This window comes from Rutidosis leptorrhynchoides, chromosome 1, assembly GCF_046630445.1.
Source record: "Rutidosis leptorrhynchoides isolate AG116_Rl617_1_P2 chromosome 1, CSIRO_AGI_Rlap_v1, whole genome shotgun sequence".
Classification (NCBI taxonomy): Eukaryota; Viridiplantae; Streptophyta; class Magnoliopsida; order Asterales; family Asteraceae; genus Rutidosis; species Rutidosis leptorrhynchoides.
In genome coordinates this window covers 484,833,366-484,905,454 of record NC_092333.1, presented here as the reverse complement: position 1 = coordinate 484,905,454, position 72,089 = coordinate 484,833,366, and the positions used below count along the sequence as shown (strand labels likewise).

Sequence of the window (72,089 nt, the reverse complement as noted above, 5' to 3'; positions counted from 1 at the left end):
ATGAAGTGTAACTTCATACATTTTGTAAGTATAACTTCTGCTGTGTAAATTAAAAAAAAAAGAAGAAGAAAAAAAGTACGGTGTTACACCACTCCATCAAGCAACTACCACAACAACACCTTCATCAAAAAGCCTTTCACCTCCGATAATAAGAAAAGTTATGTCGGGAATAAACCATTTTGCAACAAGTGCCACAAACATCATTTTGGTGAATGTGGCAAGCCATTTTGCAACAAATGTCAAAGGAGTGGCCATGTGGCCAACGATTGTAGAAACGCCGCTCTCGTTGCTCAAAAGGGGCCCAATGCACCAAGACCGGGTGTTTGTTTTGAATGTGGCCAACCGGGTCATTATAGGAATGCGTGCCCAAAGAAGAAAGCTAACCCCAATACACGCGACCGAGCTTTCAACATCAACACCGAGGAAGCCCGGGATGACAATGAACTAGTCACGGGTACGTTTCTTCTCAACGATTCTTATGTCTCTAGTTTATTCGATTCTGGTGCTGATAAGAGTTTTGTAACCAAGACTTTGACTCGTTCTTTTAGCACTCCACCACTCCCACTAGATACTACTTATACCATTGAAGTGGCCAACGGGAAACTATTAAGTGCCGACAATTTTTATCGGGGGTGTACGTTAAACTTAATGGGTAAAGAGTTTGAAATTGACTTGATACCTATAGAACTAGGGAGCTTTGATGTAATCATTGGTATGGATTGGCTAGCCAAAATGAAATCTCACATTCTTTGCGATCTTAAAGCGATTCAAATTCTTATCGAGAATGGTGAACCCTTGATTGTCTATGGCGATAAGAGTTGCACCGGACTCAACCTCGTCTCGTGCCTTAAAGTTGAAAAGTACCTTCGTAAAGGTTGTTTCGTGATTCTAGCCCACGTTAAGAAAGTTGAAACCGACGAGAAGCATATCGATGATGTGCCAATTGTTAGTGACTTTTCCGATGTATTTCCCTACGAATTGCCGGGACTTCCACCTCATCGACCGGTTGAATTCCAAATCGATGTTATTCCGGGAGCCGCACCCGTAGCACGTGCACCGTATATACTTTCTCCATCCAAAATGCAAGAATTACAAAGTCAAATCCAAGAACTACTTGACTGTAGTTTTATCCAACCTAGCCATTCACCATGGGGCGCTCCGATTTTATTCGTTAAGAAGAAAGATGGATCCCTACGAATGTGTATTGACTATCGTGAACTAAACAAATTAATGGTTAAGAACTGATATCCTCTTCCACGCATCGATGACCTCTTTAATCAATTACAAGGATCTCGTGTATATTCGAAAATTGATCTCTGCTCGGGTTATCATCAATTAAGGGTTAAGGGGGAAGATGTCTCCAAAACCGCTTTCCGGACTCGTTATGGTAGTTATAATTTCTTGTAATGCCATTTGGTCTCACTAACGCACTGGCAGTGTTCATGGACCTTATGAACCGCGTGTGCAAACCGTATCTCGATAAATTCGTTATTGTGTTCATCGATAACATCTTCATTTATTCTAAAAGCGAAGAAGAACACGAACAACACCTTCGACTCGTGCTCGAACTCCTGAGACAAGAACGACTCTATGCCAAATTCTCCAAGTGTGAATTTTGGTTGAAAGAAGTTCAATTTCTTGGTCATGTTGTAAGTGATCAAGGTATTAAGGTCGATCCATCGAAAATCGAAGCCATAAGCAAATGGGAAACTCCTACTACTCCTACTCACATTCGTAAATTCTTGGGTCTCGCCGGGTACTATCGTAGATTCATCGAAAATTTCTCTTTGGTTGCATGTCCTCTAACCGCGTTAACTCACAAGGGAAAGAAATTCATTTGGGCAACCGAACAAGAATCCGTGTTTCAAATCTTGAAGACAAAGCTAACCACCGCTCCTATCTTGTCACTTCCCGAAGGCAATGATGATTTTGTTATATATTGCGATGCCTCGAAACATGGTTTCAGGTGTGTATTGATGCAACAAAAAAAAGTCATTGTTTATGCCTCTCGATAATTAAAAATTCATGAACGGAACTACACGACACATGATATCGAACTCGGAGCCGTTGTCTTTGCACTTAAAATGTGGAGACACTATCTTTATGGAACCAAGAGTACTATCTTCACCGATCACAAAAGCCTCCAACACATCTTCGACCAAAAGCAACTAAACATGAGACAACGACGGTGGATTGAAACTTTGAACGATTACGATTGTGAGCTTCGTTACCATCCTGGAAAGGCAAATGTAGTAGCTGATGCCTTAAGTCGAAAAGAATGAGCGGTGCCTCTTAGTGTCCGAGCTTTAAACATCACCATCCACACCAATCTTAATAGTCAAATTCGTGTAGCCCAAGACGAGGCTCTCAAGGATGAAAACATCTCTCTCGAACACTTGAACGTCCTCACCTCTCGATTCAAAGTTAAAGAAACCGGACTCTGATATTTCACTGGAAGAATTTGGGTACCTAGTTATGGGGACCTACGAAGCCTTATTTTAGACGAAGCCCATAATTCAAGATATTCGATTCACCTCAGTGCCAATAAGATGTACCACGACCTCAAGGAACAATATTGGTGGCCGAACATTAAAAGGGACGTCGCTACTTATGTTGGAAAATGCCTAACTTGCTCCAAAGTCAAAGCCAAACATCAAAGACCATCCGGACTACTTCAACAACCCGAAATCCCGCAATGGAAGTGGGAAAGGATAACGATGGATTTTATCACCAAACTACCAAAGACGGTGGGCGGTATGATACTATTTGGGTTATTGTTGACCGTCTCACCAAATCCGCGCACTTCTTAGCCATGAAGGAAACCGACAACGTGGAAAGACTTGCACAACTTTACATTAAAGAGATCGTAGCCCGTCACGGTGTGCCTTTATCTATTATTTCCGACCGAGATGGCTATTTTGTTTCTAGATTTTGGCGTACTTTACAAGAAGCGTTGGGAACGCGTTTATACATGAGCACCGCATATCATCCACAAATCGACGGACAAAGCGAACGAACAATTCAAACCTTGGAAGACATGCTACGAGCTTTCGTTATCAATTTCGAAAAAGCTTGGGACAAGCACTTGCCTCTCGCTGAATTCTCCTACAATAATAGTTATCACACGAGTATTAACGCCGCACCATTTGAAGCATTATATGGCCGAAAATGTCGTTCACCTCTTTGTTGGGCCAAAGTAGGCGACACACAAATCACCGGACCTGAACTCATTCATGAAACAACCGAGAAGATCGTTCAAATCCGAGATAGGCTTAGGACAGCCCGAAGTCGTCAAAAGAGCTATACCGACAAAAGACGCAACGACATTGAATTCCAAGTCGGAGATTGCGTGATGTTAAAAGTCGCACCTTGGAAAGGTGTAATCCGTTTCGAGAAACGCGGGAAGCTAAATCCATGGTATATTGGTCCTTTCAAAATCTTGGAGTGTGTTGGAACCGTTGCTTATCGTTTAGATCTTCCGCCTCAACTGAGCTCCATTCATCCTACTTTCCATGTATCGGACTTGAAGAAGTGTTTTACCGAACCCGAACTCGTCATCCCTCTCGAGGAACTTACTATTGATGACAAACTTCATTTTGTGGACGAACTGGTTGAAATTGTGGATACCTCCGTCAAGATGCTAAAACAAAGCCGAATCCCAATTGTCAAGGTCCGTTGGAACGCTAAAAGGGGACCCGAGTTTACTTGGGAAAGGCAAGATCAAATGCAAAAGAAATACCCTCATTTATTCGTAGATTCGGAAACGCAAGATCTCGAGGAAGAAACAACGACTACTACTCCTACTTAAATTTCAGGGCGAAATTTCTTTTAAGGAGTAGGTAATGTAACATCCCGCCTTTTTCCGTTTACCTTCCGTTATGTTATTTTAAAGTCCGTTATATAATTATAACATCTTCCGTTAATACGCGTTTTAAAATAATTCGTTTAGGTAATTCACGTAACCGTTTCCTAAGTCGAGGAACTAATGTTGTCATTTGAGCAAAGATTTGACTAGGTCAAGAGTCAAACCCTTCCTCCTCCATTCATTCATCCTCCTCTTTCTCTAATACTTCCACATTTTCTCTCAACACACTCAATCAAAGAATCATCATCTATTTCAAATCGAGCAAGCATCAACTCAAACAAATTACATATTCAGAATCCTTGCATCTTCCTCTTCAAATCCATACCAAACTCATTGCATTTGGGTAACTTTCTAAAAACACTAGATTTTGTGTTCTTGATATTTTTAACTTATAAAAGTGTTAATTAGTGTCTATGGCACAAGTCTAACATGAATGTATGATTTGTATGCTCGATCTTGTTATTTTAAGTAACTAGCATAAACTTGAATTTTGGTGTGTTTGATCTTGTGTTTTGGTTGCTTAAATGTTGTTAGATGTTAAAAGTGCATGTATTAAATGTGTTACTAGCATTACTAGCTTCATTTTGATGTGTAGGTTGATCAAGAAAGCTTCATTAACATGATTATTGATTTTGTGATTTTGGTTAGGGTTTGATAGACTTAATTATGAACTTTTGATGCATTAAATGCTTGACAATGTTGTTGATAAGTGTTTAGTTGCAATGTGTGTTTAATTACCTTCGAAACGGAATATCATATATGTAAATTGGATCACCGAATCAAGAAATGCATTTAATCAACTTGAATGTATTAAATGGTGAGCATTTAATGCGGTTTTGGTTGTTGAAAATGTGAATTGATTGATGAAATGTGTTTAGTTGTTTTCCTCGTCAAAATACCTTTCCAACGGTATAAGATACATGTTTTGATTGGTTGCAGATCATAAATTGTGATAGTTTGAAGTTTGGTTCGTGCACTTTTGTAATTTCAGCATCAGGACCTGGGCACTAATCTGGACGCCGTCCAGGCCTTCACATCTGGACGCCGTCCAGCCAATCTGGACGCCGTCCAGATGAACTGTCAGGTTCTGATTTCGTTGGTCGTTTACCGTTAAATTCTAACTATGCTACGCACCTCCAGTTAACATGTAACTTGTTCTAACATACTCATATATGATTAAAAACCTCAGAAAAATAGTTCGGGACCTGACCCGAACATGTTGACTTTTTCGTTGACTTTGACTTGACCAAAGTTGACTTTCGTTTAAAATTAACCAAATACTTATGCAATCATCCTAACATGCTTTTATATTGGAATCGTGCATGAAACTTGGCAACATGATCCGCATGCTATACGTAATCGAGTCGTAACGAGCCATAGGACTAATTGAACAACTTTGACCAATCGTGTTTACCGTTATTGATACGACCTACTTGTTTAGGTCAAGACTAGCATTCGTTCTTGCACACGTTTACTTGTGAAGTATTTTTATACACTTGCACTCAAGGTGAGATCATAGTTCCATCTTTCAACAACTTTTATGCTTTTAAATCATGGGATGAGAAACATATACGTATCATACTTTTATGCTTTGAACACAAGTACGAAAATAAACATTCCACAGCGAGTTTGAACAAAAAGTCTCAATTCAATTATCATTAGTTACAATTGCAGGGTGTAAACGTGAATTTATGTTATGTGATCACATTGGGCTTGACGAGCCCTCATTCGGACGGTTCGCTACCGTTAGCAGATGAAATATATTTTCGAGTATAGTGTATGTTCTAACACTACGTAACAGGGTACAAAACAGTTAAGTCTTGATAATTGGGTGCTCGCGAACATACTTTTGGAATACAAACAATTTGGATAATCAACTATATTAAATCTTGTGGTTCAAAACAACGTTACTATTACACCTATGATTTCACCAACGTTTTTCGTTGACAGTTTTCTATATGTTTTCTCAGGTCCTTGAACGCTAGGTGATACATGCTTCCGCATATTATTTTTGATACTTTCTTGGATGTCGAGTATACATGCATACGTAGAGCGTCTTTTGACTTAACTTAATTTGTGTCGCATGGGTTTCAATTGTACTTAAAACGTTGTAACATGTTTAGACGTTGAACTACTTTGTAAACTTTGAAACATCTTTATAATTGAAATGAATGCGACATATTTTGGTCAAACGTTGTTTTAAAGACTTATGACCACGTAACGGGACCTAAGTAGATGGCACCGTCAATGATGATTTTTTCGGGTCGCTACAGCATCCGTGCGGTTGCAGGCTGTCAGCAATCGTTGCAAAACTTGTTTTGACCGTAACTTTCAAACTGTAACTCCGTTTTTGATGAATAAACTACTGTTGGAAATTTAATATGATCTAATTTCCAACGGTAAGGTGTTAAAAAAAACTAAATCAAACTTTAATTTGGATCAAAATGATATGATAACATGTATGCCTCGTTTTACACGCGTGTGATAGTTGCAACTGAATGGGGAACCATGTAAACTTGTCATATATGGATATATTAGGCTATATGATGTTGTTTAGAGTATGAATTGATGATATTATTGATTGATATGTGATAACTTGAGATATGATATTCTCGGATAATAAAGGAACGAAGAAGACTCGGTAATATAAGACTTCCGAGTTCTTGTTGTTTATCAGGTGAGTGGGACTATCTTAACTGATATATGTATGTAGTAGCGGGTTATGCTACTGTTGTCCTGCCATGTTATACCTGACTAGTTAGCATATGATGTTTATGCTTCTGTAATGATTATGTGCACTTGGGTATTATCGGCTATGATGTTTAGTCAGTAATCAGCTTTGGGTATAAAGTTAAGCATAAGGTCAACTTTGCTGTCAGGTAGGGTTCAAGAGTTACTATTCGTGTAGTATAGTTTGAATGACGCATCCCCTGCGTCCGGATTACTATGCGAGGGAGACAATAACATGAACTTTCGGTAAACTCTATCCCGATTAGCTAGTAGTTACCCGTATAAGCCGCCGAGCATAGTGTTACCATTTTGGTTTATCTTGTTGCTGTTATGCATTTGTACTTAGCTTGATGCTAGATGCCTATGACTGTTAGGATATTTCCATTCATTTAGCTTTATGCTAATCCCCCAAAGTTCCTCCCTTGCAGGTTAGACTTTACATGCTAGAGCTTTGGGAGAAGTTGGTTGTTGGATATGTTTGTGTGACAACCCGGAAATTTTTGACCAAATTTAAACTTTATCTTTAAATTATTTAATGTTTTCCACACGATAAGCAAAGTCTGTAATGTTGGTCACGAAAGTTTTGGAACTATATTCATGTAATCAATTATTCTTTGACTGTTCTCGAAGATTCACGAACAATATATATATATATATATATATATATATATATATATATATATATATATATATATATATATATATATATATATATATATATATATATATATATATATAACTTAATGTGCATATATATATATATATATATATATATATATATATATATATATATATATATATATATATGATTTCAAGTTATTTAGTAAACGATAGTAACATTCGATTATTGATTCGATTGGTATTTAGATAAGTTAACTAAAACGTTTAAGATGAACCAGTAAAACACTAATTTGCTACAGTATTTTTCAATTGCTACAGTACCCGAAAAGCTACAGTGTTTTCGAAAATCACTATTTACTACAGTAAAAAAAACTTTTCTACAGTCACTTTGCTACAGTAAAATACTATTTTAAAATGAAAATGTATATACTACGAGACGATGATTTATAGAAGCAAATAACCAAAACACTTAATTGATTAAAGCTACACTTCGAGTGACATAGTTTATCAATGATTAAGTTTAATTTTTGATAAAGGTACACGTCGCGTAACGAAAAGTACTAGTTTTCTAAGCGTACGAAAATTCATTCGAGAAATCGGAACTGAGACATAAGTCGAGTAACAACGTACGAGTCAACGGACCAAAAATTACAAGTCAACTATGCACGTGAATTTAATATAATATATAATTAATTATATAAATTAAATATATTATATATAATTAAATAATATGTCGACAAACTAGCAAACAAACAATTGTGAGCTGGATCTTCAGGCCATGCGATCGCATGGCCATTGTTCCTCAGACCCATGCGATCGCATGGGAGTGCTGGACAGGCAAGGTGCTATAAATTCGAACGAATTCAGTTTTTCATTCACACAATTCTTCCACCCTATCTATATTACTCCGTATTATATTTTATATTTATTATTTATATTATTATTATTATTAAGATTAATATTATTATTAATCTTATAGTTAGGAGTATTATTATTAGTATTATTATACATAAAATACTACGACGAGGTCATGAGCAATTTATTTTCAAACGAGTTTTCCAACGGGTTTAAGCTAAGGAAACTATGGGTTATAGCTATGGAGATTATGGGTAATGTTCATGGGTATTATTCGCAAGTCTAACCTAGTGTTTATCATTTTCGTTGCGTCTACGTACTTTCCTGCAATATTGAATCACAATATTGATACGTGAGCATTCATATCTTATCTTTAATATATTAATAGTGTATACATGTCTAGTGCTCGAGTATATATGTTTATGCATGCTAGTATGCTAAATTTCGTCGTTAAACAGTTTATGATGAATCACGAATTAAATACATATATTACTAATAAAAGGTATATGATATGCATGTTTTTGGAAAGCTGGCGAAAAATCAATAACTTTTCATTTAGATATCGTATGATTTCGATGAACGAATTAAAAGACATGATCAACTGAATTATGATTTACGTTAATTGAAATTGCTTTTGAATCTGCAATTAATATTTAAACAACTTGTTTATAAGATTGATAAATTGAATTTTTAAATTTTACCAGCGGAGTAAATGAATTCTTATATAAGGCACGTCTCGTTTTGTTGAACAATTGTCAAAATTGATTGTTTTATCATATTTTAAAGCCTTATAAAAACTATAGTTTAATTTTACAAAAATTAGGAAACTATGTGAAATGTTAAAATGTTTCGATTGCCATGATCATTCAACTATTGTATTGAGTCAGATTGACTTTTTGAAATGACTTTTGATAACTTTTGTATGTCGATCTCGAGCAATAGGATTGTGATACACTATGACCATACCTAGCTTGATAGACAATTATTGACCAACATATGTTATCTAGGTTGAGATCTACAGTTATTTGGTATTCCAAGTTTCGGTCACATTTCGGTGAACGACTTTATGTGCTGCTAAGGTGAGTTTCATTTTCTCCCTTTTTAATTGCTTTTGCAATCTATATTTTGTGCTGAGAATACATGCACTTTATTTTAAACGTAATGGATACAAGTACATACTAAATTCTACACCGAGTTTGAACCAAAAATCTCTTAGCTTTGGTAACTAGTAACTGCCGGTTATAAGAACTGGTGGGCGCGAGTAGTTATATATGGATCCATAGGGCTTGATATCCCCGTCCGAGCTAGAGCACTAGCCTTTTAACGGATGTATGCTATTTGAGAAGTGTACACGTTGGTTTGCGTGTATTATTAAGATGATTATACAAAGGGTATAAATTATATATACGTTAAGTTTAGTTACCAGGGTGCTCAATTTCGTAGAATATTTTGATAAACGTTTCTGGATGAAACAACTGAAATCTTGTGATCCACCTTTATGTACAGATTATGTAAAACATTAAAACTATGAACTCACCAACCTTTTTGTTGACACTTGTTAGCATGTTTATTCTCAGGTTCCCTAGAAGTCTTCCGCTGTTTGCTTATATGTTAGACAAGCTATGTGCATGGAGTCTTACATGGCATATTTTTTGTAACATCCCGTTTTTCCCGTACGTGTCTTAAGGTACTTATTTTATTGATTTAGAACATTATATATTGCTCGTATATGTGTTTAAACGCTTCAAAGTGTTAATTGTTATATTACGCATGAGAATGTATAGGTGTACGAGTATACACATGGTTTAGGTGAGGTATTAAGTCTTGTGGGGCTTAAAGTTGGAGTTTAGTGTATAAGAGAAACGTGAACGAAGCTTAAAAGTCGTATAAATTGATATTTGGTTTTTCATAGTCGAAGCGGTCAGGTGACGGCTAATGCCGCGCCGCGGAGGCCTTTGTCGCGCCGCGACAAACAACGCTAACCAATTTCAGAAAAAGTATTAAGACAGCTCGAAAACTTAGTTAAATGCCGCGCCGCGGCATAGAAGGCCGCGCCGCGACACATAAAGCAAATCAAGATCAGAAGTTGGGTTAAGAAGGGTTCATTTTCCTTCGATATGTCGCGCCGCGACATTTGGGGCCGCGCCGCGGCAATTCTGCTGGACAGATTCGGATTTTAGCTCAATTTAAGGGATTTTAAGGGGTAAAATGGTAAATTCATATGTGGATATGATGGGAGATTTAACTCTCAACCACATACTCATTTATTTCATTTTCTTTTCTATTTTCTTTCCTATTTCTCTCCCAAAACACAAAACCCACCTAGCTTGATCTTGAGATTTGAAGTTGGAGATTTGTGAATCGAACCTAGGAGCGAGATTTAAAGTTGTTCTCCTTGTTACTAGCTACAAGAAGATAGTCTTGGTAAGTTCTAACTCTAAGTTTTGAGTTTTAATTGGTTAATGACTAGGGTTTGGGTACTAGAGATTTGTAAGACCCATTTAGTGGTAAAATGGGCGAGTTTGGGTTATGTTGTTGCAATAAAACCCTAATAGCCATAATCTAGGGTTTTGGCCTTGTGATTTGAGGTTGTAAGTGCCAATTGGTGTGTTAGTCACTAATGCACTTTAAGATTTATGAAAGAAGTGTAAATGGGTAAGTTTGACTTGATTATGAGTCTAAGTAATGTAAAATGGGTCAAAATGTACTAGTTGACCTAATTAGATAAAATGGGTATGGATTACCCTAAGTTTTGTGTTAATTGAAGTTAATAGACCTTGATTCACTAGTCTTAGTGATTTAAGTCGAGACTTGGCCATTTATGGGCGGTTGTGAGTAGTTGAGCCATTTAATGCAATTTGGGTCATTAAATGCTCAAGTGGGAGTATTGTGGTTAATCCCACTAGTTGTGAAATTGAATGTGCACTTAATGATTTAGGTACATTGCGTTGAAGCTCGGAAGTACTAGATCATCATCCTTGTGACAAGGTGAGTGGAATAATTATATATGTATATATATGATTTATTTATTTGTGGGGTAAGGGTTTAAAGTTCGTTGTTGACGATACCGTACCCTAGAGTATATATGTGGGTTTAAAGTTCGTTGTTGACGATACCACATTAATATAAACGTATGGAATTTAAGTTCGATGTTGACGATGCCATACGACTATAGTAGTGACGTTGGATGAGGGTTTAAAGTTCGATGTTGACGATATCTCATATGTGGGTTTAAAGTTCGGTGTTGACGATACCACATTATTATAGGCGAATGGGTTTTAAGTTCGATGTTGACGATACCATTCGTTAGGCTAGCCTTGAGATTTTGAGTACTATAGATGTTGTGAACATCATCGTTATACTTGTATTATAGCATATTGTATTGTTGTGTTATATGCTATTGTTATACTAGCCTTGTTGTCGTGGTACTTAGCGTTATACATGTGAAAGGTATGCTAATTATGTAACTAGTACGTATGCGGATTTGGTAAGTGTTTGCAAGTAAGTAGGTTATATATATGTAGGTATAATTGTTGCACTCACTAAGCCTTGCTTACCCTCTCGTTGTTTACCATTTTTTTTAGGTTCCGGCTTGGACAAGGGTAAGGGCATACGTTTGGACTAGTGGTCTCCCACTTATGTTGTCGGGGAGTGCTTGTGGTGCTGGCTTTTTGATGTTGGCCTAACGTTTTGGGTAGTTTAGTCCCAAACCATGCTCATGTGTCGTTTGGATTATAAACTATCATTTGTAGTAGGTCAAACTTGTATCACATTTATTAATGGCCTTCGTGCCTTTTGTAAACACTAAACTTGATGTATGTTTTAGCAAAACGTGTGAAATGGTTTACACATTTAATTGGCGCGTAAATGTGTATTATTATCGTAAAAAAAAAAAATTAAAATTATCTTATGGAATACGGGTTGGGTTGTTTCAAGTGGTATCAGAGCATGGTCTAAGGGATTTAGGCGACTTGAGATAGGTGCCTAGACTTAGACTTTATTGTGTATGCGCTTTATGCGGGACTTGTAGGAGGCGGGTCGGACCGGGGATCGGTTAGTGCTTAGGTTTATGTGAACTAACCTTGCACTAATTGTTTTGTGTTGTGTTTAGCAAATCATCAAGCGAGATAGACGTTGTACTAGCAAGTTAATGCGACGTGCTCGCGTAACAATGATTAGCTACCATTGTTACGGGTTCAAATCGTGTCGAACAAGCGATGTACGACGATTGTTGAGCAAGATGGGGTAGTGTGGTGTATATGTATATACTTATGTGTTAAGTCCTATCGATTCGTTGTTTAATCTTTTCCATCTTATAGAATGAAGATGAGAAACGGACATGATATTAACGGCGGAGGTACTAGTGAAGACGTCGGGTTCACGGCCAAGGTTGAGGCCATTATTAAAAGGCAAAGAGCGGAATTCCTTGAGAATGTCCGAAAGGTTTTTCAAGAATCGGTTGATGGGCAAGTAATCGAAATGATAAATGAGCGAATGAATGCCGCAATCGAGGAGGCATTAGAAGCTAGAAACATTCATCCTCGTGGTGAAGGGGGTGATGGTAATGGTGGTCATGGAAGGCGAGATTTCCACTACAAAAACTTCAAGGATGCTCAACCTCCGATGTTTAATGGAGTACGAGATCCGTTGAAAAGCACATGTTGGATTTCCGATATCGAGGGAGCTTTCCGTACCGCGGAATGTCCTCCCGAGAAGAAGGCAAGGTATGGTTCTAGCATGTTACGAGAAGAGGCGAAGTTGTGGTGGGATGATAAAATCCAATTATATGGTGAGGAACAATGCATGAGCTTGACGTGGGAGGAGTTTAAGAAGGAATTCTTCAAAGAATACCGAACTTCTTCCGACCTCGATAGAATCCGGGACGAGTTGCACAATTTGCAACAAGGTTCAATGGACTTGGTTACTCTAAAGTCTACCTTCTTGGCAAAGACTCGTTCTTGCCCGGAATATGTTGGTGATGATCACAAGCTAATGAAGGATTTTTATCGTACTTTGAATGACGAGTTCAAGGGTAAGATTAGTCGGGGGATGGCTAAGACTTTTGAAGAGCTATACGAGTTGGCTCGGGGTTTTGAGCCGGAGGTTCCAAGAAAAAGCGATTTCACTTTTTCAAAAAGAAAGTTTGAAGGTTCGAGTCATTCGAATTTTTCAAATAAGAAGAACAAGAACAAAAAGGGTTCCGAAAGTGTCAATAGTGTGAAGAAGGGCGCTACCGGTGGTTTTGGGAACTTTGTCCCTACTTGCTACAATTGTGGGGTACGTGGACATATGGCTCGAGATTGTCCGAAGCCAAATTCAACAAACAAGCTCACTTGTTTTAATTGCAACAAAGAAGAACACCGAAAGTCAGAGTGTCCCAATTTGAACAACGATAATGTTAAAAGGCTAGAGAAGTCGGCGGGTACGGCTCGAGGGCGAAACTATTTGATGACGAATGACGAAGCCAAGCAATCCCACGATGTTGTCTCAGGTACTTTTATGGTTAACTATAATCCAGCAAGGATTTTATTTGATAGCGGTGCAAATTTGTCGTTTGTATCTCCAAAATTTGTGCCTAAACTTGATAGACCGTTAGCTAAGTTAAGTCGTCCGGTAGAAGTCGAAATAGCGGACGGCAAGACGGTGCTAGTGGTTGATGTGTGCAAGAACTGTGACGTTGTTTTTGGTGCCGAAAACTTTAAAATTGATCTTATCCCTATGACGTTGGGCGATTTTGATATCGTTGTTGGCATGGATTGGCTCGATCGAAATAGAGCCGATATTGCATGCCATGATAAATTTATCCGCGTGAAGACCCCAAGTGGGGGAGAGTTAGTTATTCACGGCGATAAACGAAGAAGACTTGTGCTGATATGTTCTTTTGCACGGGCACGTCGTTTTCTTGTTAGTGGTGGCATGGCTTTTCTTGTCCATGTGGTTGATACTCGTGATGAGCCACCACCTATTCGTGAAATTCCGGTTGTTAGTGAATTCGAAGACGTTTTTCCGGACGAATTACCGGGTGTTCCGGCGGAAAGACAGGTTGAGTTTCTTATTGAGTTGGTTCCGGGAGCTACTCCCATTGCTAAAACTCCTTATCGTTTAGCACCAACGGAAATGCAAGAGTTGTTAAATCAAACCCAAGAGTTGCTCGAGAAGGGTTTTATTCGACCGAGTGCTTCGCCATGGGGCGCTCCGGTGTTATTTGTGAAGAAGAAAGATGGTAGTATGCGTATGTGCATTGATTACCGTGAGTTGAATAAATTGACGATCAAGAATCGTTATCCATTACCTAGGATTGACGATTTATTTGATCAACTTCAAGGTGCAACGTATTTCTCTAAGATCGACCTACGGTCCGGCTATCACCAAATGCGGGTCCGTGAGGAAGACGTAGAGAAGACGGCTTTTCGAACGCGTTACGGGCATTACGAGTTTGTAGTTATGCCCTTTGGTCTTACGAATGCACCGGTGGCATTCATGGATCTTATGAACCGAGTGTGCCAACCTATGTTGGACAAGTCGGTAATAGTGTTCATTGACGACATACTAGTCTACTCGAAAAGTATGAACGAACATGAACATCATTTGCGTGATGTATTGAAGACGCTACGAAAGGAGAAGTTGTATGCAAAGTTCTCCAAATGTGAATTTTGGCTAAGGGAAGTTCAATTCCTTGGTCATATTGTGAATGAGAATGGTATTCAAGTAGATCCGGGGAAGATCGAGACGGTGAAGAGTTGGGGACGACCGACTACGCCTACGGAAATCCGAAGTTTTCTCGGATTGGCCGGTTATTATCGTCGGTTTATCCAAGACTTTTCTAAGATTGCTTCTCCATTGACGAAGTTGACGAGAAAGAACACGAGATTTAATTGGGAGAACGAGCAAGAAATTGCTTTTCAATTGTTAAAAGAGAAGTTGTGTCAAGCTCCGGTGTTAGTGTTGCCGGAAGGTGTAGAAGACATGACGGTCTATTGTGATGTGTCTTTAAATGGACTCGGGTGTGTTCTAATGCAAAGAGGTAAAGTCATCGCTTATGCCTCTCGACAATTAAAAGAACACGAAATGAGATATCCGACTCATGATCTTGAGTTGGCGGCGGTAGTGCATGCGTTGAAAATTTGGCGCCATTACTTGTATGGTGTCAAGTGTGCGATTTATTCGGATCATAAGAGTTTGAAACATCTCTTTAATCAACGAGATTTGAATTATCGCCAACGTAGGTGGATGGATGTGGTGAAAGACTACGATTGTGAGATACTTTATCACCCGGGTAAGGCGAATGTGGTCGCGGATGCGTTGAGTCGAAAGAGTCAACATCCGGCGATAAAAGTGGGGTCGTTACGTTTGATTATTACCAACGATTTTCTTGAAAAGCTTGGTGAGATTCAAATAGAGGCTTATGTTCACAACAAGCATACGGAGCGAATCGTGGGCCAAACGGAGTTTATTACTATGGGTCCGCGTGGTTTGTTGTCCTTCCAAGGAAGGGTGTGGGTGCCTAAGATGGGTGATTACCGACGAGTGCTACTTGATGAAGCACATAAGTCAAAATACTCCATTCATCCGGGCGCGACGAAAATGTATCTTGACTTGAAGAAAGATTATTGGTGGCCGGGCATGAAGCGTGATGTTGTGAAGTATGTTGAGCAATGCGTCACGTGTTTGCAAGTAAAAGCCGAACACCAAAAGCCGTATGGTAAATTACAACCGTTAGAAATCCCGAAATGGAAATGGGAGCACATTACCATGGATTTCATTACAAAGTTACCTAAAATGGCGAGAACCCAATTCGATTCGATTTGGGTTATAGTTGACTGATTGACAAAAAGCGCTTTGTTTCTTCCCATTAAAGAAGCGATATCGTCGGAGACCTTGGCTAAGTTGTTTATCAAGGAAGTGGTCTCTCGACATGGGGTTCCTATATCTATTATTTCGGATCGAGATACCCGTTTTACATCTCGGTTTTGGGAAAAGTTTCATGAAGATATGGGTACGCAATTGAAGTTGAGCACGGCATATCATCCTCAAACGGACGGTCAAACCGAACGTACAAATCAAACATTGGAAGATATGTTACGGGCGTGTATTATTGATTTCGGTGGTAGTTGGGACGAGCATTTACCTTTGGTGGAATTCTCGTACAATAATAGTTATCATACTAGTATCGGGATGCCACCGTATGAGATGCTTTATGGGCGAAGGTGTCGAACTCCGATTTGTTGGGGTGAAGTGGGACAAAAGGAAATCGGGAGTACCGATTTGGTCTTAGAGACGAATAGTAAGATTGCCGTGATTCGAGAGCATTTGAAAAAGGCTCAAGATAGGCAAAAGTCGTATGCCGACAAACGTAGACGAACGATCGAATTTTAAGAAGGTGACATGGTGATGCTTAAGGTTTCGCCATGGAAAGGTATTATTCGATTCCAGAAACGAGGAAAGTTAGCTCCTCGGTTTATTGGACCGTTTAAGGTTTTAGCTCGTGTTGGTGAAGTCGCGTATCGTTTGGAATTACCCGAAGAGCTTGCGGGGATCCATAATATATTTCATGTTTCCCACCTCCGTAAGTGTCTTGTGGATGATTCATCTTGGGTGCCTTTAGACGAGATCGAGCTAAACAATAAGTTAGAATATATTGAGGAACCGATTGCCATACTTGATGAGAAGGTCAAAAGGTTGAGACATAAAGAGGTAAGGACTTTTAAAATTCAATGGCGTCGTAGTAAGGGTTCCGAGTTCACTTGGGAGCCCGAAGAGTTTGTGTTGGTTTATCTTCCTTCTTGTCACGCGGCTTGGATCGCGAGGACGCGCTCCGATTCAAGTGAGGGAGAGTTGTAACATCCCGTTTTTCCCGTACGTGTCTTAAGGTACTTATTTTATTGATTTAGAACATTATATATTGCTCGTATATGTGTTTAAACGCTTCAAAGTGTTAATTGTTATATTACGCATGAGAATGTATAGGTGTACGAGTATACACATGGTTTAGGTGAGGTATTAAGTCTTGTGGGGCTTAAAGTTGGAGTTTAGTGTATAAGAGAAACGTGAACGAAGCTTAAAAGTCGTATAAATTGATATTTGGTTTTTCATAGTCGAAGCGGTCAGGTGACGGCTAATGCCGCGCCGCGGAGGCCTTTGTCGTGCCGCGACAAACAACGCTAACCAATTTCAGAAAAAGTATTAAGACAGCTCGAAAACGTAGTTAAATGCCGCGCCGCGGCATAGAAGGCCGCGCCGCGACACATAAAGCAAATCAAGATCAGAAGTTGGGTTAAGAAGGGTTCATTTTCCTTCGATATGTCGCGCCGCGACATTTGGGGCCGCGCCGCGGCAATTCTGCTGGACAGATTCGGATTTTAGCTCAATTTAAGGGATTTTAAGGGGTAAAATGGTAAATTCATATGTGGATCTGATGGGAGCTTTAACTCTCAACCACATACTCATTTATTTCATTTTCTTTTCTATTTTCTTTCCTATTTCTCTCCCAAAACACAAAACCCACCTAGCTTGATCTTGAGATTTGAAGTTGGAGATTTGTGAATCGAACCTAGGAGCGAGATTTAAAGTTGTTCTCCTTGTTACTAGCTACAAGAAGATAGTCTTGGTAAGTTCTAACTCTAAGTTTTGAGTTTTAATTGGTTAATGACTAGGGTTTGGGTACTAGAGATTTGTAAGACCCATTTGGTGGTAAAATGGGCGAGTTTGGGTTATGTTGTTGCAATGAAACCCTAATAGCCATAATCTAGGGTTTTGGCCTTGTGATTTGAGGTTGTAAGTGCCAATTGGTGTGTTAGTCACTAATGCACTTTAAGATTTATGAAAGAAGTGTAAATGGGTAAGTTTGACTTGATTATGAGTCTAAGTAATGTAAAATGGGTCAAAATGTACTAGTTGACCTAATTAGATGAAATGGGTATGGATTACCCTAAGTTTTGTGTTAATTGAAGTTAATAGACCTTGATTCACTAGTCTTAGTGATTTAAGTCGAGACTTGGCCATTTATGGGCGGTTGTGAGTAGTTGAGCCATTTAATGCAATTTGGGTCATTAAATGCTCAAGTGGGAGTATTGTGGTTAATCCCACTAGTTGTGAAATTGAATGTGCACTTAATGATTTAGGTACATTGCGTTGAAGCTCGGAAGTACTAGATCATCATCCTTGTGACAAGGTGAGTGGAATAATTATATATGTATATATATGATTTATTTATTTGTGGGGTAAGGGTTTAAAGTTCGTTGTTGACGATACCGTACCCTAGAGTATATATGTGGGTTTAAAGTTCGTTGTTGACGATACCACATTAATATAAACGTATGGAATTTAAGTTCGATGTTGACGATGCCATACGACTATAGTAGTGACGTTGGATGAGGGTTTAAAGTTCGATGTTGACGATACCTCATATGTGGGTTTAAAGTTCGGTGTTGACGATACCACATTATTATAGGCGAATGGGTTTTAAGTTCGATGTTGACGATACCATTCGTTAGGCTAGCCTTGAGATTTTGAGTACTATAGATGTTGTGAACATCATCGTTATACTTGTATTATAGCATATTGTATTGTTGTGTTATATGCTATTGTTATACTAGCCTTGTTGTCGTGGTACTTAGCGTTATACATGTGAAAGGTATGCTAATTATGTAACTAGTACGTATGCGGATTTGGTAAGTGTTTGCAAGTAAGTAGGTTGTATATATGTAGGTATAATTGTTGCACTCACAAAGCCTTGCTTACCCTCTCGTTGTTTACCATTTTTTTTAGGTTCCGGCTTGGACAAGGGTAAGGGCATACGTTTGGACTAGTGGTCTCCCGCTTATGTTGTCGGGGAGTGCTTGTGGTGTTGGCTTTTTGATGTTGGCCTAACGTTTTGGGTAGTTTAGTCCCAAACCATGCCCATGTGTCGTTTGGATTATAAACTATCATTTGTAGTAGGTCAAACTTGTATCACATTTATTAATGGCCTTCGTGCCTTTTGTAAACACTAAACTTGATGTATGTTTTAGCGAAACGTGTGAAATGGTTTACACATTTAATTGGCGCGTAAATGTGTATTATTATCGTAAAAAAAAAAAATTAAAATTATCTTATGGAATACGGGTTGGGTTGTTTCATTTTTCAAGGAAACGTTGTATTCACCAAATCATCACCATGTATCTTATTTTGACTGCATTGTCAACGGAAGTACTATTGTAAACTATTATATTACGGTGATTGTCTATATGTAGAAATCATCAGATGTCGAAAACCTTTAATTTAAATATTCCTTTGTGGTGTGCCTTTTCAAAAGAATGCAATATTTACAAAACGTATCATATAGAGGTCAAATACCTCGCAATGAAATCGATGAATGACGTGTTCGTCCATATAGATTTGGAGCGATCGTCACAGTTTGACAGGTTTCACTCTGATGTCTGTATTTTGATACACTAATAAGTTATGGTTTTTGTAATAACATAACACCTAGGTTACTGTAATAACTGTGCCTTGGGTTATTACTTAATTATGTTTGTAAATATAATATATGTTTATGTTTCCGTTGTGATTCAAAAAAAAAAAAAAAATATACGGTGTCACACTAAGTGTTTTTTTTTCACATTCAACAACTTAAAGATACAATCCTTACGAGTACCTACAATAACAATTTCTGACCACATATCCATAATAACCCGATCGATTCCGTCTTCATCTAACCATACATCAAATATATCAAATGGTTTCGGCCCAAAATTTTCCACCTCATCTTTTAGAAGTATAGGACAGTGATCAAAACTTGTCCTTTCCATTGCCACAGCAGATAGGTTACCCCATGATAGATAGAAGTTTTTCAAAACAAGAAAGCGATATAGTTTGCTAAACTTGGTGCCATCATCACTAACGCGCGTGTAAAACCTTCCACCAATCGAAATATCTATTAAGTTGCTCGAGTGTATGAAATTATTCAAACATGCCGCTCTACTATCAACGTATACATAATTGAGTCGGTCCGATTGATCCCTAACCTCATTAAAGTCACCACATAATACCCATGCCTCATCACGATCCTCTACAAGTTTTGTGATGAATCCCATAATCTTTGTTTCTTTACGTCATCATGTGGTCCATAAACATTGATGACGTTAAGAATAATACCATTGCTCTTCCACTTCTCTATGATACCGATAACACAATCAAGCCTAATCAAGTCACATGCCTCGAAATGGTTAGTGTCGTCCTTTACAATCATCTTTTTCGTCCAGCCAAATCTGTTATCTTTCGCGACACCGAATCCTCTAATATTATATGAAATAATTTTCATTCTAGGAAAATAAAAAAGTAAGATTTGATGGAAACACTTACTGCTCAGAGGATTTCCTCTTCCATTTTAACCCTAATCAGCGTCCAAATTCATATACACCCTCAGTATTAATCGAATTTGAACATGACGCCCCCTTATTTTCACCGCCAGCTTTACCTCTTCCCGCGCCATCACCATGGAGATTTGACAATGCCTTTTCTTTGTGTCTCCAGTGAGAATTGGAATCCTTTTATTACTTTGGTTTGCACATGACGTGCATCTGGAACGAATGGTTGATTATTGATTCTAGGTTTCCTTGCGGCATTTTTAATATTCGTCATGCGAGAAGATGATTTTCATCTTCGTATATTCGTCTAGGAACTTATTTTTAATTAATTAACTCCATCTTCTTCATGTGGGATTTGACAATTTACCGTAAGATAATAAAAACTAGTTAAAAGACCCGTGAATTCATGGGTTTGTTAAAATGAACATTCTAAAAAGATATACTCATAATTTTTTTGTGATTGTAATCTTGTACACATCATGTAACATATGTTACGTAATAATAAATATTGTTTAAAAAGCACCATACTGTAAAGACATAAATAACCAAAAGTATAAAAGAAAAAACATCTTCAGTTTCCAAGTCACAGTCACGATAGGGATGAAATAAAGGATGGACACCATACCCGGGACTATATAAGCGAATTCTCCTCCGTCTATTTCTTCGAACACGTTCCTTGCATAAAAGAATATACACATCATTCTTCTAAATTCACAATATATAACCTTCTAGCAAATAGAAAAATACAAATGCACAGTATGAAGCTTACCAAACTAACAACTTATAATTCTTCAGATACATTCAACCTACAGAAAGAATGGTAGCATTAGAATGCAAGTTAAATACAATAACCATCAGATTAAATGAAAGTGAATAACTGCATATCTATGTAAATTGACCAAAACTTTTAACACCTACAAAGAGACTCTGCAACTAACCTGTAAATTGATCTGACCCACTCATTTTGCCTCATGTAGATTTTGTTACCTTTAAGTGGGAGGTGATCAATGCATTTGGCAAATCTTAACTTTCTACTCCTCTTCCTCTAACATATTCCTTGAAAGATATCTGCTTTGCCACTTTCAATTCAACCACTGTATATAAACTTAACTTTCTACTCGCTCTTCCTCTGACATATACCTCGATTTTTTTCTTTTTATTATAACCGTATATAAACTTAAAAGGTAGTTTCAAGAATTAACAGAGAATGATTATTGCTTACACATGGAAAGTGGACAACTACAATACTTAAATAACATCACTCACATTGCATATAAACAACTATTCGACAATTTGAAATTTTGATGTTCATAGATAATTTAGTACCACATTTCTTTAAGTTTATATGTGTTATCGGAAGTGAGGCCCAAGTTTAATTCCCATGGACTACACTTTGAAGTTTTCCTTCAAAAAATATGTGTTAATGGTTAAAAATAGAGGTAGTTAACAAACTATGTTTTCTGTGCAATAAGCCATAACAAAATGCTTTAATTGCATGGTACTTGTCTTCTGAACATCCAATTCTCTACCGAACCTCAAATCTATATTCATATAAAACTTGTAGAGGTAGTGACTTTACCACTTATAATCAATAAGGCTCAAAATCATAAAAACGCAAATATAGAAATGATACTTGGTAGATAGGTTAGTAAACTACAAAAGTAAAAGAAATTTTCGTACCTCATATTTCTTCTTATCCATAGTTGTAGATATGTACTTCTTTGAAATCTCTTTATTGTAGAGCAACTTCTTCCATCTTCAAAAGTCTAAAATAATCAATATCAAAATCTTTAAAGAAAAAAATCATAAACCACTTGACATATTTTGGATAACATATCAAAATCACCAACCATATACACTATAAAAAATGTAATGTTGTAATACCTGCTTAACAAAATGATTAGAATTGTTAGAGACATCGTAGATTTGACAAAAGGAAGTAGATCAAGAATAGTTTAACACTATCTTTTATGAGAAAAGCATATATTCACTAAGTAGTTCAAAGACTACCATCAACAAAGAAAAAGCACATTGTAGCTGAAACTTTTGCAGTGTTACAATGCATAAGACATACGTATACACATTTAATGTTAGGAGGTAGTCGGTGCAATTAATGTAGTTAGTTGAGTCGGTGTAATTAATGTAGTTAGTTGTGTTGGTGCATTTATTGGGCAGTGCTCGGGTCTATATATATCCTCGTTGTATGTTGTAAATAATCAATGAAATGAGATGAGATTAAAGAGAGTTTAGATGTTAAATTACATGGTATCAGAGCGTACATATGAGTGTTTGAGTCTAGTCTGTAAGTCACCACCACCACCATAACCACCCGCAACCCAACCCGCAGCCACCACTTCTGTCTCCAAATTTGAACATTTTAAAGTCACTTTCAGATCTCACCACCCCCGCCAAACGTCCCAGAAGGTCCCGAATTGCATTTCTGGAAAAAAAACGAAAAACTTCCGACAGCCGTAAGTCACCCCACGCGCCGCCTATCACCACCTGTCGCCGCCACTCGCCGGCGCGTGAGGGCGCGTGGATCACTCTCCACCGCCGGTTTTCTTGTCTGATCGTCAACCTCGTGATTCCGATTACTTGTTTCTGGAATATTACTCCGATTGCTAGTTGAAGAAAACAGAAAGAAAAAAAAAAGGAGAAAGGAACAGGTCGATTGCTATTTCTCTGTAAAGTTCTCTTTTATGTCCACTACCAAGTGGAGTCAGAGTAAAGATATTTATTAAAACTTTACCAAACAGCTTAAACTTGTTTTTTATCCGTATTTTTTAGTTTAAGCTATATTTTAATTTTATTTTATTTTTTATAAAAAAAAAATGAGCGATGAAAAAAAAATAGATTGTAATTTAAGCGAGACTATTCCTATTGCAGCTCGCTTAACCGACAATAAACTTAATGGGTCTAACTTCTTTGAATGGAGTAAGACAATCCGTGTATATCTTAGGAGCATGGGAAAAGATTCTCATCTTACTTCCGAACCTCCTAAAGATGATACACGAGATCTGTGGCTACAAAATGATGCCAGACTCTTTCTTCAAATTATGAATTCCATTGAATCTTCGGTTACTTCTTTGGTAAATCATTGTGAATATGTAAAAGAGCTTATGGAGTATCTCGATTTTCTATATTCTGGAAAGAGCAATATCTCTAGAATATTTAATGTGTGCAAATCTTTTCATCGCGGTGAACAACACGATCGATCTTTACTGGCTTATGTTATGGAATTTAAGAAAATATATGAGGAGTTTAACTCTGTGATGCCTTTGAGTGCTGATATTAAGACTATGCAGACACAACAGGAGCAAATAGCGGTCATGAGCTTTCTAACAGGTTTACGACCAGTACATGATGTTATTAAGTCCCAGTTTTTGAACGAGTCTACAATTCCCTCTCTTCAAGAAACGTTTGCTCGTGTCCTCCGTCATGAGGATGTTAAAACACCTCAAGTTTCTGAGCACAACACTACTCTTGTCAGTCGTGGAGGATTTAGAGGAGGAGGGAGGTCTCGTGGAGATTATCGAGGAAGTTATCGAGGAAGTTCAAGAGGAGGTCATACTGATAGAATAACGGAAGAACCCACTAATTCAAGTGTGGAGTGTTTTTATTGTCATGAACTTGGACATACTAAACGATATTGCAAGAAATTGCAAACTCAAAATATGAGGAATAATCTCTAAGCACATGCTGCATCTTCCTCCACAGTCACTATTTCTGCCAACGAGTATGCTGAATATACACGATTGAAAGAATCTGCGAAACCTACTACTTCAACTGTTGCTTTTGCCGAAACAGGTAATGACAAGTGTCTCTTATCATCAGCCTTCAAATGGGTCATTGATTCTGGTGCCTCAGATCATATGACAGGTAATAACCATCTTTACTCTGACTTCAATACCCACACATCTTATGTCACAATTGCAAATGGTACCACCTCCCCTGTTCTTGGTTTCGGCACTATCAACCTCACTCCATCTATATCTTTATCATCCGTTTTATGTCTACCCAATTTCTCATTTAACTTGCTATCCGTCAGCAAACTTACTCGTGACTTAAATTGTGTAGCCTTACTGTTTCCTGACTCTTGTATCTTTCAGGATCTCTCGACAAAACAGATTATTGGTAAAGGACGGGTATCTGATGGACTTTACATACTTGAAACTACAACAAAAATTCCCCGCTCATTAGTATGCTCAAAGTCATCCTCTCCTCTTATGATGCATTGTCGGTTAGGTCATCCTTCTCTACAGAATTTGAAGAAACTATGTTCTGAGTTTTTCGGTTTATCCTCTTTATATTGTGAGTCTTGTCAGTTCGCTAAGCATCAGCGGGTCCACTTAAGCCCTAGAGTCAATAAGCGGGTTGCGTCCATTTGAATTAGTACATTCTGATGTTTGGGGTCCGTGTTCTGTGACATCAAAATCTGGTTTTAAATATTTTGTTACTTTTATTGATGACTACTCTCGTGTTACATGGCTTTATTTAATGAAAAGTCGCTCTGAAGTGTTTACTCATTTTTGTTCCTTTGTTGCCGAAGTAAAAACACAATTTCATACTTCTGTTCTAACTCTGAGAAGTGATAACGCAAAAGAATTTCTCTCAGAGTCATTTAAATCATATATGCTTCAAGAAGGTATCATGCATGAGTCATCATGTGTTGATACACCAGCACAAAATGGGGTGGCGGAACGAAAAAATAGACACCTTCTTGAGGTGGCCCGAGCACTATTATTTCAAATGAATGTTCCAAAACCTTTTTGGGCTGATGCCGTATCAACTGCGTGCTTTCTTATAAATCGCATGCCGTCTGAAGTTCTTAATGGTGATATCCCATATAGTATCTTATTTCCCACAAAATCCTTGTTTCCAATCGAGCCTAAGATATTTGGTAGTACTTGTTTTGTTCGAGACACCCAACCTCACCTAACCAAATTAGATCCTAAATCTATTAAATGTGTCTTTCTAGGATACTCTCATCTTCAGAAAGGGTATAGATGTTTTTCACCAACTCTCCAACGATATGTTGTTTCCAGAGACGTCACATTTCAAGAAGAATTACCGTTCTTTCCCACATCCATTTCTCGCAATCATGAGGAGAGTGATGACTTATTGAGATATAGCATGAAAGTAACCACACCAGATCCTACACCAGATCCTACACCAGATCCCATACCAGATCCCACAACAGATCCCATACCAGAGCCCACACCAGACCCCACACCATCAGAACAAACTAACCATGTTCAATATGTATACAGTCGACGCCCCCGTCCTAAATCAGCGCCCGCTCCTGAGCCACAGTCATCGTCGGTAGATTCTCCCGGTGAGTCACTGAGCAATGTTTCAGGTAATATTCATGATACTCAATCTTCCGATTCAGATTCTGATATACCGATTGCTCTTCGAAAAGGTAAACGTAAATGTACATACCCTATTGCTTCCTTTGTCTCTTATGATAAATTGTCCGTCTCTTCTCGTGCTTTTGTTGCCACTTTAGACTCTATCTCCATTCCAAAAACTGTTGGTGAAGCTTTGGCTCATTCTGGATGGCGTGCTGCTATGATTGAGGAAATGAATGCACTCGATCATAATGGCACTTGGGCATTAGTTAACTTACCTGTTTCTAAAAAGGCAATTGGTTGTAAGTGGGTCTTCACGATAAAGGTTAATCCTGATGGTTCTTTGGCACGGTTGAAAGCTCGTTTAGTTGCTAAGGGTTATGCTCAAACATATGGGGTGGATTATTCTGAGACCTTTTCTCCTGTTGCGAAACTCACATCTATCAGATTATTCATTTCTTTAGCTGCTACACATCAATGGACACTTCACCAACTTGATGTGAAGAATGCATTTTTACATGGAGATTTGCAGGAAGAAGTCTATATGGAGCAACCACCTGGGTTTGTTGCTCAGGGGGAGTCTGGTAAAGTATGCAAATTACGAAAAGCAATTTATGGTTTGAAGCAATCTCCTCGTGCCTGGTTCGGAAAATTCAATGCGGTAGTTAGGAACTTTGGCCTAAGAAGAAGCGCATATGATCACTCCGTATTCTTCGCTTCATCAAACTTTGGGTGCATCTTGTTTGTTGTTTATGTGAATGACATTGTAATTACTGGGAGTGATAAAGAAGGAATTCACATGGTAAAAACATTCTTAAGTACTCAATTTCAAACGAAGGACCTTGGTCCTTTGAAATATTTTCTCGGTATTGAAGTCTCTCGAAATAAAAGAGGTATTTTCTTATCTCAGAGAAAGTATTGTCTTGATGTGCTGAGTGATTCTGGGATGATTAACGCAAAAAACTTGTGAAGCACCAATGATACCGAGTATAAAGTTAAAAACTGACGAAGGAGAACTTCTTATGAACCCAGATAAATATAGAAGGATTGTCGGCAAGCTAAATTATCTTACACTCACCCGTCCTGATATTGCTTTCCCGGTGAGTGTTGTTAGTCAGTTCTTGTCATCTCCGAGAACCTCACATTGGGATGCTGTCACTCATATCTTAAAGTACTTAAAAGGTACACCTGGTCGTGGTCTTTTATACCAGAATTGTGGTCACCATACTATCGAGGGATTTTCTGATGCTGATTATAATGGTGATCCTGCAACTAAACGATCTACAACTGGTTATTGTGTCTTTGTTGGAGGAAATCTTGTATCTTGGAAAAGTAAGAAACAAAATGTAGTATCTCGTTCAAGTGCGGAATCTGAGTATCGAGCCATGGCCCAGACAACTTGTAACTTATTTGGGTTCGTAATCTTCTTAGCGAGATTGGTTTTGCTCAGTCCAAACCAATGAATTTGTGGTGTGATAACAAAGCAGCCATTCATATTGCAAGCAACCCCGTCTTACACGAAAGGACCAAACATATTGAAGTTGACTGTCATTTTACTCGAGAAAAGTTAGAAGAAGGAATTATTCAAACACCCCATATCAAAAGTAATGATCAGTTGGCTGACTTATTCACCAAAGCATTACCTGGAAATTGCATTCGTCAATTTTTTGACAAGCTGGGCATGATCAATATCTATGCTCCAGCTTGAGGGGGAGTGTTACAATGCATAAGACATACGTATACACATTTAATGTTAGTAGGTAGTCGGTGCAATTAATGTAGTTAGTTGAGTCGGTGTAATTAATGTAGTTAGTTGTGTTGGTGCATTTATTGGGCAGTGCTCGGGTCTATATATATCCTTGTTGTATGTTGTAAATAATCAATGAAATGAGATGAGATTAAAGAGAGTTTAGATGTTAAATTACATGCAGTAACTAAATGCAACAAATAAAAAACATTGAGTAAATCACAAAAGCTATTCTGCATGTTAGTGTAAGTCACATATTTGACAAAACTACATCAAAAATTGGCATTACATATTTGACTAAACTATATTACGGAGTCCAAATTTTTTTACCTATAAGCCAATTCATTCGCTCATTTCATCAAACCTCCCATTAACGAAATTCAATGTGCATGATCCTCTGCTTGTAAATCTATATGCAGATTCCAATCACCTATAAATATAATAACAATATCAGGTTGTATGTAAATTGAGACGAATACCTCCGTGCACATGTTTCTAAAAGAAACATGTGTCGCAGCAGCTAGAAGGCACCCAGTTCCGAAGAGTCGTTGAATTGTGGCAACCTGAATTGTATTGAAGAAATATTCATTCAATTGAATAATAATGATGGACACACAATAGGGGTAATGAGTGCTTTACCTTAGATTTTGTGTCTCGTCTTACCTTTCAAACTCTTATGACCTTTCATCCGCAACTCGAGTCCCTGTCACAATAAGGGCAAATGTTATATAAAAAATAGAAGTGGTAATATAGCCATGTTTAATCATTTAAGCACTTGTTGTCCAGCAATGAAAAAATGATTATATCATCAAAGGTTATAGCTTGAACGCCACATATAATATTTGAAATCTCAATATTCTGCTTTTCAGATACACGGTCTTCGTTTATTAAACATCAATACTTGCTTATAACAATAAAACTTACACATTCATTTCGTTAATAGGCATACTTCACCAATAATTTATCAAAATGCCAATAATGAAGAATAGTGGGAGTTGCACAATGTAAAGTTAGATTTACTGAAACAGAAAGAAGCATATAGAGTGTAACTGTTCCTTCACTCTTTTTTTTTTTAACGGCCAAAGAATAAAATATATAGAAAAAACGCTCCCTAGCAAGGCGCTGAGGGAGAAATTACAAAGGCATAGAGAGCCAAGTGTTCCAATTAGAAACTAACTTGCCTCTATGGTTTAACCAACTAAAATAAAATAATCTAGTTACATGAAAAAGACTATCTCTATTACAAAAAGTATCTTTAAAAACTACGCCGTTTCGAAATCGCCATAACACCCATAAAAGAGTAACAACGGAAGCTATCACTTTTTTCTTTTGAACACTTGATAAATTAACCCCCTCTAACCAAACAATGAACGTGTCCCATGATGACAAAGGAGGCAAATTACAATTCAACCACACCCGTACAAGTCGCCAAAGATTCGAGGCCAACGAACAACAGAAAAATAGATGATCACTAGTCTCAACTCCATTATTGCAAACTGGGCAAACGACAGAGTTGATATCGATTCCTTTAGCTGAAAGATTCCAACGAACTGATAACGAATCGAGCCTAAACCTCCAAAGAAACACATTGACTTTTCTAGGAAGAAACTTAAACCAACATGTCTTACAATTCGAAACAGGAAGGATATTGTGGTCTATGTGATCACGTACACTTTTAACGGTGTACATGCCATCTGCCGTAACCGAACATGACCAACAATCGGTTCGGTCTGAAATATCCACAAATCCGATATCTTGGACCAGCGAGTTGAGAAGCAGAGATATTCTGGACCCGAGTTGCTCCCTGGACCACGTCCAGTTCCAATCACCATTTCTGTATTTGTTTGCAATCGAATCGTTCTTATTAACATCCAGGTGATATAGACGATTGTACCGATTAGCTAGGGTATCGTTCCCGTACCATAGATCATGTCAAAAGCTAATATTCGCTCCATTGCCAACTTGTAAACAAAACAGATGAGATGGAACATTACCGATGGTGGTATGTTTAATGCTAGACGAAACAATGTTGGACCAAGCACCCGAATAATTTTGGACCTTATCGAAATTATGTCCGTGGATAGATTTTATTATTTTCACCCATAGGTCGTCGGGTTTAGTGAGATATCTCCACTTCCATTTGAGGACGAGAGCAATATTAAACACTTTTAAACTCCCAATATTCAATCCGCCATTATCAAACGAAGCCAAAACTTTGTCCCATTTCACCCACGACATTTTTTTTTCCGACTCGCTACCGCCCCAAAAAAATCTAGCTCTAATGGACTCAAGTATTCGTATCTCGCATAAAGAGTGCAACTGTTCCTTCACACTATGCAATGTAAAAGTTAGATTTAGTGAAACAGAAAGAACCAACCTATATGATATAGTGTAAATGAGATATGAATCTACTTAGGTTATACATCTTTGTAATAAAATTGCCAAGTTTCACTAAAACAATCGCCCAGACCAAGGCCACTCCTAAAAACCATTATAAGCTGTTTTCAGTTGCCATATTCGGCCACCTATATATCCAACAAAGTTTCTCTAGACCAATTTTCATCAATAGGATCTATTAATGGGAATGATTAAACAAAATATGAAATCGTTATCTACCACAAATAACATAAAAGAAATTAACTCTCATAGAATTTTAGACAAATATAACACGACTTTATTTCATGATTTTACTTAAATAAGACAACAAATCAAAAGAGAGTGATGTAGAAACCAATTCAAACCTACATCAAAAATAATTTGGAGTTGAGAAAAATACATAAATAACCTCACAAGAATCTCCGAGGACGGCCACTTCCCATTGGCATTTCATCAAACGCGTTGGGTGCATCCAAAAAGCCTTCAAAATTACATTAACATAATGAAAATCCATTAGTTGATTGAAGCAAAAAGTAACTGAAACTTTTTAAAAAATGTAAAACAAAAACAAACCCTCATAGGCTTTATCTTGATATTGATCAATACTTGTAGGAAACTAGGAATCATCAATCTTGTAGTGAATTCATCTGCATAAAAACACATATACCCAGAGTTAATATTTGAAACGATTAACAACCATCAGTCTTCCTTGACATTCTCATATTTGTAATTAGAAAGAATTGTTAGAACCCCTGATAATCCTGAAAATTTTCAGGCTCGTTAATTGGTTGAATCATAAAAGATGCGGAAATTGTAAAGGGTGAAAATCAGATTACCTTGTGATTGCTTTATGAATTAACTTGATTCGGTACCTTGTTCGGTACCTTGTTTGTATTGTTTCTGCCAGCAACAGCAGCAGCAGCAGCAGCAGCAGCAGCAACAACAACAACAACAACAACATTATTAGTAGAAATCAGAGATGACGAAGAAGATGTTTCAGATTTAGAACTATTTTGAAAATTCTGAGAAAGAATTGAACTGAATGAAAGAAACATATGAAAAGAAATCAATGGTTTTCTATACCGGCACGCGTTGAGAACGATTCTTTAGGATGACAGTGGCGCGTTTTTTTTATATTAAAATCCTTTTCAGCTCTTTCACTAACATTTTTACTGTCACATCAGCGCCACATCAGCATAAATACTTTCACATTCCTTTCACTAAACATTCACTATCATACATTTCACCACCCCACTGTATTCATTTTTTATTATTATTTAAAACTTAAAATATAAATATAAATAACATTTATAAACTAAAAAAATAAGAAAAAATATACGATTTAGCTGTATATATAAATAAATAAATTAGCTGTGTTTTCTTAACCAATTTTAAACTTTCATTCAATTTCCATTTGCAAGTATGTGTGGTAGAGCTATTCTCGCCGTTCTCATCCCCTGTTCCGGCCGCCGCAACTCCGCCGACATATCGCCGATCTCATCCCCCGTTTCGGTCAACGGTGGCGATAATGAACCATCGGTGCATAAAAGAAGTAAAGAAAGAAGAAGAAAAAGAGAAATTAAAATGAAGTAAAGAAAGAAGAAGAAAAGGAGAAAAGGAAAGAGTGGGACCCACCAAGGCTCAATAACCATCCGTTGCAGTGCCCACTGGCGACGTCGGTGGCGAGTTCCTGGTGGTGGCCGTGAGCTGGTGGCGATGGTTAACGGATGTGGGTGGCTAACCATAGCAAGTGGCCTAATACACGCTTTCAAAAATTTCTTTTTGAATTTTTTTTATAGAAGAAAAATAGATAATTATTGCATCATCATTTTAGGATCATAATAGAATCTATAGACCAGAATCTTCATGGTCTCAGGAACTAATCTATTAAACATATGCACACACCAGTGTGGGATTACATATTCAATTCATTAGTATTTCGTTGCCCATTTTATATATTATATTAAATATTAATTAATTTATATATAAATTTGCTTAGTTCGTTTACAAGAATGATGATGATCATTGATCAAAACTGATACTAGGAACTACTGGAATAACATGACAAACACAGATAAATGCCTTTATATCTATAGTTTCTATTAAAATCCTACAATGATGATGTCATTATTAGGCTAATTCATTTGTTAAGAAAAAATCAGAAATAAAAAGAAAAAAATCTAAACCACTTAGATGATGTCATTAATCTAAAGTATTTTATAATTAAAAAATTGTACTTATAGTAAATAATTATTGAAATAACTTAAATAAATTATTACTCCGTAATTTTCTATTACCCTTTAATTTTCATAATGTTGATGTCATTATTTTATATTAATATTAATATTAATTCAATTAAAAAAGATACAAAATAAAAACAAATATAAAGCTCTAAAATGAATATGTTTCTTTTATCTAATTACACTTTAATTTTCATAATAATGATGTTTTTATTTTATATTAATATTAATTCTAATTAAAAAAGATATAAAATAATAACAAATAAATGACGATAATATATGAATGACGATTTGAAACGCAAAAAATAATTAATAAAATATCATTTAATATTTAATACGGTATTATTGTTTTATAAATATATATCTCGGAGCATCTCCACCATATATTATCACAACACTTTTCTCAATATGTACAAACCTTTACAACTATTTTTCTCGATCTTCACCATTTTATCCAATAACCTTTTGTTTCCAAAAAGCAGGTACAAACATTCGTGTCATTGTTAATGGTTTTTTCAAAGAATTATTATCTTTTATGCGTTGTTTGATGATGAAATTTATCAAACCTTGAATGTTTTATTATTGTATGTTTGTTAAACAACAAGAATCTGAAAATCGATAACATGCGTCATATCATATTGTGACTATTTAAAATGAAGATATATAGTATGATAGAATAATTCAAAAATAATCATGATTTTTGCGAGGTTGAACTAGGTATTTTCAATCCCTCTTTTAATGTTAAGTAAGTACCATTTATGACAAGGAAAATAGTAGTTGTAATGAAAATTAGAGGAATGTGGTGGGAGAATGAATGTTAGCATGTAAGTTTTTTGAGTTGGATTGCTAGAAGTGCATTAAATTAAGGTATAATTCTTGAATTTGTATAAATTGAGTTCCTGTTAATTTAATATACTTTAAACTTATTGCTATCATTTTTATTTTTGTCTGCAGCAGTAGCTACTGATGCACACTTATAAGTACCAAGGATATTGATTCATTGACATTCTTGCAGATAAAATATAAAGATCAAGTAATGTGTTCGAGGAAATAAGTAAATTCAGTCACAAAAAATCAAAGTTCTGGCATTGTTTGAGAAGAATTTAACCCAATTATTCAGCTACTAATTGTAAGTGGAAGATATAGTTATGGGAGTTGTGACATCAAAACCATACTCCTAAATAACTAATTGAGTATCACCATGGTAAGTAACTGAGGATTCTTTATTGTTGATTTTAATTTGATTTAAATTTAAATTGAACGATATAGTTATGATATAATTACTATGTCAAAATCAACAAGTCTCAATATCATTTCCTAATGTGGAGTGTAAATGGGGAGATGAAGTTAATATAATATTACTCATGCTTTAAATAGTTTCGGGTGTTTATGTTCTTCTTGCTTGCCAATTTTTGGCTTATTTATTTTTGGTAATGTACTTATATTTTGTATTAGATATATGTGAGTTCTGAAACTCTATATGATTGTCATGTACTTAGTGATGAACTATTTTTTACAGATGGCATACAAAGACTATTATCATTTTTTTTTGTTGCTCTTTTGTATCCTGATTTGGATCTAAAGTAGTACACATAGTTAAGTCTAAGGGAATGAGGAAGATGGAAATGAATTTGATCTATTTACGGACCAAAACAGAGCAAATTTTTTTTATTGGTATTAAGATTTTGTCAATAGGTATCGATGCAGGATTCATGAATTATATGTATTCACTAGAAATCTTTAAAATTATGTAACATGGACCTGCGTAATACTTTATGGAATATATGGATCCACGATACTTTATTTTCTTTGTTGGAATATACTTTCGTACAACAGAAGGTATTCACTTGATCCATTGTTCTCGGAAATTCAGGTCTTAAAACAAGAATGTGTGTAAAAGTGAAGCGCGAAGGGTATTGTGTGGCTAGAAGATGGTCGCGAAGCCTGAAATTTGATGCCCAATGTTTCAGTAAATGACCCATACAATTGTTCCATTAGTTAATTGTATTGTATCATGTTTCTTTTTTGTTTACTTTTTTATGTTCAGGTATTGTATCGTGTTTCTTTTACATTTTTTTTTTATTTTTTTATTTTCAGCACTTTTTAATTTGTAGGTTGATTAAAAAATATAGGTGATTGATTTAAGGGATTATGCTTTAGTATTTTCCAGATATGATCCTCATAGAGAAGGTATTTTTTCCAACTTTAATCTTTGATCATGTTGCTTTTGTTTGGTCATGATGAATGAGGTAAAATGTTTCGTAAATTAAATGAGTGTGTACCATCATTTAACCAATACTCTAAAAATGTATCAATACATGTGGTAATCTTGACACGTTTACTAATTTCACATGCTTTATTCCAAAAGTAATCGATTTCATATTGTATGCATATTCATAAACTTAGTTTAAGTTATTTTTTTGCAATTGTAGCATGGTAATAAATCACAGTTTTATATGTTAGTTTGTATTTAGTCTCATAATATATATAGTCTTATTTTAGTTTTGACGACCCATTTTGTTGGAAAACCGTGTGTACTTTTAATTCAGATTAACGCAGCGGATAGTTAAAATAATAATCTTTTATTATTTTATGAACAAAATTTTATAAGATTAAATATTCACTTATTTAATGAAACATGCACACGATTAATCTTTCCCAATGATCCAGTTACACCATAATAATCGTCATGAATATAAAACAAAAGAGAAGTTAACGATATACCTTTCTTGGAGAAATTGATGAGACGAAGAGAAACCTTTCTTGAAGAAACTGATTGAAGGAGAGAAACCTACGATAAAAAATATGACCGTCTCTTAGGATAGTCCACACTACACTTCAAACGATCGTCAATTGATGCTAGTCCAAACTCAAATAACTTATTAATATAATCCAATTATATTAATACTTTAATAATACTCCGTATGGTTTTGATCGTTATACCAACAACAATAACAATCAATAATATTACTTCGTTCGTTTACTTCTCAAAAGGAAACCCAAAAAATAAATATGATGCTTTTGCTTACTGATTGATTTAGACTAGTATTATTAAGTCATCATTCTTATGCTATGTGTATCTCTATTTATAAGCAACCATCATCGATCTCTTAAGGATAAATTATTGAAGACAAAAATCTATGATTTTGTGGGATTCGATGGATACAGAGTATCCTATTTTAAATCTTGAAAAGATAGTGTGATTTCCTTTTGCGTTTATAAAGTCGTATTTCTCAAATATTTTAGGGGTATGTTATGTAACTTATAATTAATAATTTCTATCATGTCGCTTTCATGTGAATAGTAAATTAATTAATTTCATTTCATTTATTATTCATATGAATAGTAAATGAATTAATTTCGATTTACTATTTTGTTACTTGAGTAATATATATACATCATATATATATTTTTTATTTGACGTCTCGGTGTATATGTGTGTGACCCGAAGGCTCAAATAAAGTTGGCCATATAGTTATATGTTGTACCTTGCACATTAATCCTACAGATTAACCCTAAATAAGAGCAATGAGTGCAGGACACTGGAGATTAGTGATATACGATCATAAATTGACCTAAAATGAGTAAATTATCTAACCAATTAGGTACTTTTAAATTCAACGCCATCACTTTTATTGTGTTTTTAAATGGTAAGTACATTTACCCATCTACCCATTTTGATGTTTACCTTTAGAACTGTTTTATTGGAATTGCAAGTTTTTCTTTTAGGGCTAAAGTTTTGAAATCGTATAACTTTTTACTTGAACCGTGCAGCCACACTTTTTATTGGCCATTAGTTCTCCAGCTACATTTAACAATGTTGCTGTTAAATCAATGTTATTGTTTATTGATTCATATTCTTTGCGCTTATATATATGTTAGTATCTTTGTATGAGAGGATGAAATTGTAAGTTTCTAAATTCAATAGATGGATTGACTTTAACATTTACATTCACTTAATACTTAAAACATATCATTAAACTGTTTCGTTTAAACAAACCCATAATTTCACGGGTCATTTCACTAGTAATTCAATATATATACCGTTTACATTGAAAATAATTACATCACTATTCTGTAAGGAAAAAATGTCCCAACCTTTGATCAGATAAATACTTTTGTGGAAAATAAGTAATAACTTAAAAAAACGTGGAATATTTCTGCCCAATGAATAATTCATAAGCAAATTATTGTACGTTACTTATAACAATGATTGACTTTAGTCAGCCATTAAAAAAACACCATAACTCACAAGCTCTCTGACTAAAACATTTGCAATTTTAAGTTGGTTTGATTTCTAGTAACCAGCTGGATTAAATTTAATCATAAATAAATCATAATAAACAATGATTTCAATATCTGCTCGTTTGGTTTTATGTTTCTTTCTCATTCCTGCTCTTACATATGGTGCTGATACTTTAATGGTGAACCAATCTCTATCTGGAAACCAGACGCTCGTCTCACGAGATGCAAATTTTGAATTGGGCTTCTTTAAACCAGGTAAGTCCAACAACAATTACATAGGCATTTGGTACAAAAGAGTCAAACAAACAACAATAGTGTGGGTTGCAAATAGAGATACACCCATCTCTGATACATCATCTTCTAGCTTGATTATCAAAGGTGGTAACTTAGTGCTCTTAAATGAGTCAAACACTCAGATTTGGTCAACAAGTTTACCTACCAGTGGTGTAAGTTCTGCTTCTGTATTGCTTCTTGATGATGGTAATTTAGTTCTGAGATACGGGTCAAATTCAAGTCCACCGATTTGGCAAAGTTTTGATCATCCAACTCAAACATTCTTGCCTGGAAGTAAGCTTGGTTACAACAAAATAACAAATTCAAAACAAGTTATTAGTTCGTGGAAAAGTATAGATGATCCTGCAACGGGACTCTATTCTTTGGAGGTCGACCAAGATCAGAAACAATACCTAATTAAGTGGAATAATAGTGTAACGTATTGGACCAGTGGATCTTGGAATGATCGAACTCATATCTTTAACTTGGTACCCGAAATGAGATTGAATTATATCTATAATTACAGCTACATTGACAATGTTAACGAGAGTTATTTCACTTATTCGTTATATTACCCTTCGATCATCTCTAGATTAGTTATAGATGTCTCAGGGCAGATTCAGCAGATGTCATGGCTTGAAAGTTCGCAGCAGTGGCAGTTGTTTTGGGCTCAACCACGACAAGTTTGCGATGTTTATGCTAGATGCGGTGCTTTTGGTATTTGCAGTCAAGTTAATTTGCAATTCTGTAGTTGTTTGCCTGCTTTTAAGCCAACATCACCTAGTGATTGGGATATGCGTGATTTTTCAAGCGGGTGTGAGAGAATAACCACATTGAATTGTATCGTTAAGGAAGAAAAGTATGATTTTATTGCAAGTTATGTCCCGCTCAGTTTTCTTTCCTCGTTACCTGCATATGGAACTCCAGCATTGGATGATTCAGAATGCCGAAAGTCTTGCTTAAATGACTGCACTTGTGATGCGTATAGTTTTCTCTTAAAAACATGTTGGCTTTGGAATGATGACAACTTGAAAAATTTATCGCTTGTGTTAAAATCAGGCGAGTCACAGAATGTTCCATTGAACATCAAGGTTTCTTCCTCCGATCTTCCTAACAAAACTAAGGCTCAAAAAGTCAATACTAAGGTCATTGTAACAGGTAATCTTAATTTTTCGTCTAATCGTAGATTCAGTTTAGGGTGCGTTTCATTAAATTGAATAATTAAACGTTGAATGATTCATAATTCAAGTGATTCATGGGTTCTGGACGACAATAAACTGTTTGATAATAATTCTAAATGAACAACATGAATGAGTTAAACTTACCTTATTAACGCTTTGTATGAACAAAAAGTTCAAAATACTGGTTAATAAGTATTTAGGATATGACTTAAGCAGGATATTACACAAAATTTAGGTGTTTAATGATTAAGAGTGTGAAAGTTATACCATTCGACATCTTTTTTTTTTTTTAACGGCCAAAAAATGATTATATTAAAACGCTCCCTAGCAAGACGCTAAGGGAGAAAAAACAAAATTACAAAGGCATAGAAAGCCATAAGTTCCAATTTGAAACTAAATGACTTCTATGTTTAATGCAACGAAAAGAAAGTAATCTAAGAACATCAAATAGACTACCTCTAGTACAAAAAGAATCATTAAAAACAATGCCGTTTCTGAATTACCAAATCGTCCAAAACAACGTGATAATTGAGGCGACAACTCGGTTCTCGCTGATAGACGATAAACGAACACCCTTGAGCCAAACAATGAAAGAATCCCAAGACGAAAAAGAAGGCATAGAACAATTCAACCAAATGCGTAGCTTATGCCATAAATTTGAAGCCAAATTCGATGAATATGGTTCAAGAGCATTTAGCGATGAACCATTTAATTAAGAGATAAACAAACACACCCTTAGTTATATTTCTTTCTTTTTTTTCCTGTAATTTTTCTATTCTTTTCTATCGCAGGGACCATTTCAGGGTTTTTGGGTCTTATATTTCTTTGCGGTATCAGCCTTGTAATTTACAGAAGGGTGAAAAGACAAGGTAAATACTATAGTTTAATTTCAACGTTAATTCTAGTTGAATTTTATTTGTTTATTTGATTTTAATTCATCTTTGTGGCCAATTTAGGAAGCAGGGAAGATAACAGACAAAACTTAGAACTTCAGCATAACGACCCTGCTGCAACTGTAAAATTTTTGGTAGACCCAGGGATACTGAGTGCAGAAGATAGAAGGGACATTGATGTACCATTTTATGACTTCAAAATCATATCAACATCAACTGATTACTTTTCTCTTGCAAATAAACTTGGACAAGGGGGTTTTGGCCCTGTTTATAAGGTGACAACCCTTACTTATATACGCGTATTAGAAAACTGTACTTATATCTCTACGTCCCAAAAAAATTGTCCATTGATAAGTTTTGAATATCAAGTAATTACTTTATCCTTGCCATGAAAATGATCACATAAAGTTGCAAAATAGGCGGTTCAGAAGGGTTGGATAATGTCAGTCGAGATGAGCTGGATTGACCCAGAAGCATCTTTTGTGCAATATTTTAGTAATTGATTCATATGTTGAATATGATCAACAAAACTATATGTTGCAGATTTTCTGTGGTAATCTTGTTTTTTAATAAATTAGTTTAAAAGGTTGCATGCATTAAATCACTCACTTTAAGCAACCGTATCTTATCTTTTGATTTTTGTAGCAAGATTTTCCCTGTTTGGGTTACCCGGAAGAACGGTTAATCCAACCTCATACTCTAATGTACGTAGCCCACCGGTTTACTCCCTGGCTGTTTCCAACTCTTCCCTGACCACCACCCGAGGGCCCAACCAGTGGAATATCTTATGTTGGTTTATGCATTAAATCACTGACTTGTAAGAAACCTTATCTTATTTTTTTATTTTTTTATTTTTTTAGTAAGGTTTTCCTTGTTTGAGTTACCCGGGAGGGAGAGTAATCCAACCTCATACTCTAATATATGTAGCCCGGCAGGATTACTTCCTGACTGTATTCAACCCTTGTTGAGCCACCACTTGACCTCTCTAACTATTGAGCTATCTTGCATCTTGTGATGGTTTATGCATTAAATCACCGACTTGTAAACAACCTTATTTTATTTGTTTATGGATAAAGCATAACCCGAGTCGCCTAGCTTCTTTGTAAATGGTTTGAAACTGTACTGCCGCATCGAATTTAAACAAGAAAATGTCCTATGTTTAATCTTGACTTAGGGAGTGCTCCCTGGAGGAGCTGAAGTAGCAGTGAAGAGGTTGTCAAGTCAGTCTGGACAGGGCTTGAAGGAATTCAAAAATGAGGTCTTATTAATTGCCAAACTGCAGCACCGTAATCTTGTTAGGCTCTTGGGGTACAGCATGAAGGATCATGAAATGATATTACTCTATGAATACATGCCTAATAAAAGCTTGGATCGTTTTATATTTGGTTAGCCGCACAAACTTTCTTTATTTCTAACTGTTTGTTTACATTGTGTCATATTTCTATTATTTTAATGAAATGGTATTGTTCTCTGAAAGTCTGTTTTGAATGTCACTTTCACAAGATAGGACGCTCTGTATGCGTCTTGACTGGTCAATGCGCTTCGATATTATCATGGGAATTGCTCGAGGAATTTTGTATCTTCACCAAGATTCGCGGTTAAGAATTATTCATAGAGATTTAAAAGCAAGCAATGTGTTATTAGATGATGAAATGAATCCCAAAATTTCAGACTTTGGTTTGCCAAAGATAGTTAAAGGCACAGATAGTGAATCTAGTACCAAAAGAGTTATTGGAACCTAGTAAGTACAATGCAGACCAATGTTCAACTTTAATTCTGGCTTTTTTGCAAGTACAGATTTGATTTGTTAAGTTTATATCATAATGCAGTGGTTACATGGCTCCAGAATACGCGCTAGATGGATTGTTCTCAGTAAAATCCGATGTTTTTAGCTTTGGAGTAGTTGTTCTCGAAATTATTAGTGGAAAAAGAAACACGGGTTATTATCATAATCAACAAGCCTTTAGTCTTGTATCTTATGTGAGTTTATTAATTAAGGGTTTGAAGTCCAAATCGTGATTTTCTTTTCTGTTGTCATGATAACTTATCTTGATACATTTCAGGCGTGGGGTTTGTGGAAAGATAATACACCTTTAAATTTACTAGATCTTGCTTTAGCTGAATCATGCAACTCGATCGAAGTGTTAAGATGTATTGTTATTGGACTCCTGTGCATACAAGAAGACCCTCGAGATCGTCCAACCATGTTGAATGTAGTTTTGATGTTGGGGATGGATAACGAGAGCTTACCGGATCCTAAAGAACCGGCTTTTGTTTCTAAAGCTCGGTATACTAGTTTAATGACATCTTCAAGTACATCTGAGATCAATCAACTGACTATCACAGAAGAACAAGGGAGATAGATAATTTAATTTTCTGGAATTTTTGTTCACTATATAATTTTGATAGATTCATGATAGTACCATACTCCCCGGCCACCTTAGACACACAGACATACACATGACATATCTAAGTCGATAATGACTTATTCATTCATGTTGACTTTAAAGTCAAAGTTAGTTGTCTTTGAGTTAATTGGCATCCACTATTTTTATCCCAAAATTCGTTATTTTTGAATATTCTAGTGTCTGAGCCTCGGAGATATGGTCGAAGAACAACAGCGAAAGATTAACCATTGCCTTTTTAAATCAAACACACTGCCCTTGATTAATGTTTGTGCAGTTTCTAACAAACTTATTGTCCAGTAAGTTTGGCTTTGTTAGTATTTCTTGTGTAACGGTTATAATTGTTGATCTTCAAATTCATTGTTGAATGTCAACTTTTTTTTTTTTTTTTTTTTTTTTTTTTTTGGCCAAGAAAAGCATTTATGGTCAGGGACTGAGCCAGGATTTGACGATAGGGGAGGCTTATTCGACAATCATTTTAGGCAAACCAAATAAAACTAAGAGAGACCAACTTCCTATGTATAACCTATTTTATTTGTTTATACATATATAGATAACTACTTTACGAAACTTTAGTAACTATTTTCTTTTATAGGCAAGTTGTCGACATCAATCATGGGGTATTAACCACCTTTGCAATCATTTGCCACACACGCACACACTTTCAGGAGGAAACCTGAATCGCATTGCAGGAGCCCGATCCTTAAACCATCCCGAGAAGCAAGCGGGCCGGGTTTAAATCCTGATTAGATCTGGGAGAAAACTCCCCTCGAGACTAATCTGGAGCTCCATAAATCAGGCAAATTAATTAAGAGGGAGAGCTGAGTGAGGTTCGAACTCACGACCTCAACCTAAGCCCCAAATACAAAGAATTGAGATAACACTCGGCCATAACATTACACATTAAGTAATGTTATGTAGGTATTCTATCAACTTCTTGTAATTTTAATTTTATATGATACATGTCATAAAATTTTATCGTATTGTGATTTGTGTTTTATCAATTTCTTGTCATTTTAATTTTATATGATACATGTCATAAAATTTTATCGTATTGTGATTTGTGTTTGATCCACTCGAACTACCCAACTTTAAACATGTAGCCCAACTAAAACTATATCTCATAATATTCTTAAAAGATCGTAATTAAATATAGTAATTAAATAATATCTAAACTTGGATCAACCTCTTATCAACCAAAGTGTCTGCGAATCAGCTAATTTCAAGGTGATTCTCACTTTGTGATGTCATTGTTTATTTGTTAAATTATCTTTGAAACTAAAATATCCCGCTACCAAAGATGATGACCTTCTTGATACCCATGAGTTTGTTAATTTGGTTACTCCTCTTTGCACATCGTAAACAACATCTGTTAAAACAGGTAAGTAGAATTGAATCTTGATTGTTCAAACATCTAACTTGATCCGGTTATGTGTAGGTGTAGCTGTGTAGATTTCTGTTATTTCTATTTGGACTTCCTGTGAAAGATTTGTCAAAGTTAAGGACTGCTGCTGCTGTTTTAAAGTCATTGTCTAAAGAGTTCAAGTTATTAAAAGTTAAGGGTTTAAAATGAAACTTATTCCCTTCAGGTCATCTGGTAGCCGACATATGCAGAAAAGGGATAAAAAGGATTAAATTAGGGTTCTGGTGATTCGATCACATTCATACAATATCATTTACAGATTCTCTCAATTTTTCTCTCATTATTTTGTATTCCTAGATTCAATATCTAAATTGATCTAGTTGATCTTGTGTTACATATATTCTTTCAAGTTATTGTTCATCTATTGTGAACAATTGTGGTTGTGTAATTGTTGGATATGGTTTTATTAAAAGAGTTATTTGGATTCTGGTGTTTGATCTGTATAATTTTATATGGTATCAGAGCGGTTGATGCTTGAATCGATTGTATTCTTCATCAACGTGTTCGTTTCTGGTGATTTGGGGCTTGTTTCGCGTTAGAGTTCTTAGATCTAAAAATTTGGGCATCGACTCAAATTAGGGTTTCATCAACGGATTGTCTTTTGAAGAAGAGATACTTCTATCATCCGCTGCTTATCTTCATCTCATTCATCTGTTATCATCTTCTTCAAAGGGGGGTCTCATTTTTATTCGTGTTTTTCATTAGTTTTTTATTTATTTTTTTCTAGATCTTGTTATCTGCTATCTGTTCTTGATATTAGTTTGTGATATCTGCTATCTGTTATTTGATATTAATTGTGATATCTGCTATCTGTTATTGCATGTGATATCTGTTGTCTGTTATTACTAGCTTTCTCTTATATTATTTTTTGATCTGCTAATTTGTTATTTCTTGCATAAATTCTATAAACATGTCTGGGACTGAAGGGGATGATGTTTTGATTAATAAACTTGATTTTGGAGATCCACTGTATTTACATCCATATGATATTAGTAGCACACCTATCATTACTTTGAAATTAACTGGTACTGAAAATTACAGAGTGTGGTCTTGTGCCATGACTCTAGCTTTGCAAACTAAGAATAAAATGGGTTTTTGTTAAAGGAAAAGTTAAAAAAGATAAAACAAATGCTATTTTGGGTAATCAATGGGATAGATGTAATTCAGTGGTGTTAGGTACCCGAGAAGGAGTAAAACGTGTTTCCCTAGCCTTATGGAGGATCCTTTATACGAGGCTATATAAAGGATCCAAGGCTCCCTAGATTAGCTAAGTTTAGCCACTGTTATGTAGAGATTTTCAAGAGAGCCGTGAAAAGTCAATCTTGACCGATTGACTTTCTCTCTCAATCTTAATGGTTAATCTTCACATTCATTGGTATTCATGTGTCAAGGGTCGTATCAATTGGTTTCAGAGCCTAACCTTCAACGAAACGAAGGAGATCCCTTTGAATATTCATGAATGTTTTCCCCCCACCTTCAACCTTCAACACCAAACCTTCATCCCTTCATCATCTTCATCATGAAGATATGAAGATCTTCAAAAAAATTTCAAAAAATTTTCGAAAAAAATTTCGATACCGAATCTCACCAAAACACAACTAAATGAGATTCATTCGTTACCAAATCTCATTTACCGAATCTAAACTAAACATTATTCCAAATCACAAATCAATTACACAAAACAACAAATATCAAACACTATACATTTCAGAATACCGAATCCTTATTTCACAAAATACATTTTCATCTTCACAGCTACTGTTCGTAATGATCTACTTCAATTTCATGAGCAAAAATTCGGATTCAATTAATTGATGTTTATTACAACGAATTGATATCAACAACGTGTTCCTAATCAGATTCCTAAACTTCGTGATGTTTCAGATTCAATGAACAACAACAGATTCAGAGTGCTTCGATCTCGTGTTCATCGTTCTTCATTAACTCAAGTCGTTGAGGTCCTCGGAGTGATTCGGTCTACATCAACTCAAATTGAGGACTGATTTGAACTCTTGGATACTCGTATATACTTTGTGAAGCATCAAATCCAATAGGCCGTCTCTATATATTCATGGATCTTAAAGTCAACTATTGAAGAAATTTGGTCAACGAATCAATTGAGTCGAATTCGTGATTTGTGGATATTAAAAACTGAAATCGAGTATTCACTTGATCATTTCAAGCAACTTTCATGTGAATTTCATCTTCTAAAACTTCATAAATTTCGTGTTTAATTTTGGAGTTCATATGTAGCTGTCGTCATCTGTTCATCAGCTATTCTGCAAAATTGTGTTGTTTTGATCGAAAATCCTTCACAAAGTGTGTTAATCGGAGCTTTAGGATGTAGTTTGTATCAATTTTGAACATCAATTCATCGAATTGAAATTTTGATGAGATGAGTTCATGATGAAGATAATTCGGTATGAACTCATTCGGCTTCATATTCTGGTTCTGAGTAGGTACATGATTATGATTCGGTATGCATAAGACTCGGTTCTTGCTTCGGTATAGCACTCGGTATAATACTCGGTAGATCATTCGGTATGGATGTGATGATCATGATATCCAGTATTCCTTGATGATGATGATGCCTCGGTATAACTTTTCATTCTATTCGGTATTTTTGATGATATTCGGTATTGATGCAGTACCAGGCTCGTCCACAAATGGCCTGATAACTTTGTAAACTGAATTGGGCCCAAAGGACTTACCGAATTTGCTTAATAGGCCTGGTCACTACAAGCCTAATATTGTGCACTTTAAGCTTAACATGCTTGAAGATCTTCAGAATGTACAGGAACAGTCCCTGACAGGCTTCAAAGTTTTGCAAGCTCAGTCCTTTACCGAATCTGGCTACTAAATTGACAGTTTTGGCCCCTGACTTTTGACAGAATTTTCAAGATTAGTCCTTTACCGAATCTAGCCCTCCAAAGCTTATTTTTCCACTACTTTTGAGGCTCGGATTCACATGGCTTTTCTCACACGCGTTCTTTAAGATATTTTGGGGAATTGCCGAGTACGTCAACCATTTTAAACAATGAAGCTCTTATTTCATGCGAGCATCATTGTGGGGGAGATATGTATATGGTTGATGTGCGTGTGACTTCAATACACGTACGATATTGGACTCAGACTTCAAAGAGACAAAATCGATGTGTTACTTGTTTGACGAGTGAGCAAAGGAAAATGAAAAGGACTTCCACATCCTTGGGGGAGTATTGGAGACGTAAGGAACTTCGAAGGAGCCACGTCAAAGCCAACTATATTGATACCAGAAATATATGAATAAATGAGGCTATCAAAGATGTGATGAGTACACACTTGATTGGCCGTATGCCCCATACATTCCGGGGGGAGTTTCTCAAGTTTTTCGAGCTTACTAATCAAGTCAAGTGTTGGGGGGGGGGGGAGCTAAGTGATTTCGAAGAAGATCTTTCTCCATTGGGGTTTAGTTAAAAGCCGGTACTTTAGTAATTTTCTGATAATCATGCTAAGTTAGAAGATGCTTGTTTCAAGATCGTTCTTAGTTCATGTAGGAAAGCCCAAGTACTTTGAAGGGGGAGATTCTAAGACTTTGAGGTATTCTTCATCAACATGAAGTGATGCAATGATGAATGTCTACCTTGCGCATTCCACTGTGCAAACTCAAAGACCGTTGAAAGAACAATGATATTAAGATTTGAAGATTCAAGATATTCATCAACGGCCGTACATCATTCGGGGGGAGTTAGTTAGCAATAGTTAATTCTTTCCTTGTAATGTTGTATGTTTACTAGGGAGTTATTTTTTGGAAACCCGTCTCACTCCTGGGGGGAGATTGTTAGGTACCCGAGAAGGAGTAAAATGTGTTTCCCTAGCCTTATGGAGGATCCTTTATACGAGGCTATATAAAGGATCCAAGGCTCCCTAGATTAGCTAAGTTTAGCCACTGTTATGTAGAGATTTTCAAGAGAGCCGTGGAAAGTCAATCTTGACCGATTGACTTTCTCTCTCAATCTTAATGGTTAATCTTCACATTCATTGGTATTCATGTGTCAAGGGTCCTATCAAGTGGTTCTTTCTTAGATTTTGGGTACCATCTCAGAAGAGTTATATCTTGGGCAAGTTTACTCTACTATTGCTTCTGAGGTGTGGACTGAATTAAAAGAGACTTATGATAAGGTTAATGGTTCTGTTGTGTTCAATTTGCATAAAAAGATTAATTCATTAACTCAGAATGGCTCATCATTGTCTGAATATTATCACACACTTAATTCTTTGTGGAAACAATTTGATGCTATGGTTCACATACCTGATAATACAACTGAATTTAAAGAACATATGGAAATGATTAAGCTAATGCAATTTCTAATGGGTCTGGATGAATCATATTCTCAAATAAGAGGTATAATTTTAACCACTGAACCACTTCCTACTATTAAAACTGCTTATGCCACTCTGTCTGGAAAAGAATGTCACAAAAATGCTTAAAATAATACATTTAAAAAGAATCAGGCTTCTGCCTTTGTCACTAAAACTGTGTCAAATCAAAGTTTTAATCCATCTAATAATACCAGATTCACAAGAGGACCTACTCCTAATCTTAAGTGCACTAAATGTAATAAAATTGGCCACACAATTGATAGGTTTTATGAAGTTGTTGGATATCCACCCAGTTTTAGAGGCAAAATGGCTAGTAATAAGTCTAATAATAATCCTACTGGTTCTGCTTCTATGATATGGCCGAAACGGACGGTTTTTATTTGCGCCGTGTCGTTAGGCCGTGGCTCGCCAGGATCAGCCACTCGTGGGAGAGGGCACTGTTTTAAATTTATATTTAGCGGGGCCTAAATCTTACTACTCCTTATAAGTAAGGGAAGTATGACATAGAGTCGTATTTTTGAGATATCAGTAACATCGAACCTATATTGTAGCCTAAGATAGTTAGGGAGTAGTGAATATTTATTTTGGGATTTTCTAATTTAAGATAGATAAAGTAAATGCGATAAAATTTGTAATTCAGATAAGCTTAAAGTAAGTGCATACTATGACTTCATCAGTTATTCTGTCGAGATTATGGAATGTTGGCTCATGAATAGGCAGAGGCCTTGTATTCATTGCACTGGTCCTAAAAGCCCCTGTCATAAGACATGTCACTGGGTACTGCGTTAGGCTTGAAGATTCTGAATAGACAGCAACGTCCCTTACCCCCGACGCCCGTGCAGTCTGACTACAGGCATACACGTTCAGACGGCTCATCCAATTGAGTGACTCAGTTGGGTGACGTATTAACATTCCAAAATGGTCTAAACTTTCTTAAGCATAATAGAATACATGGTTTACCATATTCGAGAGACGTGATGTGTTTCAATGCTTTCGTTAATGATTGGTAAAAGATAGTTAGGCCCTTAAAAAGAGTTCAACCATAAAGAACACCATGGCCAAGTCAAGATGACTTCCATGAACACGTTCGGTTATCCTAACGGTCCAATCCTTTATGTGTCTAAACAAACAGTTCCTTAATTAACTAAGAATCCCTCAAGCGGGGTGCAATGCTTGAGACCGCGTTATGGTGCAGTGTACTGGTCAACACTAGCCGTGTTCCATGGCCTTACTTAGCAGAGGTACAGCTCACAACAACCGTTGTGCTTCAGCGTGCACGTACGAAGTTTATATGCTTGGTGACTACACTAGCATGGTCTGGGACTGACAATGTACTAGGGGTCTAGTCAGATGTTTCACTACGAAAGAGTCCTCAGTCGGAATCCAAAGCTCGATAGACTTACTACAACCGGTGTGCCTCGGTCGATCTTACGTTGTATCCGAGAGACTTCTCTTACCAAGGGGTGACACAGATAGTGTACTCTGAATCGGGGTTCGAGACTTCCCAATAACAGAGCCTATAAGTACGTTCTATTAGTTGGAAAAGCGATTGAGTTTAAAGCATAATCAGAAAGCATTTCAACAGCATACACAAACCATAATATTATTTCGGCATTATAACTGCTTACATCATAGCATACACTAAAGATAACTACTCGCTAATCATGGCAATAATATCATAAAACATTATATAAGATAAATGATAGAAGTACCAGTAGATTAAACGAGTTCCGAATACAAAAGTGACAACTTCAAGACTCCAGACCGCTCCTAATACAATCTTCAGCGTTCTCCTCCGGGTACTTAATTTCCCGCTCGGAGGTGAGAAGGCCTTGAAAGTATGACTAATATTGTACAAGAGAGAGAAAGAAGTGAATTGAAGTGTGTGTTGGAATGAATGACAAAGACCCTTTAAATAGACTTGAAAATTGCCAAATACGCATGGCAGGCCATTTGGCAGGCCGTATTTGGCAGGCCATATGCAAGGCAGGCCGTTTGGTGGCTCGTGTGGTGGCACGTATATCGCAGGCTGTTTCCATACTGGCAGGCCGTATGGCAGGCCGTATGGCTTGCTGGTCAGCCTGAATTCCCTAGATCGTAACTTGATTTCTTGTCTTTCACCGTTTTCGCTCTAGAATCTTCGTTTTAGCTCCGATTCTCTTGATTCTTTTTGCACCGTCTTCGTAATTACTTGTTCTTCAATTCTAACCGACGAAGTAGGTATTTTTCTGATAAAGTTCGAATCTTTCTTATTTTTGGGCCTTAATACCGGGGTAAAAATGTGACTTTTTAGCCGATATCAAATATCCCACACTTATACTTTGCTTGTCCTCAAGCAAACTCTCATTTTAAAGAATCTTTTCAGCGTTTCTTTTCTAATAGCCTAAGATGTTTGCTTTTATTATAAGAGCAAAAAGATAAGGTGAGTCATCTATGTTAGGACTGAAATTATCTCTGCAAGCATGCGAGGAGATTACATGACATAGGCTAGCTTTCACGGGTCACTCAAATCACTCAAGTGTTTAGGATTCCCTATAGATCTAAGAAATGAATACGCTCATAGCCAGTCATGATGCACCCATTGTCATAGGCTTGATAAAGACTCAAATCCTTGCTGCTAACGCGAGAACGGTAGTAATCTCAGCTTTATGGGTTATTTGTTAATGATGGAAAGGAATTTTAGAGTGGTAGTGAGGTTGTTTTTTGAAAGGTGAGATAAAAGGGTAATATAGTCTTTATACAGACTTTTATTCGGATAGATAGGAGTGCTGAAGTATTTTGAGAAGCACTTTTGAACTTTTCTTCATTTGATAATCATTTTCGGTCGAGTTCTCTTCGGCATTTATCTTATTTAGTTCTGCTCCTTTTTCAGAACTTCATCATTTCATTTTTTTTTGGAGACTTCATCTCGAGAAACGTTTTGCCGGTAAACTTTTTCAAGACCTTTGCCATGATACTTGAGAGGTTTATAACATTGGGTTTTCGGAAGGAATCTCATTTTCTGGGTTTTCTGAGAAATAGTAAAGGTGATATGGATGTGGTGGTGGAGTAGAAGTAGTGGAGGTGTGGAAGGCTTATGTTTCACAAATGGGTAGCTATTTTAATTACAACAGAATCACGCTTTGCTGCTTGGAGATGTAGATCTAAAGCAAGTTCTGATTCTGAGCACAGTCATCGGCACTCTCAACGGAAAATAGTGAAGCATTAAAGATGAATGCTGGTCTTATTTGGGGTGCCTCACCATAATCAATTTAGGTCGATAATGCCTTAGTCATGCAATGCTCTATTAGAGATTTCAATCTAACAAGATTTCCACCTTTACTTAAGCCTTATTTTTATTGACAAACGTTTTAGGTTTTCAAAAATACTTTTTCGAAAAGGGTTTCTTTTGCAAAAAATTTGAAATTTGGCTTAAGGACTTGGAATCTTCGTAATGGTTTATTATGATATAGCATAAAAAGATACCAACATCCCACACTTAGACGAACAATGTCCTCAATGTTTCTAGTGTATCCCACACTTAGGAGTTTTAGTTGAAGATTTGGGAGTGTTTGTCTAGTATTTTAATTGGGTGTTATCCTACACTTAGTGATAAGCTAGGATGCGGTATAGTTTGAATCTTGAGCTAGTAGCGAAAAGAAAGAAATACCCCTAGCAGATGCGGCTGGCTTCCTTGCTTCTTTATCGGCTCATTTGTCATCCTTTATTCTTCTACTCTACTTTATTGCACGGGTTGCCTCCCGAGAAGCGCTTTTGTTTAAGGTCGTTGGCTCGACCTAGTGATTCTTCAAAAAGCAAACATTCCTCGTTGATGGTTGTGATCTTGGTCTTCTTGAGGGAATGTGAGTCTTGGTGGATAAGTTCTAAGAAAGTGTCGGACCAATAGTGGTAACAAGTCCGGTACTTCTCTTGAAGATCTTCTGAACGATAAGTAGTGCGCATTTTCGGATCTTCATAAGTCTTGAAGTCCGATGAGAATATGATCCACAGCTCTGCTGGTTGACCTATGAATGTCAATCATGGTTGCAGTGCTGGTGTTGATGATTTCTCTGACTGGATGCTCATTTCGGAGGTCTTCAAACAATGTAAGAAACTGTATCTTTAGAATTTCGAAGTCTTTGGAACGGTGATCTCCACAGTAAGAGTCTGTAGCTTTGCACAGATTAGTTAAGAGACGAAGCTGGAAGGAAGTGAATAGCAATCCTGATCCGAGTATTAATTTCACCGTCTTTGATTATATCTCTCGACATCCAGCTTTATATATGAAACTAGGATCTGTGGATTCGTGGAAGATACGTGATAGCTGCTTCGTAACATAGGTGGCAATGTTGACTCGATCTGGTTCAAGATGAGAGAACGGATTGTTTCGTCTTGCTTTATTCATAACAGCGTCTTGTAACTCTTTGATAATCAGATCAGCATGGTGATCAATTGTTACGTAAATTACTAGTCTGTCTGGTGTGCTTTCGAAGTTATCTCTATCCAGAAGAGCGAAAACACTGTGAATATCCTCGATCATTTGCAAATCAGAGTGATAAGTCTGGCGGCCGGTGGAAAGATCCATATGCTTCCGGATGAGAGTCAGTAGTGCTCGTTCGTTTCGTGAGAACGTAAGTGCAGATCCGGCTAAGGCGTTATAAACCTTAGAGTAAATGATCTTCTGATCTCGACAGAATCTTGTCTCGAGAATAGTGCGAACCACTGAATTGTGCTCTCGTTGCCTTTCTTTGTGATAGATATGATCGTGAAGAGAATTGATAAAGTCTTGAATGCGTTCTTCTAGGATTTCAACATCATTGTCTTCTCTTCGGAGATAGAGGTGGTGCTTGTGATGACCGCTCCTAATCCATCCGGACGAAGTCCATCTCGATTATAAACGATTCACGATAGTTGGTTACATCGCGAGGTACTTGACCTCTAAATGATACATTTTACAAATATTGCATTTGTTTTAAAAGACAAACTTTCATTTCATTGAAAGTTGACGACATGCGTACCATTTCATAATACATTAAACTATAATTGACTTAATAATGATCTTGATGAATTCGATGACTCGAATGCAACGTCTTTTGAAATATGTCATGAATGACTCCAAGTAATATCTCTAAATGAGCAAATGCACAGCGGAAGATTTCTTTCATACCTAGGAATAAACATGCTTTCAAGTGTCAACCAAAAGGTTGGTGAGTTCATTAGTTTAACATAATTAATCATTTCATAATTTTAATAGACCGCAAGATTTCATATTTCCATTTCTCATAAACATACGTCCCATGCATAGAGACAAAAATATCATTCATATGGATTGAACACCTGGTAACCGACATTCACAATATGCATATAAGAATATCCCCATCATTCCGGGATCCTCCTTCGGACATGATATAAATTTCGAAGTACTAAAGCATCCAGTACTTTGGATGGAGCTTGTTGGGCCCGATAGATCTATCTTTAGTATTCGCGTCAATTAGGGTGTCTGTTCCCTAATTCTTAGATTACCAGACTAAAAAGGGGCATATTCGGTTTAATAATCCAGCCATAGAATGTAATTTTAAGTACTTGTGTCTATTTCGTAAAACAATTATAAAAGTAGCGCATGTATTCTCAGTCCCAAAAATATATATTGCAAAAGCATTTAAAAAGGGAGCAAATGAAACTCACATAATGTATTTTGTAGTAAAAATACATATAACATCAATAAACAAGTGTAAGGTTGGCCTTGGATTCACGAACCTATATTAATTATATATATATATATATTAAAACATATAATCATATTTGAATAAGTTTATATATATTAATGATTATACCAATTATATTATGTGTTATATAGGTAAGTTTATTATATTTAATTTATATATTTCATATAACTAATATTCATTATAATATATTAATAATACTCATTTATATTAAGGTTTATATATATAAAAAAATATTTATTTATTAGTTGATATATTTATATATAGATAAGTTAATATCATTTTAATAACAAGAATATAGTGATATGTAATATTAATATTATTATAACGTATTTTTGTATAAAAAATATCTATTTGTAATAATGCTAAGACGATAAGGATGATAATACTAATGATAGTAATAACAATAATAGTGTTAATTTTTAATAATAATAACTTTACTAATTTTGATAAAAAATGATCGTTTTAATAAATAAATAAAAATAATAATAACTTTGATAAATTTTTAATTATAACGGTACTTCATTTAAAAAAAAAAATGATGATAATAATAACTTTGTTAATAACTAGTTTTTATTACAAACCTCGTGTTAAATATATAGTCTTATAACCACAGTTTCTATAACTTAATTCTCATAATTATATTTATATTTATACCGGTATTCATATAATTTATAACCAGTTTCCAAATTTTATCTTAACAACTTTTATTACTAACTTCATAATATAGTTGTTATTAACATGTTCAAAACCATAATAGTTAATAATAATAATAATAATAATAATAATAATAATAATAATAATAATAATAATAATAATAATAATACTAACAATAATAATAATGTTAATACTAATAATATTAACAATGATAATAATATAATCTATATAAATGATAATACTTTTAATAACCATTTTATTAATAATAATGATAATAATTAGTAATACAATAATCCTAGTAAATAATAATTATAACATAATAATAATAATCATGATAATAAAAATAATAATAATAATAATATCAAATTATACCTTTGTAGCATTAAAAAGAATGAAACTGCCCGAGACGGGACTCGAACCCATGACCTCTCGAATACCCGAATCACACCTTAACCATCGATCCATAACAATTTTTCTGTTTTAATCCCTTTTCATAACTATTTAACCCATTTATCTAATTCACCTTCTTCCTCAAAAAAAAAAAAAAGACAATTCGACTGGAACCATTATCACTATAATCAACAGTCATAACCAATTCAATTCTTTTTGTCTAGGATTCTAAATTGGAACAGGGAGGACTTGTTGTGATTAATAGACATGAGGATGAAGGAAAAATAAAAAAAAAATAGCGGCGGCAGTGAACCTCTCGTGAAGAACAACTCGAACAGCGATTTTGAATTCTAGATCATTTCAGGTTATAGTTACAACATGGAATAGGTTGCAAATGTCTCCTAGAAACTTTCTGACTCATTAATTTAACTTGAAACATGAGTTTAATTACAAATTTCACCAAGAATCAAAAGGTTGACTTTTTAAATAATAACTTTGACTCGAAAATTCTTAATCAAGAAAATGAATTGGAATCTAAGATTTTACAGAAAGTTTTAACGAAGAATTCCTAACAAAACTACATTAACACTTTTTGAAATTTAATTCGAATTCAAGGATTTGAAATTTGAGTTTAGAAACAGAGGTACGACTGGTTTCGGTGTCTGTTTCTTTGATTTTTCAATTCTCCTTTACAAATTGTGGTAGAAGGTACCTATATAATGTGTAAGTGACTATTAATACAGTAATAAGATTCAATTAACTTTGGTTTGTAGTTTGAATGAGTCGACAGAAAATGGAAGGAAGGACAAGAAGAAATAAATGGAAGGAAGGACAAGAAGAAATAAAATAAATAAAGTTGATTTGATCCCTAACAGAATTTGATTTTATCTGTGATTTGTTTCAATTTGTTACAATATTAAAGATAAGAAAACAATCTTTAATACAGTTCAAAGGATATGCGAATCAGATTTTTTTTATCTAATTATATGTGTATACAATTAATAATATTAATTAGTAAATATAATTACATTAATAATAATAATACTTTTAATATTATAAAAATAATAATAGCAATATTAACATCAAGTAAATTAATAGTTATTAGTAATAAAGTTAATAATGACTATTAATATTCATAGTAGGTTGTTTTATAATAATAATGATTTTTAATGAATATACAATAATGATAATTATAATTAATATAACATAGCAAATCAACTGTATCAAATTTTATATTTTAATCTTTAATAATATCAATAGTAATGATATTAATATTAATAATAATGAATGTAACAATAGTATAACAACTAGGAATAAACTTGTAATTACATTTAATATATTAATATTAAAAATTATTAATTTTGTAATATCTAATGAATATATCTATAGAATATTTATCACTTATGTGTTTTAAAACTATTACAATATAACAATTATTATCTAAATAGATTCAAATATTATTATTATTATTATTATATATATATATATATATATATATATATATATATATATATATATATATATATATATATATATATATATATATATATATATATATTTATATATTCATTTTAATAATAACTTAATTATTCTGTTTGTTATTTTACATTCTAAATTTCAATTCGTTTAAAGTATATTTTATTAATTCAAAATAAATATTATATATACACTTATATTTATATATATATATATATACATATATATATATATACACACACACATATCTAATTACAAATAATTGTTCGTGAATCGTCGGGCATAGTCGAAGGTCATATGCAGTTATGCAAACAGTTCAAAGTTTTTGAGATTCCACATTACAGACTTTGCTTATCGTATCGAAATCATATAAAGGTTAAGTTTAAATTTGGTCGGAAATTCCCGGGTCGTCACAGTACCTACCCGTTAAAGAAATTTCGCCCCGAAATTTGAGTGAGGTGGTCATGGCTAACAATAAAAATGTTTTCATGATGGATATGAGTGGATAAATAGAGTTTTATCATTAATATAGATGAAAACAATTCAATTATGTGAAGCGTACGAGTGAAGCTGTGACAAAAGTTTGAGATAGAGATTTAACTTTTGACGTAGTCACGGTGGACTTCCGGAATTTAAGGAATTTAAAAGAAAATCTTTGGAAATCTATAAGATCTGATTCTTCAGCGAATAAGGAAATCAGGATCTCTCTAATTAAATGCGGAGATCTACCTTGATTACTCTGTCTGGTATTTCCATTATAAATTAAACTCTTCCGTTCCATTATTTTCACCATTCCTATACTTTCTTTCTTAGTTCATACATCCAAAAGATTATGAAAATGTTTAATCCAGTTCTAATCCTTGATATTTTCCCAATTATTATTTCTGTCATCCTTCTTTTCATTCTTCCACCAGAAAAATCTGTTTACTTCTATTATTGCCTTGGGGTGATACTATTCTTAATTATACCGTGTCTTTATATTGCTATTCGTATTAATATACACGGTTTGTAACCTCCGTGTTGTTATTGGGCTTTATATTTTCTCTTATATTTTGGATCTCTTTGCCTTTTTATTATCCTCTCGACCTCTAGTAAAGCGAGCAACGGTCCAGAATTCGTAAGTACGGAGTTTCGAAGGATCTTAATGTTCTAACCAAGAAAGAATGTAATAGCACGATTTGATTTGTCAAATTACTAGAATCACTGAGAATAGAACTATCAAGAATATATTTTCTTGATATGTTCAGAAGTTAATCAGAATGAAAGAGTTATGTAACATGACACATGATGACGTTATAATCTGTGAATCATCATGTTCCATTTAGAAACTCAGCATGACTTACTGTAATATAATCACGTTGATCAAGTGTCATTATATTATACTAACTCATGCATCAGTTCCCAACACTACTTCAGAATTCATTCATAGTTTATACTTAGATTTTACAGAAATTTCCAATGTAATGTATTACAGATAGCACGAAGAGGTATATAATTTCGGATGAGAATATTTATGAAAATATCCTCAGAAATATCGAAGATATTTATGATGATATTTTGGAATTTCTAAGTTCGATGGTTGATGAAGAAAAATTTTCTGCAAGATTTTAACATGACTTCGGAGCAAGATATTTTCTAAAGATTTCAACGGGTCCAGAATTACCTGGACTCTTTGAATATAGGGTATGGTCCTTGTATTTGTCCTTGGTCTCCTTTGTGTTTAGCTCAATCCGTTTTCCAGTTCCAACTTTTCTGAGCTTTTCCAACGTATCCTTCCTTATTATCAAACTTTTGACTGTTAAGATCGTTTACGGTTGTCTACAGTTTCTGCTACTTCATTCAACTTTTCAACATTCAGAGTATTGATTTGTAGACTGAGTGCTTTTCAGGATTTCAGAATGAAAGATCATAATCCTAAAAGATAAATGTTATATGTATACATATATTGGTTGATGTAGAACTGCTGCAATATTTACAATACTGATTGCTGATTCCCGAGAATTGGTATGGCAGTTCTCGTTATAAGATGCGGATGAATATATGATAGGGTTTCAATGAATATAATGATTTTTCGGAAAGTCAAAGATCAATGAAGTTGCTGGTAAGTTTACTGCTAAAGTGGTGAGATATAAACTGTTCTCCATTAACGGCGACGAAAAGGGTATCATATATATTAAGGTTAATCCGAATGAAAGTCAAAGTTGATTTGTTGGAGCTGTGACAAAATTGGCTAATTTGGAAAGGGATTGGAAAGTTATTTTCGGTAATAACAACGCCAAAGGAGTTAGCACAGACACGTGTTAAATGTTTACTTAGGTTCCGAGAGTTTTCAAGTGCATAACTATATGCATCTATCTCTTCTTACATAGATGAAGTGCGGTTAATTCATCCTCTCGATTGAGGTGTCTTCAAGAATCATGAAGGGTTTGAACGCAAATTGGAATCGTCAAGATACAAATGAGTTTAAGGTAAAATCAAATGGCAAACTTGAGGAAATACTTAACTGTAGTAGATGTAATTTGTTTACGATCTTTTAAGTTGAAGTGTGTTGTATTTAACATTTCCTACTCTTTTAATACTTTTTTTTTAATTGTCCAATGATAGTAGTCCAATAGTCCAATAGTTCAACCAAGGCTAGTATATTATAAGGAAATAGTCATAACGGATATAGGAACAGTTAGCTAGGAACATTTAGCTAGGATTTCTTTAGTATAGGTTTAAAGTTTTACGTAGTTAATTAATTGGTTACTAATCAATTTTATTTTGTTCATTATTCCTTTCATTATGCCACTTGTCAATTCTTGACTTGGATTCTGATTGGTCAAAATCTGAATATGAAATTGAACTTGGATGAAAGTAGTTGTTCTTTGGTGAACGGATACGTATATGTGTGAATTTGAGCAGTGTTGTTAATGACTGCTGAATCTGAATTGAAGAATGTACAATGTAACTTATTAATGTGAAATATAAATATTCCTCGGGTATTACCTACCCGTTAAAATATTTTCACCATTAACATTTTTTACAAAAGAATTTTTAATCACAATCCCTATGAAAATATATATACATATATATTTTCTTCAGATGTAATCATGGATTTATTGAGTCAATATTATATTAGACTCATTTGATTTTCGGTTTGAGCTAGAATAAGTAATCTTTAAAACTATTAGGATCCACATATTCTTCGCAGAATATTAATGAAGTTATGGTTCAATACTTCATCGTTAATTGCTGTTGGTACTCCTTGACATCTATGGTGCGTATGATGTTGATGTTCGTGGGTCAGATTGTGATGTTTAGGTGTGGGATGCGAATGTTGCTGTTGGTGGTACTGTTGATGCCGGTAATGTTGCTGAAGTTGGTACATTTTGCACCATATTTTTCAAGGCTACAACTCGGGTGCGAAGCTCGTTGACTTATTACTCCGGGATGATTGTCGGTAGGAACGAGCGAGTGAATTAGATTTTGAATTTGAGATAGTATATAATCATAGCGAGATATTCAGAAAATGAGGGTGAAAATGGCGTTTCTAATAGGTTCACCGGTAAATGTTTCAGGTTCTTCGCCAAAAGATGAATTTGGTTGGTGGAAAGGATCGCCTTCTTCTTATCTCCAATGATTGAGAAGACTACGAACCCATCAGATGAATTGGGAATGGCTGATTGGTTGAGTCATTCTGATGACACTGCTTTCGGAGCTTAGGTGAAACTCCATATCGGAATTCGAGGGACTTGAACTAGTGGTGAGTTCCATTGCGCACGATTGATTAAAGGATTTTTCGATATGAAATGATTTTCGGATATCGGATGATATTCTAATTACATAGAATACCTATACATAGTACAGAAGATCCCGTAGATTACGAAGGGATTTAAGGAAACGTGTCAGATAAAGTCTACAGTAGCAGATACGCTAAGATATGAATTAGCAGATACGCTAAGATAAGAATTTTGTCTATACACTATTTATGCAATTAATGCAGTAAGACGTGTCTAGACTTAAGAATGATAAGCAGGTAATTTACTATGGATGATAAGTAGATGATTTTCGACACAAAATGATAAGCAAAACTTTTGACATGCAGACACGGTCGAAGTCCAGACTCACTAATGCATCTTAACGACTATCTGTTAGACACACTAATGCAAGACCTGGTTTGCTAAGACTACCGCTCTGATACCAACTGTGATGACCGCTCCTAATCCATCCGGACGAAGTCCATCTCGATTATAAACGATTCACGATAGTTGGTTACATCGCGAGGTACTTGACCTCTAAATGATACATTTTACAAATATTGCATTCGTTTTAAAAGACAAACTTTCATTTCATTGAAAGTTGACGACATGCGTACCATTTCATAATACATTCAACTATAATTGACTTAATAATGATCTTGATGAACTATGACTCGAATGCAACGTTTTTTGAAATATGTCATGAATGACTCCAAGTAATATCTCTAAATGAGCAAATGCACAGCGGAAGATTTCTTTCATACCTGGGAATAAACATGCTTTCAAGTGTCAACCAAAAGGTTGGTGAGTTCATTAGTTTAACATAATTAATCATTTCATAATTTTAATAGACCACAAGATTTCATATTTCCATTTCTCATCAACATACATCCCATGCATAGAGACAAAAATATCATTCATATGGATTGAACACCTGGTAACTGACATTCACAATATGCATATAAGAATATCCCCATCATTCCGGGATCCTCCTTTGGACATGATATAAATTTTGAAGTACTAAAGCATCCGGTACTTTGGATGGGGCTTGTTGGGCCCGATAGATCTATCTTTAGGATTCGCGTCAATTAGGGTGTCTGTTCCCTAGTTCTTAGATTACCAGACTAAAAAGGGGCATATTCGGTTTAATAATCCAGCCATAGAATGTAGTTTTAAGTACTTGTGTCTATTTCGTAAAACAGTTATAAAAGTAGCGCATGTATTCTCAGTCCCAAAAATATATATTGCAAAAACATTTAAAAAGGGAGCAAATGAAACTCACCTAATGTATTTTGTAGTAAAAATACATATAACATTATTAAACAAGTGTAAGGTTGGCCTTGGATTCACGAACCTATATTAATTATATATATATTAAAACATATAATCGTATTTGAATAAGTTTATATATATTAATGATTATACTAATTATATTATGTGTTATATAGGTAAGTTTATTATATTTAATTTATATATTTCATATAACTAATATTCATTATAATATATTAATAATACTCATTTATATTAAGGTTTATATATATAAAAAATATTTATTTATTAGTTGATATATTTATATATAGCTAAGTTAATATCATTTTAATAACAAGAATATAGTGATATGTAATAGTAATATTATTATAACGTATTTTTGTATAAAAAATATCTATTTGTAATAATGCTAAGACGATAAGGATGATAATACTAATGATAGTAATAACAATAATAGTGTTAATTTCTAATAATAATAACTTTACTAATTTTGATAAAAAATGATTGTTTTAATAAATAAATAAAAATAATAATAACTTTGATAAATTTTTAATTATAACGGTACTTCATTTAAAAAAAAAAATGATGATAATAATAACTTTGTTAATAACTAGTTTTTATTACAAACCTCGTGTTAAATATATAGTCTTATAACCACAGTTTCTATAACTTAATTCTCATAATTATATTTATATTTATACCGGTATTCATATAATTTATAACCAGTTTCCAAATTTTATCTTAACAACTTTTATTACTAACTTCATAATATAGTTGTTATTAACATGTTTAAAACCATAATAGTTAATAATAATAATAATAATAATAATAATAATAATAATAATAATAATAATAATAATAATAATAATAATACTAACAATAATAATAATAACCTATATAAATGATAATACTTTTAATAACCATTTTATTAATAATAATGATAATAATTAGTAATACAATAATCCTAGTAAATAATAATTATAACGTAATAATAATAATCATGATAATAAAAATAATAATAAAAATAATATCAAATTATACCTTTGTAGCATTAAAAAGAATGAAACTGCCCGAGACGGGACTCGAACCCATGACCTCTCGAATACCCGAATCACACCTTAACCATCGATCCATAACAGTTTTTCTGTTTTAATCCCTTTTCATAACTATTTAACCCATTTATCTAATTCACCTTCTTCCTCAAAAAAAAAAAAAAAACAAATCGACTGGAACCATTATCACTATAATCAACAGTCATAACCAATTCAATTCTTTTTGTCTAGGATTCTAAATTAGAACAGGGAGGACTTGTTGTGATTAATAGACATAAGGATGAAGGAAAAATAAAAAAAACAGCGGCGGCAGTGAACCTCTCGTGAAGAACAACTCGAACAGCGATTTTGAATTCTAGATCATTTCAGGTTATAGTTACAACATGGAATAGGTTGCAAATGTCTCCTAGAAACTTCCTGACTCATTAATTTAACTTGAAACATGAGTTTAATTACAAATTTCACCAAGAATCAAAAGGTTGACTTTTTAAATAATAACTTTGACTCGAAAATTCTTAATCAAGAAAACGAATTGGAATCTAAGATTTTACAGAAAGTTTTAACGAAGAATTCCTAACAAAACTACATTAACACTTTTTGAAATTTAATTCGAATTCAATGATTTGAAATTTGAGTTTAGAAACAGAGGTACGACTGGTTTCGGTGTCTGTTTCTTTGATTTTTCAATTCTCCTTTACAAATTGTAGTAGAAGGTACCTATCTAATGTGTAAGTGACTATTAATACAGTAATAAGATTCGATTAACTTTGGTTTGTAGTTTGAATGAGTCGACAGAAAATGGAAGGAAGGACAAGAAGAAATAAAATAAATAAAGTTGATTTGATCCCTAACAGAATTTGATTTTATCTGTGATTTGTTTCAATTTGTTACAATATAAAGACAAGAAAACAATCTTTAATACAATTCAAAGGATATGCGAATCAGATTTTTTTATCTGATTATATGTGTATACAATTAATAATATTAATTAGTAAATATAATTACATTAATAATAATAATACTTTTAATATTATAAAAATAATAATAGCAATATTAACATCAAGTAAATTAATAGTTATTAGTAATAAAGTTAATAATGACTATTAATATTCATAGTAGGTTGTTTTATAATAATAATGATTTTTAATGAATATACAGTAATGATAATTATAATTAATATAACATAGCAAATCAACTGTATCAAATTTTATATTTTAATCTTTAATAATATCAATAGTAATGATATTAATATTAATAATAATGAATGTAACAATAGTATAACAACTAGGAATAAACTTGTAATTACATTTAATATATTAATATTACAAATTATTAATTTTGTAATATCTAATGAATATATCTATAGAATATTTATCACTTATATGTTTTATAACTATTACAATATAACAATTATTATCTAAATAGATTCAAATATTATTATATATATGTATTTTTATATATTCACTTTAATAATAACTTAATTATTCTGTTTGTTATTTTACATTCTAAATTTCAATTTGTTTAAAGTATATTTTATTAATTCAAAATAAATATTATATATACACTTATATATATATATATATATATATATATATATATATATATATATATATATATATATATATATATATATATATATATACACACACACACACACACACACACACACACACATATCTAATTACAAATAATTGTTCGTGAATCGTCGGGCATAGTCGAAGGTCATATGCAGTTATGCAAACAGTTCAAAGTTTTTGAGATTCCACATTACATACTTTGCTTATCGTATCGAAATCATATAAAGATTAAGTTTAAATTTGGTCGGAAATTCCCGGGTCGTCACAGTGCTCTTCTCTGATAGCCATGATATAACCGGAATTTGATCTGAAGAAAAGTCCGTCTCCCCTTGATCTACTTCGGTTGGAGAGTGTGAGTTAGTCAGAATGTCTTCGTGATGCTCTTCCTCGTCATCATCGGTATCAGGTTCCTCTGAGGATGCGTCTGATGAACGGGTTCCTTCAGTATTCTGATTCTCCACTTTGATACTTACAGGATCAATTTCTATATCCTTAACTTCATCCTTGTCGTTCTTCTTTTTGAAGCGAATGATTAAACTGTGATCTGCCGTTTCAAGCCTCATTATTTCTTCATGACGCTCAGTGCTTGGAACGGGTGTTGTCGCAGTTTCTTTTACGTCTTCCATTTCCTCTTCCTCTTCAGATTCCCCCTTTTCCTCTATTTCTTCGCTGGGATCCTCTTCTTCTATTTCTGGGTCGTCTACAGACTGTGATTCGACACCCATCTCGATATCGTCGGCTGATGGTAATGACTCATCATCAGAAGTGATCCGTCTGGTGGAAATAGCAAACATCTCTGCCTGTCCAGAAAGATCGGTTGGTCGGTCAATTTTGAAGGTAAAGCTCTCCCCATGTGATCGTAAGATCATGGTTTGATTGTACACATCAATGACAGTCCTAGCCATATTCATGAAAGGTCTTCCTAACAATATTGGGGTGTGTAGGTCTTCCTTAATATCCATTACTACGAAATCCGTAGGATACAAGAATTTGTCGACTTTCACCACGACGTTCTCAACTATGCCCTTAGGATATCGAATTGTATGATCGGCAAGTTGGATTGTCATTTTGGTTGGTAACAAATCTCCTAACTCTAATCTCTTGTAGAGAGAGTAGGGGATTAGGTTGATACTTGCTCCTAAATCTGCTAGCTCATGAATGGTTCCAGATTGGTAAATTGAACACGGGAAAATGAATCGATCCGTATCTCCTAGCTTAGGTGGTAGAGAGTTTCTGAGTAATGCAGAGCATTTTTCACTCAGTGAAATTTTGTTAGAGTCTGGTATCTTCTCCTTTGTAGATAGAAGCCTTCGGATGTATCTCTTCTGGTTGGGAACTTTGGACATAGTGTCCAAGAATCTTCTATCTAGTTTGAAGGAATCAAGCTTGGATGGTTCTTCTTGTAGCCTTCCAGGATAAGGTACGCGAACTGGAGTTTCAGGGGTCAGCTTCTGAGTATATGTTGATTTGTTCTTGAGCCTAGTTGACCTTCTTCGTGGTTCTTCCTCTGGGATTACGGAATCCATTTGCTTTGCTTCTTCTATGTGGGGATTCTGGATAGTATTACTTGGCAATCTTCCCTGCGGTCGGGTTTCAAGGCGTTGTGATAACTGTCCGAGCTGCGTTTCCAAACTTTTGAGCAGTGCCAATTGATTTCTCATTAGTATCTCCATCTAATCTTGTCTGGTTGCAGTTCTCTGATTTAGCTGTTGTTGTCCTTGGATGAACTGAGTTAACTGATCATCAGCTCCGAGAGTGGGGTTAGCTGCTTTTGTAATCTGGGTGGTAGGGGAATTCTCCTCAACTGGGGGACCAGTGAGTGGAAGTGGTTGATCGTAGGTCAATTGAGATTGTTGGGCTGGATAAGGTGGATAGCGATAGCGGAAAGGTTGATTGCTTTGCTGAAATTGATTAACCCTTGGTGGTTGATTGAATCCGGGATTTGGTGGACGAGCTGGGTATTGAACGTAACAGACTGAACCGTTAGGGTTTTCGTACTCAACTTGATAGTCTTCAGTGGGTTACGGGTTGGTACAATTAACACAAGCCTGAGCTTGGTTAACCTGCTGCGGTTGTGTCTTCAATTCTCCGAGTTGCTTGGCAAGAGATTCCATCTTATCTGTGAGGGATTTGATGGCCTCTGTTTGATTGTTAAGTGCAGAGAGTGAGGCAGATGATGAAGTTGTTTCACCACTGTTCCAGTCATGATGATGCATTGTCATGTTCTCGAGCAATTCCCATGCTTCATCTGAGGTTTGGTTCATCAGATTCCCTCGAGCTGCTGCATCGATCGTCGTCCTAAGATTTACCGTAAGACCATTGTAGAAGGTACAGATTTGGGCTGACCGTTCTAACTGGTGATTAGGGCACTTCTTCAACAGGGTTTTGAAATGCTCCCATGCAGTGTAAAGAGATTCATCATAACTTTGTTTGAAGTTAATGATGTCATTCTTCAGTTTGGTTTATTTAGAAGGAGGGAAATATTTGGTTAGGAATTTAGTCGCCATCTTCGTCCATGACGTGATGGAATCTTTTTCCAGTCCTTCAAACCAAGTTTGAGCATGATGAGTGAGAGAATAGGGGAACAAGTATAGCCGGACTATATCTTGTCCTATCCCTGGCTGTTTGTAGGTGTTTGAAAGAGATATGAATTTATCAAGGTTCATCATGAGAGAACAAAATAGTTTGATATTGATTGGCATATTGTAAGGGAAAAAACTAATAGTGATTATTGTTAAGGTTGCATCAGTTTTGAACCTTGCAGATTTATTTACTAAAGGTTTGACTTGTCAACATAAGGAGTTATGTGACAATCTTCAACTCAAGGATGCTTTCACAAGTCAAGATTTTGGGGGCATGTTAAAATAGGTAAGTAGAATTGAATCTTGATTGTTCAAACATCTAACTTGATCTGGTTATGTGTAGGTGTAGCTGTGTAGATTTCTGTTATTTCTATTTGGACTTTCTGTAAAAAAATTTGTCAAGTTAAGGACTGATACTATTTTAAAGTCATTGTCTAAAGAGTTCAAGTTATTAAAAGTTGAGGGTTTAAAATGAAACTTATTCCCTTCAAGTCATCTGGTAGCCGACATATGCAAAAAAGGGATAAAAAGGATTGAATTAGGGTTCTGGTGATTCGATCACATTCATACAATATCATTTACAGATTCTCTCAATTTTTCTCCCATTATTTTGTATTCCTAGATTCAATATCTAAATTGATCTAGTTGATCTTGTGTTACATCTATTCTTTCAAGTTATTGTTCATCTGTTGTGAACAATTGTGGTTGTGTAATTGTTGGATCTAGTTTTATTAAAAGAGTTATTTGGATTCTGGTGTTTGATATGTATAATTTTACAACATCTTCCCAGGTACATTGCATCTCAGGTATGCTTTTACTAATTATGTTTTTATGTTGTCTATGTTCACCAACTTGTAGTGTGTTATGGATAAACAATTTTGATCTAGAACTGTTTTGAATGAACTTTATTACAAAAGTTTGATATCTTTTGGTTTAATTATTTTTCTTTTGATTTTGTTGTTTGTTTGATTACTACCTATTGTTAATTGTTTTCAGATTCATTTGTGGTGATATCAGCATAAAGCTATTATATCTATGCTTATTGGGGTGACATTGGTAGTAAGATATGATAAATAAAGGCTGTGATGATTGTTATTATTATTATTATTATCAGACTACATGTCTAAGGGATATTAGATATTCGATCCCTATCTTGACGGGGCAACACCTGGAAGGCATATAATTGGTGCAACTGTGTGTGTTTGCAGTCATGGCAGATTTTGAATCTTCTTTTGTCCCAAACCCCCAATATTAAATCTGAGCCTACTTAATTTATAGTTAATATTTGCTTTTTTATTGACTGATTTGAATTTTGTTGATTGAAATTCGATTACGCAGTTTTCTTCTGATGTTTAGCTTATTCTAAGGTCACTTTCACTGTTGATTTCGTTTATTGCTTCATGTTAATTTTGATACAACAACTATTAATGTTGGAAATTGTTTTTGTGATGCATCAGGTAATACTTTTACTTTTAGTACAATGAATACTTTTTAGATTCACGTGTGGCTATATCAGCATAAAGTTGTTGCTTATTTGTGTGGCGGTAGTGTTGTCGTTGATGGTTCTTGGAAATAACAACGTTATGCATATCGCCTCTTCTCCTTGAATCCGAAGGTAAAGGCCTGTAATTTTCTTCTTTCCGAGTATTACATTTTTAGGTTAATAGATATATAACATGTTGGTTTTTTGATGCTCACTTTCAAGTAGTTTTAGGTTAATAGATATATACATGTTGGTTTTCTGATGTTACTTTCAATTAGTTGCTAAAACATTCCTCACTTTGTAGCCTATAACATGTTATTTTTCAATGATATCAATGGTCTCATACTCTTGAACCGAGCGTTGTACATGGATTTAACATGTTACTTTTCTGATGTTACAGTCAAGTAGTCGGTAAAACCATTCCTCCCAACCACACCGAACAAGGAAGAAGCACAATCAAGCAACACCGCTACTAAACATACACTATTCCCAAAGAAGTAGACAAAGAACCGAGAAAAAGGAATAGAAAACACGCCGTAAAAACGCACCAACTATGTAAACAATACTTTATGTATGTAGTTAACTAAAACTTATGTAGGTAGTTAACTAAAACTTCAAACTATCGTAGCCATTTTATCTATGTAAATATTAACGATACACAATAAGAAATGGCAGATTGATGATCATTTTTGGACCGCAAAATGCTTTGCCATATCAATGAATACACATTGAAACACTTGCAAACGTTTCTTAGCTGCGAAGCGCGTGACTCATAGTCTTATTATAACTAACACATGGACACTTTATATTGCTATTATAAATAAAAGACAAAATTACGTTCGTCGTCCCTGAATTTGTATCCAACCTTCTCAGGTCATCCTTAAACTTTTTTTTTTTTGCTGACGTTGTCCCTAAACTTGTACTTTGTAACTCCGGTCGTCCCTCCGTCTATATTCCGTCCAATTTCTCTGTTAAACTGACTCATGTGCGAATCATGTGAGGGTATTTCAGTCTTTTCAACTCGTCTACTCCTTTTAATACTGATTACAAGTTGAGAGACGACGAGCATAATTTTTTCTTTATATTTAATTTTTATTTTTTCCACATCTTCTTCTCCATTACACAACCCATACGTAATTAGTTTTCACTTCCAGCCATCAAGATTAATTTTAAAAAGGCTCTATAAACAATTTATAAAACAAAAAAAATTTGAATGACAATTTTTAAATACACTTCAAATCCAAAACTATCACTAAGCATATAAATCATATACCTCTGAATGGCAATTAAAAACGATAGCCATGTTGACTTTGGAAATTAATTATCAACCCGGGTACTACGAATTTCTTTTTAGTATATAACCAACTCAGGTACTACCAATTTCACGATTGTTAAGGTAGATTTTTTGCGATTTTCCTTCACCCTACACCGCCGTTATTCCCGCCGTACGTCGCCAGATATGTAAATCCAACAGATCTCCTTCAAATCAACCAGATCGTTAATTTGTGATGGAATTGGGGATCTGAAAAACTTAAATTTATGAAATTTATGGAAATGTGCAGGTGGGTTTTTAATTTGCAACAGATCAACAGATCTGAAATCATACCAAATTAAATCAAAGTTGATCCCACAGATCAACACATGGAAGTTCCATTTCATGAAATTTGCAAGTGGGTTTTTAATACGTGAAGGATATGGGAATTACCCTAAGAACTTAATTTCTCAAAGTGAAAAAGATGGGTAAAAGAAATGGGTTTATCCTTCGAAGCTATTCACAAATCTGGTTATGGTTGAAGATGGTGGTGACCATGGTGGTGATTGAATATTTGATTCATCCATTAGATCTAAATTCTGCCTTTAATTTTAATTTTAGAAGGGGAAGGAGATGAGAAAAGATGAAATGTGATCCGAAAAAGAAGGAAAGAAATAAGAAACTGGGTTTTGAAAAAGAAAAATAGAAAAAAAAAGTTAAATTAAATTACTTTAGAAAATGATAAAAATACTGAAATACCCTCACATGATTTGCACATGAGTCAGTTTAACGGAGAAATTGGACAGAATATAGACGGAGGGACGACCGGAGTTACAAAGTACAAGTTCAGGGAGACGTCAGCAGAAAAAAAAGTTTAAGGATGACCTAAGAAGACTGGATACAAGTTCAGGGACGACGAGCGTAATTTTGTCTAAATAAAAGTTTAAACATAATGACAATGCATGTGGAAGTGGAACGAGACAGCTGGTGGCGAAAAAACGGTCCTTCTGTTCCAATTTAATTGTCTTCGAACAAAAAGTAAGATGTTTGTTTTTCAGTCTGCAGATCTTATTATGTATTATATGTATATAATAGTGAAATTACCCGTGGAATCACGGGTTTGTTTGAACGAAACAGTATTATTAGAAAGTATAGGTTATAAATGATCAATTAAACTTAAAAAATAACATGATACAATAATACTCCATATAAATTAAATTGGGCCAAACATCAAAAATACCTTTGAAGAACCAACTGAAAATGGGGCATAAAAACTTCCTTCACACTTGCATGTATCTTGTCACCCTATATCATAAACACATTAAAATAGTTTAAAACATCAGGTTTTTTCTTTACTTTTTGCTAAGATAATACATCAACAATTGGGAATTCTCTTTCAAGTCAAATCTATGTTCCATTCACAATCAAGTATTGCATACAATCGATTATTATTATTATTAATAAAGACATGAAGCCTTGATATTGCTTACACCAAAATGGCCCACCAGCAATGAACCCAGATTGACACCTTAGAAAACATTATTGCATTACAATTTTTAACCCTAAAACCAAATCACTTTTTGAAGATGTCAGACTCCTCTTTCTTTAACATGATGCCTAAAATCAAATCACTTTTTGAAGATGCTAGACTCTCTTTCTTTAAAGAGCAACTAATCTAATTATACATTACACCTCATATAAACTTTATTAGATAATCTATTGTACCTCTTGCTTCCATTGTCCTGTTTGTGCTTCAACCTCATCATATTCCGTTCTTCCTCAAGACTTGTTTCACGAAGCACCCCATAACTTAGCAAGCTAAACAAAAAAGAAACCAAAGCATTTTTAAAAATTAAATACTCATAGTAACCATGTAACAAACCTTGAATCAAACAACATGGTTACTTTACACATTACCTCAAAGCTTACCAACAACAACAAAATATCCCCTTTTGCAGCCTCAAACTGCCATTTAGTACGTCGGAATCATTGGCTTTCTGCACATTAAGAATCATAAGAAATGTTAATATTTTGCTATTGTTATCAACCAAACATGACACATAAAAGACGTCTTACATTGAAGAGAGCCAGAACATACAAACCAATGATAACTTCTCTTTTGTTTAAAAATTTAAACATAATGGTTTTATATAAATTACCTCAATGATGACCAATTATAACTTCTGTCGCTTCTGAAAGAAATCCATTTCATCCAGTCCTTCAGCAATCATCAAGATGAGCAGCCTATTGTCCGCAAAAAATTACCTGAATGATGACCAACTTATAAGATTGTCCCATAACTACAATTATTTGGAGTTTGAGCTATGAAAACATAAGTAACAATGTACAAACTTATCAAAATTAATCAACAAACCCGCTAACAACTATTCTTTAAAAAGTCGACAGTATAAATGTACAAACTTATTATAAGAAGAGAATCTTACAAAGTTATACTCTATTTGTCTCAAGCATTTTATCAAACTCCTTTCATGCATTGGATAATCACCATTCAATCCTAACTTCTCACATGTATATAATCATAAACATGTATTTAAAACTTGAATACAATTACAAACTAAATTCATAAACTACTTAACATAAGAATCAACAAACATTTTTTTTTTTTTGAAAGGCAACCATAAATTTTATAAATATAACACAAGGTAGAGCTCAATGAGCAACTACCCAAATCGCAATGTTTACATCATACAGGATGCCAAGGTGGCAACATATACGAACACAACTTTACAAAACAAATTTTATGAAAAAATATTACAAGGATTATGCAACCATCTATTCCAATATATATCCTTTTCTTTGCATCTCCTCACCACCCACTCGAAGCTTTTGACTTGGATTTCACAAACCGCAACCGGCACGTTCCAACATTTATTTTTGAAAACCTTCTCATTACGATATTTCCACAAAAGATACACACTTGTCCATATTACCGTTTGCCAAACATCACGTCCCGTACTCCCATCAACGAGTAGTTATATTTTGAGGTCTTGGAACAGCCCACCAATCGAAGATTTTAGCCCAAACGTCACGAGTTTTATCACAAGACAAGATGGAGTGGTTGATGCTTTCATATCATTATCACAATTTGGACAACGTACCGAATTTAGATCAACACCCCTCTTATCTAACTCAATTAAAACCGGGATCCTTCCTTTTAAAACCCTCCATATAAACACCTCAACTTTTTCGGGAACAAGTGAATTGCGTATAGTTCCCGAAGAAGAAGAGGAGTTCGCATGAAGTAATTTTGAATCTATATGTTCCGCAAGGATCTTGGTTTTGAAGATACCTGAACTGCACATGTTCCAGGACCAATAGTCAGGTTTGTCCGACTGTAAAGTAACCGGATGCAGCAGCCCCTGAAGCTCCTCTAATTCACCCTTTGCCCGACCCGATGGTTCGCGTATCCAACACCCATTAAACCTCTGATCTGCACCCGTTCTATAAGATCCTGTTTTCCCAGATGATTGGGACGCCGTCCAAACGGTGGGACGCCGTCCTGTTATAAAGGGCTGGACGCCGTCCAGTATTCTGGACGCCGTCCAGATGAACTGGCGAGCAAACTGTCTTGTTTTTAAATATTACAAATGGGTATTTTGGTAATTTCACTTTGTGGACGTAGTTAAGGCTCTAGATCAGTTGGGGGAGCCTCATTTACACCATTTTCAACCACCACTTCTTATCCACTTAAATTCTAGATAGAGAGAAGGGTTTTAGTGTGAGAAAGCTCAATCCAAAGAGGAAGAAGCTAGTTTTGGGTCAAAGTGCGTGTTTTAAAGTTGTTCATCTACTCCCTAGCTACGTTTTGATTGTAGTGGTAAGTCTTAACCTTGAATTCCTTACTTTAATTGTTTAAGGGTTAGGGTTTGAGTAGTGTTGAACATAAAACCCATTTTGTTAGTGAATTGGGGTTTTTGGGTAAGTTTGGGTCATGAGGACTCAAAGATGATTGACCTAGGGTTTTGAAATGTTAA

At 35.0% G+C, this 72,089-nt stretch overlaps 5 protein-coding genes and 1 long non-coding RNA gene across 6 annotated transcripts; 4 read left to right on the top strand and 2 right to left on the bottom strand.

Moving 5' to 3' along the window:
* Positions 1-19,647: 19,647 nt before the first annotated feature.
* LOC139840354 (uncharacterized) lies at positions 19,648-20,145 on the bottom strand. The gene has a single exon (XM_071830622.1). It carries the CDS (start codon positions 20,143-20,145, stop codon positions 19,648-19,650), a length of 498 nt encoding a protein of 165 aa, XP_071686723.1.
* Positions 20,146-23,249: 3,104 nt separating this feature from the next.
* Positions 23,250-24,806, top strand: LOC139840347 (uncharacterized). The gene is made up of 2 exons (XM_071830615.1): positions 23,250-24,030; positions 24,136-24,806. Exons 1-2 carry the CDS (start codon positions 23,250-23,252, stop codon positions 24,804-24,806), a joined length of 1,452 nt encoding a protein of 483 aa, XP_071686716.1.
* Positions 24,807-26,746: 1,940 nt separating this feature from the next.
* On the top strand, positions 26,747-27,477 carry LOC139840332 (secreted RxLR effector protein 161-like). The gene is made up of 2 exons (XM_071830603.1): positions 26,747-27,170; positions 27,257-27,477. The coding sequence occupies exons 1-2, from the start codon at positions 26,747-26,749 to the stop codon at positions 27,475-27,477; spliced, it is 645 nt and encodes a 214-aa protein (XP_071686704.1).
* A 1,122-nt stretch (positions 27,478-28,599) lies between these two features.
* Positions 28,600-30,829, bottom strand: LOC139875155 (uncharacterized). Its single transcript, XR_011767907.1, has 3 exons — positions 30,729-30,829; positions 30,466-30,539; positions 28,600-30,373 (listed from the first exon to the last, which is right to left on the bottom strand). It is a non-coding gene; the product is annotated as an uncharacterized lncRNA (long non-coding RNA).
* Positions 30,830-36,436: 5,607 nt separating this feature from the next.
* On the top strand, positions 36,437-41,490 carry LOC139875157 (G-type lectin S-receptor-like serine/threonine-protein kinase At4g03230). Its single transcript, XM_071862515.1, has 7 exons — positions 36,437-37,808; positions 38,623-38,700; positions 38,788-38,999; positions 39,899-40,109; positions 40,228-40,465; positions 40,554-40,704; positions 40,788-41,490. Exons 1-7 carry the CDS (start codon positions 36,479-36,481, stop codon positions 41,085-41,087), a joined length of 2,520 nt encoding a protein of 839 aa, XP_071718616.1. The 5' UTR covers positions 36,437-36,478; the 3' UTR covers positions 41,088-41,490.
* A 960-nt stretch (positions 41,491-42,450) lies between these two features.
* Positions 42,451-47,022, top strand: LOC139840321 (uncharacterized). The gene is made up of 2 exons (XM_071830592.1): positions 42,451-42,510; positions 46,618-47,022. Exons 1-2 carry the CDS (start codon positions 42,451-42,453, stop codon positions 47,020-47,022), a joined length of 465 nt encoding a protein of 154 aa, XP_071686693.1.
* The last annotated feature ends 25,067 nt before the right edge of the window (positions 47,023-72,089 follow it).

What these genes read in the sequence shown, in the direction of transcription:
- LOC139840354 (XM_071830622.1), bottom strand. Translation starts at nt 20,145, where the DNA reads ATGGGATTCATCACAAAACTTGTAGAGGATCGTGATGAGGCATGGGTA.
- LOC139840347 (XM_071830615.1), top strand. Translation starts at nt 23,250, where the DNA reads ATGAGCGATGAAAAAAAAATAGATTGTAATTTAAGCGAGACTATTCCT. An exon ending in CACTAATTCAAGTGTGGAGT is followed by an intron (nt 24,031 to 24,135) that starts GTTTTTATTGTC and finishes CTTCCTCCACAG; the next exon opens with TCACTATTTCTGCCAACGAG.
- LOC139840332 (XM_071830603.1), top strand. Translation starts at nt 26,747, where the DNA reads ATGATACCGAGTATAAAGTTAAAAACTGACGAAGGAGAACTTCTTATG. An exon ending in AGCCATGGCCCAGACAACTT is followed by an intron (nt 27,171 to 27,256) that starts GTAACTTATTTG and finishes ATAACAAAGCAG; the next exon opens with CCATTCATATTGCAAGCAAC.
- LOC139875157 (XM_071862515.1), top strand. Translation starts at nt 36,479, where the DNA reads ATGATTTCAATATCTGCTCGTTTGGTTTTATGTTTCTTTCTCATTCCT. An exon ending in CTTGGATCGTTTTATATTTG is followed by an intron (nt 40,110 to 40,227) that starts GTTAGCCGCACA and finishes CACTTTCACAAG; the next exon opens with ATAGGACGCTCTGTATGCGT. An exon ending in CCTTTAGTCTTGTATCTTAT is followed by an intron (nt 40,705 to 40,787) that starts GTGAGTTTATTA and finishes GATACATTTCAG; the next exon opens with GCGTGGGGTTTGTGGAAAGA.
- LOC139840321 (XM_071830592.1), top strand. Translation starts at nt 42,451, where the DNA reads ATGAGTTTGTTAATTTGGTTACTCCTCTTTGCACATCGTAAACAACAT. An exon ending in AACAACATCTGTTAAAACAG is followed by an intron (nt 42,511 to 46,617) that starts GTAAGTAGAATT and finishes GTTCTTTCTTAG; the next exon opens with ATTTTGGGTACCATCTCAGA.